This window comes from Hylobates moloch, unplaced genomic scaffold (assembly GCF_009828535.3).
Source record: "Hylobates moloch isolate HMO894 unplaced genomic scaffold, HMol_V3 SCAFFOLD_11, whole genome shotgun sequence".
NCBI lineage: Eukaryota > Metazoa > Chordata > Mammalia > Primates > Hylobatidae > Hylobates > Hylobates moloch.
The window spans coordinates 42,681,662-42,746,136 of NW_026652286.1; the positions used below are offsets into that span (position 1 = coordinate 42,681,662).

Consider the following 64,475-nt stretch of genomic DNA (forward strand, 5'->3'; position numbering starts at 1 on the left):
TAACTGTCCTCATCTTGGTTATAATACCATAGTTATACAATATAATGTCTTTTCCTTAGTAAATACAGACTTTAAAATGTAGATATAAAGGGGAACCATGTCTTCAATTTATTTGTAAACCATTCAGAAAAAAAAAAATGCTCCTTTTGCCTGCCTTCTGAACTAGTGATAAAGTACAATGGGGCAAAATATGAACAATTTGTGATTATGGGTACATGTGAATCTTTGCATACATGTTATAAGGGGAGCTGAGGCAGGAGAATAGTTTGAACCTGGGAGGTGGAGGTTGCAGTTAGCTGAGATCGCACCATTGCACTCCAGCCTGGGCAACAGGGTGAGACTCTGCCAAAAAAAAAAAAAAGATTTTTCTAATATTTTATTGTTTTTTCATTAATATACTTTGGTTTTTGGATAAAATTTAGGTTTACAGAAAAACTGAGTAGAAAGTACAAAAGATTTCCATATATCCTTTCTACCCAGAATAAAGATTTTGCATTTACATTTGAGCTATGCTTCCTTCTTGGTTATCAAATTACATCACCATATTTATTTATCATATCCTAATGTTTGAAAACATATATCTAGTGGTTTTTTTGTATAGTCTGTGTATACCATGCTAAGCCAATTATTATTTTTAATTGTGATATAATTCACATACCAAATAATTAACCTGCTAAAGGTGTACAAGTCAGTGGATTTAGTATAGTCAGAAAATAATGCAACTATCACCACCCTGTAATTTCAGAACATTTTTGTTTTCCCTTATTGAGATGGAGTCTCGCTCTGTCACCCACGCTGGAGTGCAATGGCATGATCTTGGCTCACTGCAACCTCCAGGTTCAAGTGATTTTCCTTCCTCAGCATCCCAAGTAGCTGGGACTACAGGCATGTGCCACCATGCCCAACTAATTTTTACATTTTTTTTGTTTGTTTTATGTATAGACAGGGTTTCACTATGTTGGCTGGGCTGCTCTCCAACTAATGACCTCAGGTTATCTGCCCACCTCAGCCTCCCAAAGCATTGAGATTATAGGCATGAGCCATCGCACCCAGCCTCGGAACATTTTAATTACACCAATAATGAAATTCCATACCCATTGGCAGTCACTCCCCATTTCTTCCTGCTTCCAGATTCTGGTAATCACTCATCTACTTTCTGTCCCTATGGATTTGTGTATTCTGGATACTTCATATAAGTGGGTTTATACCACATGTTGCCTTTTATGTCTGGCTTCTTCCACTTAGCGTAATCTTTTCAAGGTTCATTGATGTTTTAGCATAAGTCAGAACTTCATTTCTCTTTATGATTAACAGTCCATCATATAGATGAGTCTACTCTTGAACTTAGTAGGAATTCTCTGGCCAATATAAGCTTTTCCATGATCCCTTCTTTTTTTGTGTGGTAAAGACATCTATCTTAATTTGTAAAATTCTACACATCATATATATATGGTCAGGCCTTTGTAATTTAATGTTTCGTATTTCATTAAAACTTATTTCTTTTCACTAGATGAATTTTATCAACCATCCATAGTAAAAGCTATTCAAATTTTGTTTCTGTTATATTTTAACTCAAATGCTTTGTTTCTGCTTTTCTCTGGAAGACGTGCAGATAGTCTATTTTAAAAAAACGCGTTTTATTTCCTATTACATTTTTCAGGGGTATACATTTCCATTAAAATGCTTATGCAAACCATTATTTTTATTTATTAGCGTGAGTACTAAGGATCCATATCAGTCACCAAAGTAGTGAGTCACATTGCGTCTAAAACAGATGTTTTCCCCATTGTTCCAATAGGTTTTAACTAAATAGTATCTAGTAATATTTTTGTCTCTAGTATTCTATAGCATTGTGATTCCTTGAGGTTCACACATTTTTTTGCATGTTTCCAAAAGCATCTTTGGAGCCATTCAGTAGGTCTATATTTGTTAGTTACTCTATAAATAATAAAGTAGTATTTAGATTTCAGAAGTGTACGGATTTTACCTGAACCTACTTCATATCTATCTGAAAAGTATTTATCTTACTTTTCTTGAAAATATTTCATTTTATTTGGGGTTCATATGTTGTTATTTGTGTTGGGGATTGGCATTCTTTTTTTTTTTTTTTTTTTTTGAGACGGAGTCTTGCTCTGTCGCCCAGGCTGGAGTGCAGTGGCACAATCTCGGCTCACTGCAAGCTCCGCCTCCCGGGTTCACGCCATTCTCCTGCCTCAGCCTCTCCGAGTAGCTGGGACTACAGGCACCCGCCCGCCACCACGCCCGGCTAATTTTTTGTATTTTTAGTAGAGACAGGGTTTCACCGTGGTCTCGATCTCCTGACCTCGTGATCCGCCTGCCTCGGCCTCCCAAAGTGCTGGGATTACAAGCGTGAGCCACTGTGCCCGGCCGGCATTCTTATTTGCATTGTTTGTTCACTTTCCTGATGTAAATACTCCGGCTATGGTTGATGTCAAGCTACCAACATGAAGTCAGTGAAAGGAAAGCTGGAAAGAGATGCTTGAAACCAGCTCTTATAGGCATGATATGAGCTGGTTCTAGTACATAACTGCTCTTAATTCAATACCATTGGTTTTTCTAGGTTGGATATAATTTTATGGGAGGTTACTAACAAGATGGAGTCACTGGCTCTTTATATGTAAAAAGAACAGGACTCCTGAATAAGTCCAGACCCAATAAGACAGGAGAAAAGCAGTGTGACTCTTGGCAAGAGCATATCTCTCAGGCAGATGCAAGAAACCCAGTCTTCAAGACTTCTAGTACTATGCAGAGAATGGGAATCTTTTCCCTGTCTCTACTTTAGGCCAAAGCTGTCAATCCCTTTTCCTTTTTCCTTTTTAATTGATGAGTAGAAATTGTATAAATCTGTGGTGTACAACATGATGTTTTGATAAATGTATACATTCTGGAATGATTAAATAGAGCTGCTTATCAGTGACATGTGCATCTCACATATTTATCTTTTTTATTGTTGTGAGAACACTTAAAAACCTGCTCTCTTAGCAATTTTCAAGTATATATAATATGTTGATTAATTATAGTTACCTTGATGTACAATATATCTCTTGAACTGATTTTCTCCATCTAACTGAAATTTTTCGTCATTTCACCAACATTTCCCCAATCCTCCCGTCTCCCAAAAGTCTGATAACCATCACTTTATTCTTTGTATTTATGAGTTCAACTTGTAAAATCCATTTTGTAAGGCACAAACTCTTTTTTCAACTGTAAAACCAAATTTAGCCTAAAGCTGCCTCCTTACATATTTTAATTTCGGCCCAAGGGTTTCTCTGTATATTGTGAACTATAACAAGTGGAGGTATAAACAGACTGTAGCCTACACTTGTTCTAATCACTGAGTTTTGGTCAATCAATTGTAGACAACTGCTCGAATCATGTTCAAATAAGGCAAATGCCAACCTGTAATCAATTCAGTTGTTTCCGTACCTCACTTCTCTTTTCTGTTACCTCAGTTTCCTTTTTCTGTCCATAAATCTTCCACCATATGGCTGCGCCGGAGTCCCAGAGCCTATTCTAGCTTGCGGGGAGGCTGCCCAATTTGCAAATTGCTCAGTTAAACTTTTCTAAATTTAATTTGGCTGAAGTTTTTCTTTTATCACAACTAAGGAAATAAACGTTAAAAATTCTACTCCCCAACGCAAAGTTGATATAGATATTACGACTGCACTAAAATTTTTGAAAAATACATATCATTGTGTCAGAATTCTGACATGACTGGGACAACCTGAGGAGGGCTGGTTTGTATATAAGAAAGATTTGTGTCACCAAAGTTCATGCAAAAGAAGCTCAGAGAGTGACTGTGATTGGGGCCCTGAGGTACACTTTTCAAAGTCAGCCTCTTTCATGAACCTAATGAGAAATGAGTGCTTATCATACTGGAATTAAACTACAAAAATATTCCTTTAATTATCTGTCAGCATTTGTCTACCCTGATTATTCTGAATATTTCAAGACATTTTAATTTCCCTTTATTGGCTCATTATTTTTATAATTAAGTGCTGTGATGACATTGTCATCATGGTACACTGTCATCTCTTAGGAATTTGTAAAAGGGAGTTCATTTTGGTTCCAAGTCCTGAAGAGATTGGTCTTTTTGTTTCTTTTGTATTTTTAGATACAGAGCTTGATTAGTTAATGAATCTTCTGAGTTCTTAACCATATTCTGCCTCTTGTTTCACTCTTGTCCCAAGTGGTCCTCAAGGCTGGCCAGAGATTTATGAGACCCAATCCCAAAGGGGCCTTTTGTAATACAAAATGCTCAGGGTTCACTGCCTGAAACATAAAAAAAAAGAGTTCTACTCTATGGCTTCTGCTTATAAGTCCATTGATATCCCTGGTAAGTCTTTGAGCTTGAGATTCTGCATGGTATTTAGGAAAATGAAGAATTCATTCTAAAGAGAACATACATCTCCTGTGATTCAATATGCCAGGATGATAAAAATGCAACAGAATCTTAAAATAGTTGAGTATTCAAACTCTAAAATGATGTCAAATGGTATCTCATGCTTTTCAGAATATTTATGATCAGTTGATGAAATGCTGGGTGACAGATTTTAAAGTGAGATTTAATAATGGGAGGACATCTAGAGAATCATTATCTGGGCTGATAAGCAAATGGAAAGCTTATTTGCTAAAAGCCAAGAACATTGAATGTGCTTAGACTGGGGAAGATTTAGGAGAACTGCTCACTGTGCCATCAAATATGTGAAGTTATTTCATGGGATGAGAAGGCTAAAGTTTTATAGAAAAATAGCCAGTGCCAATCAACACATTTTTGTTTATTTCTCAATATTTGAAATGGATTATGTCATTAATTTTTACAATCACTCTGTAATGTGTCTATTTCTATTTTACCAATGAGGAAACTGAAGTAGTTAGAATTTCACAACTGGCTCAAGGGCATACAAAGCCAAGCAATAGCAGGTCTAGGATTTGACCTCTGTTGACCAGCCTCAGATTCTGTAGAATTCACTGCCATTATCTATGACTGGTGTCTATTATTCAAATGTAGATTTCAGAACTTTATGAGAAATTAAGAGGGAGGCAGTTTGGAGGTCTATATAAAGAAGACCTCGTTGACACTGGAAGCTGTCCTGCAATGTGGCATCTATCTCAGAAAAAACAAAAACAAAAACAAACAGAGAGAGGGAGAGAGTTTTCTGTCATGGGAAGGTTTCAGGCAGAGATCAAATGGTAACTTTAAAGATGATATAAAGGGATGAGATTTCTGATATTGTAGATAGTGTGGATTAACTCTAGGAGGGAGTGTAAATCTAGACTCCTAAATCCCTAGTAGTTTTAGATCCTTGGAATTAGCTTGTATCAGAACTGGAGTGGTAGTTATTCAGGGTTTATTCACACATGCAAGATGTAAGTTTCTAGCATGTTGACTTTGGCCCAGGAATTTCAAGGGCTTTGGGAAGCTTTCTTCTTCCTTTAAACGTATGCATATTTGTGCAAACAAAGTTCTTCCCCAGGCTGCCTTTTCTCATCCAGTGCAGTAATTCTCAGTCCAAGAACATGTTTTGCCTCATCTCTCAATGTACCCTTACATCATGTTGGTGAGTCCTCACAGATTTTGATTTGTTGTTAATCCTTCACTATTGTCACATTACTTTATAATATCCCATCTGGACTATCACAAATACCTTTCTAACAAGATCTTACTATGCCCTTGCTCTCATTCCCTTAAAATCATCTGCTAACCTGCTAGCAGATACAATTTTTAAAAGACTAAAGGTCTGGCCTATCACTTACAAACTTTTATTACTTGGCTTAAAATAGTAACTTTACATTTGATCCTTTCCCTTTTACATTTAACCAACTATTATTTCTGCTTATGAACAAATTTATGTAGTAAAATATTTATTGATATGTAATTCCAGCATGTGTTTCATACTTCCGTGATTTTATACAAACTATTTTGTCTTTAAGGAACACCCTTGTCTATCTCCTTTATCTGGCCAATATCTACTGAAGAAATATTTCCCTCAATACCCAGTTTTATTCTGCCCAGTTTGATTTAACATACATAAATTCATCAATCTTTATTTAATTAAGGGCTTATTTTCCCCTCTAATGTGAAGTCTTAGGTTATAACTGCTAGCAACCAGAGATATGTCCCTCTTCATGCATCCAAGGGACATTTGGCAATGCTTGGAGGCATTTTTTATTGTTGCTACAAGGAAGTGCTACTGGCATTCAATGGATAGGAGCCAGAGATGCTGCTAAACCTTTTACAATACAGATGATATCTCCCACAACAAATAATTTATTTGGCTTAAGATGTCAGTGGTGAGACTGAGAAAGTCTGCCCTAGAAAAACAAATTAGGCCTAATGGAAGGTGGAAGTGGAGGTGGAAATAGAAATGGAAATGAAAAACTATCCAGAATAAAGGTCATCATTTTCTCAACATGATCTATGGGCTTTTTGATTGAAGGCTTGCTTTTCTATTTTATTTGCTTGCTATTTTGTTCACTTGCTTCATCGTCTCTTTTTGCTGTCTTTTCTCTGACTACTCAGTATATACATTGTCAAAGCTTGAATTTGTATGTTACCTTTCAAGGAGTCTCCAGCTCAACTATTACTCATGTGGCCCTGTTAAATTAATCAGAGCAATATTTCCGATAAAGGCAATAATAAATATTTTTGAGCCAAATTGGAGATTATTCCCCAGTATATATGTCAACAAAGAGTCAAACTCTGTAAAATATTTGAAGAGATTTATTCCGAGCCAAATATGAGTGACCATGGCCTGGGACACAGTGCTCAGAAGGTCCTGAGAACATGTGCCCAAGGTAGTCTGGGTTTAGCTTAGTTTTATACATTTTAGGGAGACATGAGACTTCAATAAAATACATTTAAGAAATACATTGGTTAGGTCCAGAAATCAGGGGTGCTTCCAGGTTTGTAGGTAGATTTAAAATTTTTCTAATTGGCAATTAGAAAGGAGTATCTGAGTTGCAATAAGAGGTTATGGAGATCAAAGTTTTATCATGCAGATGAAGCCTCTGGAGAGTGAACAGATTGTAAATGTTTCTTGTTAGACTTAAGGTCTGTGTTGATGTTAATGCTGGAGAGATGTAATGAGGCATGTCTCACGCCCACTTCCCTTCATGGCCTGAACCAGCCTTTCAGGTTACATTTTAGAGTGCCTTGGATCAGGAGAAAGTCCATTCAAATGGTTGAAGGGACTTAAACTTTTATTTTTTATTTACATTTGGATGGTATGTTGTTCAAGAAGTGGACATATATCAAATAGGTAGCATATAATAAACGTGTTCTATATTGTGTGTCCTATGTGGTAAATTAAAGTGATTGGGGAGTAATGTCCATCAGAATCTTAACAAGCTCACTGACGAAAACAGTTGGTATATTTTTATATCACCCAGCCTCACGTAATTACACTCTGATACATATATCTTGTAATCCTTATTTATTGAATTATATTTATAAAATCTCGACCAGACTTGGTGGCTCCTGCCTGTAATCCCAGCACTTTGGGAGGCTGAGGTGGGCGGATCACGAGGTCAGGAGATTGAGACCATCCCGGCTAACATGGTGAAACCCCGTCTCTATTAAAAATACAAAAAATTAGCCAGGCATGGTGACGGGTGCCTGTAGTCCCAGCTACTCAGGAGGGGAGGCTGAGGCAGGAGAATGGCGTGAACCTGGGAGGCGGAGCTTGCAGTGAGCCGAGATCGCGCCACTGCGCTCCAGCCTGGGCCACAATCTTAAAAATGAGTTAAAAAAAAAAAAAAAAACAACAAAATCTCAGAGGACACAAATTTGCATATCTTGTTCTTTCTGGGTAAATACGGCATAAAATTTTGATCCAAGTATATTTACTTATAACAAGAAGTTCTAGACTTTCATTAATATAATCAACTATATTAATATTAATATATTAATATCAACTATATTAACATTAATATATTAATATAATCAATGCTAATTTCACAAATTAAGAATGGTAAAACAGTGTAAAATGTTTAAAGATTTTAACTGAGTGATATTTAACACATTTAATAAATGGTACATGTTACTTTTTGAAGTCCAAACATTCAGCAAAATGTAGATAATTAATAAATATGGAATAAATAAATTTATCTTTGTTTCTCAATTGCTTCAAACAATATTTGGATCATAGTGGATACTTAATAAATCTTTGTTAATTAAAATCATTAAATAATAAACCTCTAATTTATTTCTTGGATAAGTTTTATGGAAAGAAAGAAAGAGATGTTTCTGCAGTTGCTGGAGATAGCTTATATGTGCTCTTTCACTTCCCAGAAACAATCTAAGTATATCAGGGGAAAAAGAAAAAATTAAACAAATAGACAATTGAATGGTGATGAGGCTGGCAGGTTGGTGAGATTTTTCCTTGTTGGCCCCCCACTACTATCTTTATCTATTTTGCAGTCTACTTAAATTATTTCAGAGAGTGAGTTTTGCAATTACTAAAAGAAAATACAGGTAATATGTAAATTATTTAATATTTCACATATTTTGTGATGCAAATATTTTCTTGAAGCAGAGATTAATTCGGACAATAAAAAGCCGTTGAGCTTTGGATGATGAGAAGGCAAAGCCACTCTACACTGACACTTGTCCCCTGGTAACAGAGATAGAAGGCTCTGGAAGCCTAGAGTGTTACATGTTGGAGTTACCAGTGAAGGGCAGAGACAGAAAAAGAGTATTGAAATAGTCCTATGCAAAACAGTGTGCCAAAGAAAATCTTCACCTTTACATAAATAATTGTATTTGAGTAGATAGAAGATGTATAGATATATAAAGCTTTATGTAAAGAAAAAAATTATAACATTTCTTAGAGAGTTTCATGTAATTTCAAGTTGTTAAGAAGAGATGATGGTTCAGGCTTAGGGAGGTAACAATGCCTATTTCTAGGTAATGAAAATTAGAGGGTATATGTTGGCACTTGATATTAATACAAGAGGTGTGCACATGGCAGAGCATAGTAGGTGAGAAGAAGCTTTGATAGGAATTGCTGAAGAAAAGACCCATGAATTCAAATATAAGGAATTAATTTTGTTAGAGAATGCACAGGACAAGGTATAAGATATATGATTGGGTTTTGAGAAGACACTGAAAATTTGAAAAATTAGATTGAAAGAATTTTGAGCCTATATGAGAAGAATCAGACTACAAAAAAACTAACCTGGAAAAAAAAAAAAAAGCCAGTGGATTTCAAAACTAAAGAACGTTTCAGTCAAACTTATCTTCTGATTATGACCAGAATGGTCTACAGCACTGTGGATCCTTTCTTTTTTTTTTTTTTTTTTTTTGGCAGTCTCGCTCTGTTGTCCAGGCTGGAGTGCAGTGGTGTGATCTTGGCTCACTGCAGGCTCCTTCTCCCGGGTTCATGCCATTCTCCTGCCTCAGCCTCCCGAGTAGCTGGGACTACAGGCACCCGCCACCATGCTGGCTAATTTTTTGTATTTTTAGTAGAGATGGGGTTTCACCGTGTTAGCCAGGATGGTCTCGATCTCCTGACCTCGTGATCCACCCGCCTCAGCCTCCCAAAGTGCTGGGATTATAGGTGTGAGCCACTGTGCCCGGCCTGTGGATCCTTTCTTTATGGCTAATGTAGATGAAATCTAGTTTTAAAGTTCTTTGCTCTGCATTAAATAATATCTTTTTTTACAATTTCAATTGGTAAGTCACAGAAAAAGCACACAATGCTGAGTAACAAACATAAAATATTGTTGATCCAATAGTCATGAACCAGAAAAAAGCCATCTAATCCATTTAATTTTGCCCACTGAAAATGATTAAGACATGGAGAAACAGAACCTGATGTTTGTCTTTCAGTGACTTTGGTAAAGGAGACAGAAAATTAGAGAAGATTAGTTAGAATAGAAAATATAACATGATACACTCCTAAAATAACTGAAGTATATTTTCCTAAAATAGATTAACATATTTTTACTTTTTAATCCATCAAGGTTCAACAGAGAATAGAAGATGAAACAGCAAATCTACTACTTGATTCTGCTGAACAAATCATGCCGACATTCAATGGCTCAGTCTTCATGGCCTCTGCATTTATACTAATTGGGATTCCTGGTCTGGAGTCAGTGCAGTGTTGGATTGGGAGTCCTTTCTCTGCCATGTATCTTATTGGTGTGATTGGAAATTCCCTAATTTTAGTTATAATCAAATATGAAAACAGCTTCCATATACCCATGTACATTTTTTTGGCCATGTTGGCAGCCACAGACATTGCACTTAACACCTGCATTCTTCCCAGAATGTTAGGCATCTTCTGGTTTCATTTGTCAGAGATTTCTTTTGATGCCTCTCTTTTGCAAATGTGGCTTATTGACTCATTCCAGGCAATTGAATCAGGTTTCCTTCTGGCAATGGCCCTGGATCGCTATGTGGCCATCTGTATCCCCTTGAGACATACCACCATCTTTTCCCAGCAGTTCTTAACTCATATTTGACTTGAAGTGACACTCAGGGCTGCCATTCTTATAATACCTTCCTTAGGGCTCATCAAATGCTGTCTTAAACACTATCGAACTACAGTCGTCTCTCACTCTTACTGTGAGCACATGGCCATTGTGAAGCTGGCTACTGAAGATACCGAGTCAACAAGATATATGGCCTATTTGTTGCCTTCGCAATCCTAGGGTTTGACATAATCTTTATCACCTTGTCCTATGTCCAAATTTTTATCACTGTCTTTCAACTGCCCCAGAAGGAGGCACGATTCAAGGCCTTTAATACATGCATTGCCCACATTTGTGTCTTCCTACAGTTCTACCTTCTTGCCTTCTTCTCTTTCTTCACACACAGGTTTGGTTCACACATACCAGCATATGTTCATATTCTCTTGTCAAATCTTTACCTGTTAGTCCCACCTTTTCTCAACCCTATTGTCTATGGAGTGAAGACCAAGCATATTCGTGACCACGTTCTGAAAGTGTTTTTCTTCAAATAAGTAACTTGATCATTAGTGACTCCTATAGAGATTTAGGGTTGGTTCTAAGTAAAAACCTAAATGTAATGAAAGTCACAGATCAATATTCTCAAACTACTAGCTCAACACATACCTGTAATTCTAGCTGTGCCTCACTTTTTAGTATTCGCTTTGAATCTATATTTTGATAAATTTGGAATCATTTATCTGTGTCTTATCTACTTTATCTGAAATACTTATCAATATAAAAATAATATGAAATCAGTAATACCAATATCTACAACATAAAACTTATGTAATGCAACCGATGACTATGAACACCAAGGAATTTACACAAGAGAGAATGCAAAAAAAATTGAAATATATTAAACATATTCAAAAATATCATTTTTAGGAAAATAAAATCAGTGATCTGGGCTTACATATCAAATATCCTTCTAGAACCACACAATTTTATTGATTTTTTACCTAACTTGAGTTTTACTCAAATTTGGAAGTTTAAGTTCTTTTTAATTATTATTATTATTATTATACTTTAAGTTTTAGGGTACATGTGCACAATGTGCAGGTTTGTTACATATGTATCCATGTGCCATGTTGGTGTGCTGCACCCATTAACTCGTCATTTAGCATTACGTATATCTCCTAATGCTGTCCCTCTCCCTTCCCCCCACTCCACAACAGTCCCCAGAGTGTGATGTTCCCCTTCCTGTGTCCATGTGTTCTCATTGTTCAATTCCCACCTATGAGTGAGAACATGCGGTGTTTGGTTTTTTGTCCTTGCCATAGTTTGCTGAGATTGATGGTTTCCAGCTTCATCCATGTCCCTACAAAGGACATGAACTCATCAATTTTTGTGGCTGCATAGTATTTCATGGTGTATATGTGCCACATTTTCTTAATCCAGTCTATCATTGATGGACATTTGGGTTGGTTCCAAGTCTTTGCTATTGTGAATAGTGCCGCAATAAACATACATGTGCATGTGTCTTTATAGCAGCATGATTTATAATCCTTTGGGTATATACCCAGTAATGGGATGGCTGGGTCAAATGGTATTTCTAGTTCTAGATCCCTGAGGAATCTCCATACTGACTTCTACAATGGTTGAACTAGTTTACAGTCCCACCAACAGTGTAAAAGTGTTCCTATTTCTCCACATCCTCTCCAGCACCTGTTGTTTCCTGACTTTTTAATGATCACCATTCTAACTGGTGTGAGATGGTATCTCATTGTGGTTTTGATTTGCATTTCTCTGATGGCCAGTGATGATGAGCATTTTTTCATGTGTCTTTTGGCTGCATAAATGTCTTCTTTTGAGAAGTGTCTGTTCATATCCTTTGCCCACTTTTTGATGGGGTTGTTTGTTTTTTTCTTGTAAATTTGTTTGAGTTCATTGTAGATTTTGGATATTAGCCCTTTGTCAGATGAGTAGGTTGCAAAAATTTTCTCCCATTCTGTAGGTTGCCTGTTCACTCTGATGGTGGTTTCTTTTGCTGTGCAGAAGCTCTTTAGTTTAATGAGATCCCATTTGTCAATTTTGGCTTTTGTTGCCATTGCTTTTGGTGTTTTAGACATGAAGTCCTTGCCCATGCCTATGTCCTGAATGGTATTGCCTAGGTTTTCTTCTAGGGTTTTTATGGTTTTAGGTCTAACATGTAAGTCTTTAATCCATCTTGAATTAATTTTTGTATAAGGTGTAAGGATCCAGTTTCAGCTTTCTACATATGGCTAGCCAGTTTTCCCAGCACCATTTATTAAATAGGGAATCCTTTCCCCATTTCTTCTTTTTGTCAGGTTTGTCAAAGATCAGATAGTTTTAGATATGCAGCATTATTTCTGAGGGCTCTGTTCTGTTCCATTAGTCTATATCTCTGTTTTGGTACCAGTATCATGCTGTTTTGGTTACCGTAGCCTTGTAGTATAGTTTGAAGTAAGGTAGCATGATGCCTCCAGCTTTGTTCTTTTGGCTTAGGATTGACTTGGCAATGCGGGCTCTTTTTTGGTTCCATATGAACTTGAAAGTAGTTTTTTCCAATTCTGTGAAGAAAGTCCTTGGTAGCTTGACGGGGATGGCATTGAATCTATAAATTACCTTGGGCAGTATGTCCATTTTCACGATATTGATTCTTTCTACCCATGAGCATGGAATGTTCTTCCATTTGTTTGTATCCTTTTTTATTTCATTGAGCAGTGGTTTGTAGTTCTCCTTGAAGAGGTCCTTCACATCCCTTGTAAGTTGGATTCCTAGGTATGTTATTCTCTTTGAAGCAATTGTGAATGGGAGTTCACTCATGATTTGGCTCTCTGTTTGTCTGTTATTGGTGTATAAGAATGCTTGTGATTTTTGTACACTGATTTTGTATCCTGAGACTTTGCTGAAGTTGTTTATCAGCTTAAGGAGATTTTGGGCTGAGATGATGGGGTTTTCTAGATATACAATCATGTCATCTGCAAACAGGGACAATTTGACTTCCTCTTTTCCTAATTGAATACCCTTTATTCCCTTCTCTTGCCTGATTGTCCTGGCCAGAACTTCCAACACTATGTTGAATAGGAGTGGTGAGAGAGGGCATCCCTGTCTTATGCCAGTTTTCAAAGGGAACGCTTCCAGTTTTTGTCCATTCGGTATGATATTGGCTGTGGATTTGTCATAGATAGCTCTTATTATTTTGAGATACGTCCCATCAACACCTAATTTATTGAGAGTTTTTAGCATGAAGCGTTGTTGAATTTTGTCAGAGGCCTTTTCTACATCTATTGAGATAATCATGTGGCTTTTGTCTTTGGTTCTGTTTATATGCTGGATTACATTTATTGATTTGTGTATGTTGAACCAGCCTTGCATCCCAGGGATGAAGCCCACTTGATCATGGTGGATAAGCTTTTTGATGTGCTGCTGGATTCGGTTTGCCAGTATTTTATTGAGGATTTTTGTATGGATGTTCATCAAGGATATTGGTCTAAAATTCTCTTTTTTTGTTGTGTCTCTGCCAGGCTTTGGTATCAGGATGATGCTGGCCTCATAAAATGAGTTAGGGAGGATTCCCTATTTTTCTGTTGATTGGAATAGTTTCAGAAGGAATGGTACCAGCTCCTCCTTGTACCTCTGGTAGAATTCGGGTGTGAATCCATCTGGTCCTGTACTTTTTTTGGTTGGTAAGCTTTAATTGTTGCCTCAATTTCAGAGCCTGTTATTGAGATGGGGTTTCACCGTGTTAGCCAGGATGGTGTCAACCTCCTGACCTCGTGATCCGCCCACCTTGGCCTCCCAAAGTGCTGGGATTACAGGAGTGAGCCACTGCGTAAAAACTAGTGAGCCACTAGTACAAACTCCAGTGGCTAAGAAGACCTGGTTGATACAGAAGTCAGAAAACAGCAAAAAGGGTAGAGCAGCTCATTTAGAATATCCAACTCACACAGTGTGGCTCATCATTTCACAATTCCATGTCTTTGTTTCTTATTGAAACTATGAGACTAGTTTCCTCAAAAAGGTATTGAGAGGAAGCCAAGGACCAGAAAGAAATAACCGCTAGAAGGAGCTGCACAGTTCTAGGTATATTTGATGCTAATTTTTTTACTTTAATTTCCACTAGGTGCAATCACCAGTACTGCCTCAATTTACTTCAGGATTTTGGAGGGCACCCACCTCCCCCTTGTCTCCTCACACAATGACCCTGGGATCCCTGGGAAACAGCAGCAGCAGCATTTCTGCTACCTTCCTGCTGAGTGGCATTCCTGGGCTGGAGCACACGCACATCTGGATCTCCATCCCACTGTGCTTCATGTACCTGGTTTCCATCCTGGGCAACTGCACAATTCTTTTTATCATTAAAACAGAGCGCTCACTTCATGAACCTATGTATCTCTTCCTGTCCATGCTGGCTGTGATTGACCTGGGTCTGTCCCTTTGCACTCTCCCTACAGTCCTGGGCATCTTTTGGGTTGGGGCACGAGAAATTAGCCATGATGCCTGCTTTGCTCAGCTCTTTTTCATTCACTGCTTCTCCTTCCTTGAGTCCTCTGTGCTACTGTCTATGGCCTTTGACCGCTTTGTGGCTATCTGCCGCCCCTTGCACTATGCTTCCATTCTCACCAACACAGTCATTGGCAGGATTGGCATGGTCTCTCTGGGTCGTAGTGTAGCACTCATTTTTCCATTGCCTTTTATGCTCAAAAGATTCCCCTATTGTGGCTCCCCAGTTCTCTCACATTCTTATTGTCTCCACCAAGAAGTGATGAAATTGGCCTGTGCCGACATGAAGGCCAACAGCATCTATGGCATGTTTGTCATCGTCTCTACAGTGGGTATAGACTCACTGCTCATCCTCTTCTCTTATGCTCTGATCCTGCGCACCGTACTGTCCATCGCCTCCAGGGCTGAGAGATTCAAGGCTCTTAACACCTGTGTTTCCCACATCTGTGCTGTGCTGCTCTTCTACACTCCCATGATTGGCCTCTCTGTCATCCATCGCTTTGGAAAGCAGGCACCCCACCTGGTCCAGGTGGTCATGGGTTTCATGTATCTTCTCTTTCCTCCTGTGATGAATCCCATTGTCTACAGTGTGAAGACCAAACAGATCCGGGATCGAGTGACGCATGCCTTTTGTTACTAACTGTGTCTAGTGTTAGAGCCACTGTCTCCTGAAATGTGCCCTTGTTTGCCTATCCTTTATAATTTCTAACATGCATAAAATAAAGGAGACATTTACTTACTCAACACATATGTACAGGGATGAGTCACAGTCCTTACAGAACCCTCACTCTGTTGTGGCAAGGGCAGGGGGTATAAAATGTAATATGATGTGGTAAATTATATTTTCTAAAAATAGTGACAGGAATAATTCTAATCCCACATTGTCTTCCAGGAACTTGCTACTCCTCATAAAGAGCTAGGGTCTATTTCTTCTCCTCTGGAAACTGGATAGAATTTGTAAATGCCTCATGAATTGAATATTGTGGAAATAGCACATGTATCTTCTCTCCCTCTCTCTCTCTCTTCCACCTCCATTCCACCACTATTTCTGTCTGTTTCACTCAACACTTGTTTTTGAAACCCAGCCCCTATACTAAGAGGAAGCCCAGACGATGTGGAGAGGGCCCATGTAGGTGTTCCATCCAATAGGTTCAGCAAAGGTCTCACTCAGCTAAGGCTGAGAGCTTAGCGGAGTCAGTGTTAACCACCAGTGAGTGGAGAATCCTCAGATTATTCCATTCCGCAACCTTCCAGCCTCTCCAACTGGCATCTGGTAAAGCAATCAGTTGTTCTCTGACTCAGCCAAAATTGCAGGTTTGTAAACAAAATAAATATTTTTAAGACACTAAATTTTGGGAAGATTCATTATACAATCACATGTTAATTGTATTCTTCAAAGTAAAAAGAAGTTGGTTTGGGAGTTATCCTCCCCTAGCTGGGGGAAGGAAGCATCAGAAGTTTTCCCTGAGTTGACACAGTAATAGCCTTAAGGGAAATGTAGGCATTAGGCTGTCAAAAACTTTAAGAGGAAGGAGACAAAAATATGTTCCAGTCCGAAGGAACAGCATGTGCAAAGCTGAAGCAGAAGTGAGAGACAGGACAGTGTATTCTGAGAATTATCTGAAGTATTGTTTTTGTTGCCATTTTTATTCTCTAGAATGTCAGGAAGGTTTAAGAAAAATGGGGTGAAGTGGAAACAGATTGAGGTACTGACTGTATCAGAAAGAGATTATAAGCCAAGGAACCAAGGATAGTTTGTTATGCCATTTTATGTGTTGTATTGTTATTGTACCCCCAAGACATTCTAGATAAAAGTTATATTTTGAGTAATACATGTCAATATAGTATTTGCAATTTGGGCTTGGAGGTAACTGTGAGGAAAGCAAGCTTGAATATGATATTGCCAAGGGGAGCTTTGAACACCTAGAGAGAAGCATGAGAATGTCATGTTCCTGCATGGTTTTAGTGCAGATCAAGAAAGGGTGTGGCTGAACACAGTGTCTTCTACTATGAAGTGTATGTGGAGTCAGTTCTCACCTGAGGTTGGTCTCTTCCAAGGCAATCTAGTACACCTGACATTTAACATTGGATATGCCTGTCCATGCTCCCAACACCAGTGTCCCATCCTGTTTGGCATGAGAACACTGTTTCTGCAATGATATCATCAACCCCAAAATAATCAAAAGGATCAGAACCCAGTTTGAAAGAGCTTATTTAGCCACAGAGTTGAGAATGACCATTTGAGTAACACAGACCCCAAAGGAATGGGGTCATTGCTCTGAAGCTGAAAAGTTAAGGATTTGCTTATGCACATGGAAAGCAAATAAATTTAAGAGGACTACAACATTTTCCATACTAAGGCTGACTTGTGAGTTATAGTAATTTGAATAGTTACAGCTTTTTTTTTTCTTTTCCAATTTGAAAGAGTATATTTAACATTCCAGGCTAGACAACGTGATAGTCCTGAGGTTTTTGTGTAAGAGAAGTAAGACATAAGTTAATCTATAATGAAGATCAACAGTGGAGTGGGAAAAGGTCTTCTCTAGCATCCTATAGTTTTTTACAACATTTTAAAAAACAATATAATTAAAGAAAAGGAAAATTACAATAAGAGAAACAAAGATTACAGCTGCCTAGGTTGTAGCTGCCTGTTACGTAACTCAGATCCCATAATCACATTCTTTTAAGGCTCAGTATTCCAACATCTTTCATTTTGAATTTCTTATTTTTACAATGTGTATATGTGAATTGTGTGTATTAACATGCAAAAGGCCTATGATTAGTTGTACACAGCAAATTGAATAAAATATGTCTGTGAGTGTCATGAGTGGTGTCTGTCTTTTATGTTTGTATATACAGAAAACTTCAGAAAAAAAAATTAAACCACTGAAAATTTTGAGGCATGTATACAGCTTCACAGCTGGATTCTCTCTGTGATGTGTACTTGTAATTTCAGTCCTCATAAAGGAGTTATGTTCTCTTATGTCTGATGATAAATTAAAAGTTATTCTGATATAGTAGCAAGTATACTAAACTTGGGGTCAGGTATAGAAAGTTCTACTTCCTCACTGTGTGACTTGGACAAATTATTTTATTTATCTGAGATCAATTTTATTTTAAAAAGAACAAAAAATGTGTACCCCACAAGGCTGTCTATGCAATTTAGATATATATGTAAAACTTTCTAATATAATTCTTAGCATGTTCTTTTATTCACAATAAACTTTAGTTACTTTAATTCCTAACATAAAACATAAACATAATAACACAGACAAAAAAGCGCAATGAAGAATTTGTGTTAAATAAATGAGAGATCCCAGAAACCACCCTGAGGGGAAGGAGGGCCACAGGTGGCTTTCTAGAGGGGTTGCCTTAGTTAAGGCTTAAAGTGCTTATAAGCAGAAGTTAGTTGGGAAAAAAAAGTTGTTGAGTGTTCTCCTCTCTCTAAGCATATATTATAGGAATATAGTGGGCAAAAGGATAACAAAACCTGTTCTCTTGACTTACGTTTTGGTGGTAGAGACAGACAACAGCACAGTAAATGATTAACTGTTTCATACATTGCTAAGTACTTTGAAGGAAACATAGTGGGGTAATGGGTTGACAGCGATTGAATGGGTGAGCAGGGAAGGCATCTATAAAGAGGGGCTTTTCTGAACAAAATTATGAACAATATGATGGAGTTAGATATTTGAAAAATAAAAATTGAGGGGAGAACATTGCAGAATGCCAGAACAAGTATAGCAGTCCTGAGGTAGAAATGAACCTGAGTGTTCCAGGAACAGCAAGAGGACCAGTGTGACTGGAGCAAAGTAAGCTGGAAGCTGCATTAATTGGTGAACTGAAGATGGTTGAGAGAGAGGGGTGCTGGACAAGGCTGACATGTATGCATTTATTCACTATTCAATACTCACTGATCAATTTCTGTAAAAATTAATAGGAATAAATTGATGAACAAGACACATTTCCCACCCTCAAGGATTTGTCTAGTGGGGGTGTCTCGCACATTTTACAACTTCGGATGATCTACTAACTGATTCCTGAAAGTCAGCCAGAAGGTATCTAGGTGAAATTAAGGAAAAATAGCATCCTAAGCAAAGCAAATATTCTGAGAAAAAGCTGAGAGATAACAAAGTTCATTATTTGCTGAAATCATTGTTTGCCATTTCTTGATGACAAAGACCATTATAAATAATTCTTGTCAAGAATATTCAGGTGGTAAACTGAGAGAAGGAGGGTGTCTTAAAGTGCAGGGCGTAATACACAGAGAGCAGAATTTGCAGTGACTGTAGGTTTCATATTTATCCAACCAATATCTATTGAGTACCTCTGGCCTTTAGCAGAGAAGACAGCTACGTTTCAGCAGACACTACAGTTTTTACTTTAGGCCTGGCATGATTGTAGCAGGAGGAAAGGAACTACCCGAAGGCGTGATTATATATTCCAATTGGATATGATTGACATATAATTTTAGGACTCTGTCCTCAGGGAATGCTCAAGATTTTGAGCTTAGAAAATGAGCAGTTTTTTTTTATTCCATGATGGTCACTCATGTATTTACAAATTGACCAATAGATATTTATTGGGACCTTCTTTGTCCAAATATGTGCCAAGTACTAGAGGCACAGAAAAACTAAGATGTGCAAACATATGTATCCTACGGAGTTTACAATTTGGCAGAGATGTAAGCAATCTTTAAACGATTAAAGGCTCATGTTTATTTTAAATTATGGTGTTAATACCAGTGTATAAGAAAGGGAATAAAATTGAGGTAGAAATTTGTCATACTTGGAGCAAAAAGCTGTTAGCAAAGCTGAATACAGTACATCTAGCAATGTCCTGCTAAAGAAATAAATAGATAAAGAGAAGTTGAGGAAATATATTTGTGGTAGGCAGAGTGCACGCTCTCCTAATGATTTCAACATTATAACCCCTGAAACTTGTAAATATATTACTTTACATGGAAAATGATGCTTTGCAGGCTGATTAACATTCAAAACCTCAACATAGGCAGAATATCAAAGATTATCCAGGGGAACCCAATCTAATTATATGAATCCTTAAAAGTAGAGACTCCTTACTGACCATGGTCAGAGATGCGACTACAGAATAAAGTCACAGGAAGATGCAATGTTCCTGGCTTTGAATATGAAGGAGGGGATGTATGAAGCAAGAATTGTGGGTTACCTCTAGAAGCCAGAAAATGTACGAAAACAGATTTTCCTCTGTGTCTCCAGAAAGGAATGTAGGCTTGCTAACACCTTGATTTTAGCTCAATGAAACTCATGTCAGAACTCCAGCTTACAGAATTATAAAACAATACATTTGTATTGTTTTAAGCCACTAAGTTTTTAATAATTTGTTATGCAGAAATAGAAAATGAATGCCGTATTTCTGACCAAAAAAATACACCAAAAGCAGAGATTTGGATATAAGTAACATGATGTCTTTATGTTACTCTGTTGAAGTGTAAGACAGAGAATGTTGACAAAGAATGCAGTAGAGAAAAGCAGGTACTGAATGATGGAAAAGGCCTGTGCATATACAGAGCCTTGCCATTATCTTGTAAGTTACTGCACAGCTACTGAAGCATTTTAGCTGTGGTTAAATTTACATTTTAGAGAGATCTTTCAAATAGCTATGACCAGAGAATCCAGAGGAAGTTTTAAATGTGAACTAAAATAACAGCAGTGGAAAATCATGGATAAAGAAGCATATTAGACTTTAGCAAGGGAGGACCTTCACAGTTTGATAACCAAACTTTGTTTAAAATATGTATTTACTTCCATGTCTATTTCCAAGGATCATTGTCTAAGAGGGCCACGGCTACTTTCCTAGTCGTGACAGATAAGCAGCATCTCAGTTTCCTTTTTCTAATTCTCTGTAGTTGCCTGTTTTTGAATATTCAGTCACCTATGCCAAATCCTCAAGACAAAATTCAAACCCATCATTCAAGTCCCCAGTTCCTTTGAAAAGCTTTTCTGTTTACAGCACTCTTACCTTAGAACCCCGGAGAGATTGCCATGTCAATCTTGTTTGCCCCCCTTCAAAATGTATTTTCAACTGTCTACTCAATCTTTTGATTTTTCCATCAAATATTTCCTCTGTACATGAGAAAAAAAGTTTAAAATATAAATTTTAGTGAAAAATATTGTGGTACTAAATGTCGTGTCCTGCAGGAATCAATTTTTAAGAACATATTAGAGGGGCTGATTTTTTTTTTAAGGCGCAGGGAAAGACTAAATCACAGAAAAAAAACTGAACAGCAAAATCGTAGGGGAGTTAAAATTATCTTTTAGTCACTTAGTTAAATTTGGGATTTTCCATAAATTACGTGTTGGTTTTATAACAGAAAAATAACAACAGCAGCTAAATGATCTTGTTCTCTCCCTGCCTATTCTGAGTCATCACTTCACAGCAGGATTATTGTGCTTTCTCCTGTTAATCTTCCTTCCTCATCTCTCCCAAATTCAACCCATCTTGCTCATGTTTACATGCACGCTCGTCTTAAAATGAAATTTATCATGTAGAGACGAAATTGGCATTCCAACACCTCCTGAATTTAGACTTTTCAAAGCTTTTTTTAGGTGCTCCAAAATCTGGTCGACTTATTTTATCCAAAATATCATTTGCTATCTGTTAAATTACACTTTCTATTGTAATCAGATCAGCATCCTTCATAGCTATTTTACCTTTCCTTGATAGTATGAGATTAGACTTTGTATATCATCCGTATTTTTAATAGATACTAATTGAATGATAATCTCAATCTGCCCAAACTGTATTCATTCTTTATGGGTTGACTCAAATCCAGCTGCTCCATCACAGAAGTGTTTTCCTTTAACTTCCCTTAAAATGTTAATTAAACCTCTATATCTTATATATCTCTTGATTATTTTTTCTATCCTGTTCAGTTATATTCTCAACTTTATTATAAATTCTGCACTACATAGCTTTTCACTTCCATCATCCAGTCCTTCATTAGTGACTTCTATGGCATTAAGCACATAGCAAATGACAGTAAATGTCTACTGGTTGATAATTTATTACCTAATTGTTCAATTTCCTATCTCCCACATACATTAAACAACTTCCCCAAGATCTTCTCCCGGATTTGTCGAGTCTTTACACCGTACACAATGGGGTTCATAAGGGGTGGCACCAACAAGAACATATCTGCAATAAGGATCACAACAAGAGGGCTTTTGTGCTTGGCAAAGTGATGCATGGCAGCCAGGGTGATGATGGGCACATAGAAGGTGAGCACAGCACAGATGTGGGAGACACAGGTATTCAGGGCCTTAAGCCTCTCTGCCAAAGATGCAATGCTGAGTATAGTCTTCAAGATCAGCATATAAGACAAAACAATCAGTGCCAAGTCCAGCATAGTACAGAGAGCAACGAAGAAGCCATAGATGACATTGGTCTTGTTGTCAGAGCAGGCCAGCTTCATGGTATCCTGATGAAGACAGTGTGAATGAGAAAGAAGATTCTTTTGACAATATTTTAATCTCACTAGGGTGAAGGGAAATGGAAGCACTAAGAGAATGCTCCTAATGGCTAAAATAAGTCCCATCTTAGCAACCCTGTTGCTAGTGAGGATAGAACTGTATCTTAAGGGATTGTGAATGGCAAGAAAGCGGTCCAAAGACATAATTAGAAGTACTGAGGATTCCATGACAGTGAATCCATGAATGAAGAATTCTTGAGCAAAGCAGGCATTAGGTGAAATGCCCATGGCATTGAACAACAAGATCCTCAACATGGTAGGAAGGGAGGAGAGGGACAGGCCCATGTCAGAGACAGCCAACAAGGCAAGGAAATAATACATGGGCTCATGAAGTGAGGGCTCTGTGTTTATGATAAGGAGAATGGTGCAGTTGCCCATGATGGCAACCAGGTACATGAGGCAAATGGGGATGGAGAACCAAATGTGGGCATGTTCCAGTCCTGGGATCCCAATCAGAAGGAAAAGCTTGACTTTGGAGTTATTGAGAACAGACATAATGAGGGAGATATGAGCTCGTTAGCCGGATCTGAAACCACATAAATGAAAAGCAGTCATGCTTTTGGTTAAAACTCAGCTTTGTGGGGATAAGGGGTTCATTCCTGTACTATACTCAAAAGCACATTTGGCTGCTAATCAACTGCACTCTTCAAAATTTATCAGAAGTCCTTAAACAAGTTCATATTATCCAGCATGGTAAATTCACTTCTAACAACTTGTCCTAAGTTGGTGACTTTTTAGGATTTTTTTTTTTTTTTTTTTACAGGGAGTTTTGCTCTTGTCGCCCAGGCTGGAGTGCAATGGTGCGATCCCAGCTTGCTGCAACCTCCGCCTCCTGGGTTCAAGTGATTCTCCTGCCTCAGCCTCCCAAGTAGCTGGGATTACAGTGTGCACCACCACCACCACACCTCGCTAATTTTTGTATTCTTGGTAGAGATGGGTTTTCACCATGTTGGCCAGGCTGGTCTTGAACTCCTGACCTCAGGTGATCCATGTGCCTTGGCCTCCCAAAGTGCTGGGATTACAGGTGTGAGCCACTGCACCTGGCCCTACTTTTTTTTTTTTTTTTTTTTTTTTTTGAGATGGAGTCTCGCTCTGTCGCCCGGGCTGGAGTGCAGTGGCACAATCTCGGCTCACTGCAAGCTCCGCCTCCCGGGTTCATGCCATTCTCCTGCCTCAGCCTCTCTGAGTAGCTGGGACTACAGGCGCCCGCCACCACGCCCGGCTAATTTTTTTGTATTTTTAGTAGAGACGGGGTTTCACCGTGGTCTCGATCTCCCGACCTCGTGATCCGCCCGCCTCGGCCCCCCAAAGTGCTGGGATTACAAGCGTGAGCCACCGCGCCCGGCCCTGGCCCTACTTTTTAAGATGTTTAGCCAAATATATAAAACATATCAAAATGGAGCTGCTTTGAATCAGTAAAAAGATGCTTAGAATCTTTTCCACTCCTTTTTCCATACAGTCTTCAGCAGTACCCACGTTGGCTTTAAAATAAAATCTCTGAGCTTTATGTAGAAAGTTTGAAAGAAATAGTCTAAGAAAATAATCAGAAACCACTGCAAATATTTGGAAAACATTAAATCATTAGATGCTATAAAGTAAATATATTTATAGACTAATTTACCTCTTATGAGGTAGGTACTTATGCACATTTTATACATGAGTAAATATACATATTACATCAAGTGTTATATAAAAATAAACAATGATTTCTGTTCAAACTCATTTGCACTTTCATTTGATTTTAAGTTATTTAACTTATTTGGGTGTTATTTTAAATCTGTAAAATGAATACAATCTTGGTAGGTTTTGATATTTATAGATATTTATGAAGTTCCAAACAGAGATCTAGGTTCATAAACCACAGACAAGTATCTGTAAATATTAGCATTGATTACACAGTAGTTTCCAATAGAGCATGTTGGAGAAATGGAGCAGTGGATAAATACTTTGGAGTTATATATTCTTATTTCTTCATGTACATATTCATGTATTAAATGTGACACTTCCTCGCTTAAACACTTATGGTTCACACTTCGGGCTATCATTTTATTTCAAGAAACAATTTGAAGCTGTACAGTAGTATCGTGTTCATGTTAATCTTATCCATCTTGATTGGATTATTTTATCTCATATCTCTGTATTTAATTAGTCATAGAAATTAGTCAAATAAATGCTAAATGAAAAAAATCCAAACCACCCAATTTCTGTTTGAAATGAAGCATTAAAATTTGCCTACATAATAAACTGAACCTGATTTTATTTTAGAGTCTCTTTTAAAAAGCATACAAGTTTACTTTCAGAAGTAAAATATGCAATCTTGCAACTTATCATCAAGTTTTTGGCCTTCAAGATAAACAGGTCAAAATTGGTAAAACTATCAGAGAAACACAAGCCTCTAAGATAATCATCATAAACTCCCCCTATATTTAATAAGCTTCCTTAGTAAATGCATGAATTAAAATTATGAAATTAATAATTTTGATTAAAAATAACAAAAATACAAAAGATGAAGGTAGAGCCAATGGAAGGCTAGAGAGAAGAAGACAAGCTATCCTCGCTCCAGAATTTTTTAAACTTCAACTTGCAAGAGAAAAAAGTCATCAACCTTCGGTGGAAAACATAGGGGACACTGGAAATTGATTGAGCTCCTTTATATGGAAGCTTAACTGTGAATTCTTATTGTATTTTGTGATTTTTTAGAGGATAATAAAAAAAATATAGTAAATAACAAACAGTCTTGGGCCAATATATTTTACTTTTGCTAGGTACTATTTACTAAGAGACATTTTGGCAACTTGTGAATAGCTCTGCATCTTCCACATAGAAAAAGGCCTTGAACAGTTTGAGCATGACTCATTAATCTCCCACCATGGTAGTGAACCTAATGCAAAACCCAGGGTAAGTATATTGTGGAGATGGTAGCAGATTGTGAGATGTCATTGAAAGCATTCTCCTGTTACTTGTTGGACTGTGTTTTCTCAGCAAATTCAATTCTGATCCCTCCCCGGTAGTCATAAGATAAGTTCTCACCTCTAAAAGCACTTAACTCTTATTCCTTTTTATTTTCGTCTCTTGCTGAGGGATATTGACTCAGGTCTTTCAGGGAATGCATCTCTAGCGCATTTTTTATTATGGAAGATTCTTCAGTGTTTTATAACGTACTACTTTCATGTAACCCTACCCTACCAAACTCCTTTACTACCATGCACATTGACTACTCCATGTTAAAAGGCATAAAAAGGTTTTATTTATCCCCATGTATCTGTCATCAACATGACACGTGGAATATAAAAGGCTCTCAGCAAATATGTAAAGAATGAATGTGAATGGAAGAAATATAAAATATGTAGTATCATTTCTTAGCACTTTCTCTCTTTTTTTCTCTGGCAACAACTAAGGGATATTGATGTCCATTCCTTTCACTCATATTTTAAGTGGTAAACTCATTCTTACACAGAGCATGCATTTGGATGTGGATGAACTTCGGAAGAGACAGCTCATCAACGCTGTTTATTCAGAAGTACTGACATGATAGGTGGTATCTGAAACCAAAGAGTAAATGAAATCATACAGTAAAAATGTACATAATACAAAATTTAAAACTCATAGAACCCTGAGGAGCAATAAGATTGTTGAGAGGATCTTGCAAAGGAATATTCAGAGAGGTGGAATATAGTAGATGCCAAAAGAAGAGAATGTTTCAAGGAAGGCAGTCCTCAGGTAAAATATTTCCCAGACCACTTAGAATTGCTATTCTTTAAGGCAAAAAGCAGTTCTCAAGCTAATGCACAAACACCTTGGTATAAATCTCAGCATGGCAATTTACCCTGTGTGAATCTGGGAAAGCTGCTTAAGCAGATGTTTGCTCTTCTGTGAAATGTTGTAAACAACGGTACCTACCTCAGAGTTATGTTAGACTATCTGATAGTCTCCAACATAATGAAGATAATCAGTAAATACCAGAGAGGAATAACTACTTCAACAAAATTTCACTAGCCATTTTCCTTCCAGACATCAAGTCCTAGATTGGACAAGAGTAATTTGTATTTTTTTAATTGACAATAAGTCTTGCTTTTATTTGTCATATTATTAAGTAAATAAGTCCCTACTGATATTAGGGTATTAGAAAAACACTCCGATATTTAATCTTCCTATTTAACCCTCAGACCATAATATATTCACTCTTCATGTATGCACACACTGAAGCCACCTACTCTTCCTCCCCATAGACATGTATTTAGACATAAGCTGTTTAACAAACCTTAGATTTAGGTTTCCAGAAGGATTTATAGCTCCTTAAACTTATCAGAACAAGCTGCTCAGTAAGTTCCTGAAGGATAAAAGCAAGAATTCTCCACTTTCACCTCCACTTTATCTACAGGTAACTACTTCTCTTTTCCTCAGGTGACTAGACCCTTGAGAGTAATCGAGCTTACACAGAAAGGGTTAGGCCTGGGGCTGGTACATTAACTTTGTATTCATTGTACCTTAACAGGAACTAGAGGCAAATTGTGAGGCAAACTACAGGGAGACCACTCATCTGAAAGGTAAATAGTTGAAGCTGAAGAAGCTTGACATATGGGATTTGTAGAGGCTGGGAAATATAGTTAAAATAACATGTTATCTACAATCAAAACACTTTAGGTCGAATTCTAAGTCAAACCACTTAAACGTTCTTCATCTCAGCTTAATCATCCACAAAATGGAGATAGTAATATATAAGTATCAAATATTTATAAAAGCACTTTACAAACTGTACAATGGTTTAGCAGTCATTCCACTTATTTGTATGATCCATTTTTGGCAGAAGATTAACATTGAAATAGATATAGCCTGTCATACTCTGTTAGATTTTTAAACCAGTGTCTCAAAATTACATGCCTCCCACATCATGTATTGCATTCACTAGAACCGTCTGAGGAGTATCCTGTGTTTTATTCACATATTTCTATTTTATATGTCAGTTCAATCACGGTTTTAATTAAATAATAATTATTTAAGGCTATGAAACAATATAAAAATGTGAAGACAATTTAAGTAAAAAATGTATAAAATAAGGATATATATATAATGGTTTTAAGTATTTCTTAAAGAATATTTCTAAGTTAAAAAGAAAAACTTCGGTTAAAATAATGGAAAGTCTTACATTAATAATAAAATAATTTTAATTAATATGATTTAATGGAATAATAATGTAAAAGACATAACATGGCTCAAATACAAAATACATATATCTGTGAATAAGAAATGAATAGAAATTTAAAACAATGAGCAGGGATAAGCCTACTCATTGCTAGTTCCCATGCCTGGAGAAGATGATCAACTCCCATAAGATAAATGAGATTAAATATTCTCCATGTTAGGTCAAGTTATCTGAAGCAAATTGACTTATTAAATGTCATTGGGCTATTCTAGCAGATGCATTTGATACCCACCTTATTATCTGGGGACTTAACATTTTATTATAAGTTGCTGATTGGAAGAAAATATTTGCAAAAGACACAAGAATTCTTGAAACTCATTAAGAAAACAAACAACACAACTAAAAAGTGTGTCAAACAATAGCAAAGACATGAAACCAACCCAGGTGCCAACAGAAGGTTGGATAAAGAAAATGTGATACATGTACACCACGGAATACTACACAGCCACAAAAAAGAACAAAATCGTGACCTCTAGAGCAACATGGATGCATCTGAAAGCCATTATCCTAAGCAAATTAACACAGCAACAGAAAACCAAATACTGTGTTTTCACCTACAAGTGGGAGCTAAATACTAGGTACATATGGATATAAAAATGAGAATGATAGACACTGGGGAATATAAGGAATGAGGGAACAGTGGGACAAGGATTGAAAAACTATGTATTTTGTGCTATGGTCATCTGGGTGACAGATTTATCGGTACTCCAAACCTCAGCATCACACAATATACCTTTGTAACAAACCTGTACATCTACCCTTTGATTGCAAAATAAAAATTGAAAAGAAAAAAATGTGTCAAAGATTTTAACAGAAACCTCAACGGAGAACGTAGATAGATGGCAAAATAAACATATGAAAGAATGTTGCAGATCATGTATCAGGGAAATGCAAATAAAAATAATAATAAGATACCACTACACACCTATCAGAGTGACCAAACTTAAGAATGTTGACAACACCAACTTCTGGTGAGGATGTGGAGCAACAAGAACTCTAATTCATCAATCATAGGAATGGAAAATGTCACAGTCATTTTAGAAGACAATTTTGCAGGTTCTTTATACAAGTTCTTACATACAATCCAGAAAAGTTGTTCCTTAATATTTACCCAAAGGAGCTGAAAATGTATTTCTAGAGAAAACCCTAGACATAGACTTTTATAGCAGCTTTATTCACACTGGCCAAAACTTGGAAGCATCCAAAATATCCTTCAGCAGGTGAACAAATAAACTGTGCTACATCTGGACAATGAGATAGCATCAATTGCTAAAAAGAAATGAGCTATCAACCCATGAATAGACATCCAGGGAATTTAAGTGAATATTACCAATTGAAAAAAGCTAATCTGAAAGACTACATATCATATGATTTCAAGTACATGTAATTCTGGAAAAGGAAAAATAATGAAGACATCAAAAAGTTCAGTGGTTTTCAGAAATTTGGAAGGAGAGTGGAGTACACTGGCAGAGCACAGAAGACTTTTAGGACAGTTAAACTACTCTGTACGAAGTTATAACAAATGGATATGCAGCACTATAAATTTTTCCAAACCCACAAAATGTATAATACCAAGAAATAAAATATAGATATATAAATATATATGTTCATTCATCAGAATCACATAATAACTTTTTGGAAACAAAAATATAATTTGTTAACAACATAAAATACAAAATAATAGTGCAATTTTTAATATTGATATAACTACTACTACTAATAATAGAAGGCTGTCCAGGCAGAATAAAATGTTCACTAATGGAAACACAAAATTGCAGAGAATAAAGAAAATAAGTAGTTAAATATAAACAAATAGTATCACAAAAATAATAATCGTAATGTCATATAAATGTTAAGTACATGTAGAGTTTAAAATGCATGGCAACAATTACACAAAGGGCAAAAGGAGATAAATGTATCTGAAATATCCTACATTTCTAACATTATCATATGTGTACATACTGTTGGTGCCTTGCCCAGATGTCATTCACTAGAGCGACCCATCAATGCCACAGATGCTGTGAATGTTGGCTGATAATGGCCCAAACCTGTTTCTATCCTATCCCATGAGAATTACCCTGCGCTTACTGGGAGTTGCCTTACTTAGAAAGTTATGTCCCACACCTTGGGGGAACCAGTGGCAAATGACTTACTGAATCTGAGATGCAAAAGGCTGTCCTCTTGCCTCAACATGAGAAAAATTCTGTGGTCCAAACTATGTTTTAGAGTTCCTCATGAGACCAGGCTGACATCATTCTCAAAGCAAAAACATTTCATTGCTTATCTCTCATATACTGTCCTATTGCACTTTCCTCACTCCCCTTATTTTGAGAGCATCCTTTTAGTAGATCATTTTCACAAAAATCTCCATCACAGATTCTGTTTCCAAAGAACCCAACCTAAGCCAGTTGATATCATAAAAGATTCTAGAAAATAGATTGCCAATAAGAAATTCTAGAGGTGGATTCATTGCTGTGTGCATCGCAATAGGAACCACGTCACTGGTTACAGACGAAATGTTGATGGTCCCTGGCATGCTGTAGCAAGTTATTGTTAAAATTTTCATCTGAAGTGAACTGTAATAGTGCCCAGAGGAAAGATAACTCACAAGATTTATTTATAAATAGAGCATTCTCTGTAAAGTGGATTCTCTTACTGACTACTTTTGTGTGTGTAATGAAAAGGGTCATGGGGGACTACCGTGGACTCCAATCTCAACCAAGTAGAAACATCAATTTAAAGTTCTATGTCAGGTGCAGTGTTTTTACCAGGGAAGATTAACCTGGATTTGATTATCAAGTATGTGGTATTTGATGTGGCAAATATATTCTCTTCCATCTTCTATAATAAATCTATAATTTGAAAATACTTATTTTCTTTGGATATTTTGCATAACATTTTCTTGACTCGCTATATCAATGACAATATATTAATCAGGTAGATAAGCATGAAATGCAAGTATATTGGCATTCTTGTCAAAACACAGTGCTCCTAAGGTGGGAAAGGATAGAGATAAACACCCATACAAAAATGTAGGAATCTTAAATATTAGAGAAGTTTTTAGGGATCCTGTGGTATAGGAAAAATTGGAACAGCCTCTCTCAGTTAATAGACAAACTAAAGCATTTTTTTTTACCTTTTACCACCAAGGAGAAAGTACCACATGTAGTGACCTCCTGAAACCCCGGAGACAGCATATGCCACACTTTGAGTGCTAATTCTACCCACATAACAGAAAACGTATGCCCATGCTAAGACTCAAGTAAGACCATCAAGCACAACTGAAAGAGCACAAAGAGTGGGCCGGGCACGGTGGCTCACACCTGTAATCCCAGCACTTTGGGAGGCCAAGGGGGGCGGATCACAAGGTCAGGAGATCAAGACCATCCTGGCGAACGCTATGAAACCCCGTCTCTACTAAAAATACAAAAAAATTAGCCAGGCGTGGTGGCGGGCGCCTGTAGTCCCAGCCACTCAGGAGGCTGAGGCAGGAGAATGGCAGGAACCCAGGGGGGCAGAGCTTGCAGTGAGCAGAGATCGCGCCACTGCACTCCAGCCTGGGCGACAGAGTGAGACTGTCCCAAACAAAAAAAAATAAAAAGAGAGAGAGAGAGAGCACAAAGAGGTGATGCAAAATCCACTGATGTTAGTGCACTACTATTGCAATGTGGTGCACTTTCCCTAAGCTTACCCCTGTAGCTACATGGATGATCCCTTATGACCAGCTGGTGGGGGATGAAGGCCAAGTTAGTTCATAAATGAGTAAAGTGGGTATGCCAAAAATGAACTGTAGATGTGTTACTGATGCATCATGGAGTGACCTTGAAAGATACTGCTTAGGAGAAATATATCCAATGGACAAATCAGCTGATGGACCTACTCATCCTCTTTGTATAAAAAAGAGGTGGCTCTATGTAAGAATACACAAAAATTCAACTTGTTGTTAATGGTGGGTAACTTGACTAATTGACTAGTCTGTTGGAAGGAGAAAGATTGGAATACTAGTGACAAAGAGGCAGAGGGATGAAGTGGCATGTGGATGGTTCTAGAAGTTAGAACAAAGTTTGAAGATCTTTATATAACAGATCAATGTTCATCATAGTTTATACATAATGGGAAAGAACCTAAACTATAAAGAACACTGAGTGGACCTGACAATTTATATCAGCTAGATTCTGATATAAGCAACCTCAGTGGTGGCATAATGGGCTCCTAATTGAAGTAGCTATAGTGGCAGGATGAAAACTGCATAAACACAAAGCATAGTTTCCCACTCAACAAGGCTGATAAAACTTCTCTTTCTACTAAATATTAACCTGGCAATGATGGAAAACAATGTTAACTGCCCAATGTAGCATCACTCCTTGAGTAGAAGATGGCCACTTAATGGAAGATTATTCTACCCCACAAGAGGCAGCAAATGAACTTGATAGAAATTGACACATATGATGGGTGTAGGTTTGTTTTATTTTCTTGAAGGGTCATAGCCAAACCCAGTATCTCAGGGCTTACAGAAGGTTTGATCCACCAGCATAGGACATTATGTTATATCACTTCATGAAAAGGGACACATTTTAGAATACTTGCAACAGTAGACACACAACCATGTTTGTATCATGGGCTATACCACTCGAAAGTTTCCAAGCTGGTACAGAAATGGAACAGGTATAGTTGAGTCTCCACCTTAGAGATGATATTAGTGAGGATGAGACAACATATACTAGATGCAACATGTACAACACACCAACAATCATTATATATAGCTGTGACTGCAATAATTAGAATAAATGTCTTTGGGAACAAAAGAGCTGAAATTAAGAGTAGTCCCACTTATCATCATTTTTGGTGACCTACTTGGAAAATTTGCATTTCCCATTTCTGCAATTTAGGTTCTGTTGAGCTAAAGGTCTTCATTTTCAGAGTGGGAGACATTGTGAGGATCTTTTAATTAATTTAAAAATAAAATAAATAAAATTTATGTTAAGCTCTTGCCTAATAACTTTGATCTCAGAAACAAGCTGGCAAGGAAAGAAGTCATTAGCCTGATGGAGTAATTAATTAACCCTTGATCATCAGGAAAAGATAGGGCTTCTAATAAACAATGAAGGAATGGAAGAATAGATAGTTGACTGATTGTCTCTTGGTACCATCCTGGCAAATGTTGATGATAAATTAGCAAGTGAAATAGCCATAGCCTGAGAAGGTCATTCTGTAGAGACATTTTCACCCTTTGAGAAAAGGATCTGGTTGCTCTACCGTGAAAAAAACCTATGCAATAAAGGTTGTAGTCTTTACTAAAGAAGAATTTAGAATGGATTACAGAGATGGCAGATGATAAGATCAGTTGAGGTTTCAAGAACAGCTTAAGTGATGTATGTTGTAGCTCTTTCACTAAATTTCATGATTGTGTCTTCTTCTTGGACAAATAAACAACACAAACACAGGAAGAGCTATTCCCAAATAAAACAGTTGAATCTGAGTAATACAAGAGTAGACTGCAATAAATTATGCAGTGAATTTCTCTGTCAGCCTTACTTCAGAAATGAGACATCAGCTCCCAGATTCCTGGATTTGGGGCTGCTATGGGAATACAGAGAAGTTTTTTCCTGGAATTGTTCTGATCGAAATGAACTTGCCTCACCCAGTTCATAACCCTTGTTGGTGGGCAGGCCACATTCAGTTACTGGTTAATGCAAGGGTACAAAGACTTTGCTTCCATTTAGGATAATCCTGAAGGGCTATTCCAGTTCCAGATTTTTCTGTAGCACAGAGGCCTCAATTGCTACAGCCTTGGCCGTCAAATTATCTTTCTAACTAGTAAAGCTTTCTTCACATTCTTACAGCTGTTTTTCTTGAAAGAACACACACACACACACACACACACACACACACACACACACACACACAGAGAGAGAGAGAGTGATTTCTTAAATTTCTAATAAATTCTAATTTAAATAGTAGATCCAGTGACTTCTGGAATAGATAGGTTTGGATTTCTTCATATGGAGGAGGTAAGTAAATGTCCCCTATATACTAAAAAACATACCCATGGACATTTTTGAGGAAGATAAATAATGCTAACAATAAAAATATTCTTTTAACATTATTTTTGTTACTATAACCCAGAGACTCAACATCCCTTATTAGAATGTGGAAAGATATGAAATACATCAATCCCCATAGAAACAATGAGAAAGTCCTGAACAGAACAATTGTCTGCAGGGCAATAAAATAATAGTAGGTACAAGAAAGACTTAAACTGAAACTCTGAGAGGAATGAGCCCTTTATGTTTGAGAAGAGAGCCACAGCAAACAACCCCAAACAGGATAAACACAAAGAAATTCACACACAGACACATTATAGTCAAATCCTGAAAACCAAAGAAAAAGAGAAAAATATTAAAATAAGAGGGGAAAAAGACATACATGTAGAGAAATAATGGTTAGAATGACAGGCAACATCTCATGAAAAACAAAGTCATACTTAAAACAATAGAATTATCTTTTGAAAGTACTAAGAAAAAAATTGTCAACCTGGAGTTCAAAATTTCTCAAAATTATTTTTCAAAAGGACAGTAAAATATATATGTTTACAGAGAGACAAAGCCTAAGAAAACTCATAGCCATAAGACCTTCACACAATAAATGCTAAAGGAAAGTTTTAGGCAAAATAAAATAATACAAGGAGGAAACTGGAATGAACAGAAAAGAACAAAAAATGACAAATTGGTGAATATATGAGAAAATAGAAACTTTTTATATATTTACTTAATTGCTGGAAAATTATTTACCATTTAAGAATTACAACGTATATAGAGGTTTGCAACACAGGCAGAAATATGTACTTAATAATTACATACAGGATAAATATGAGTTAAATGGAAGCACATTATTAAAAGCTTCTTGCATTGCATATGGTACAATATAATATTTGTTTGTGGTAGACTATCTTAGTAAGTTAAGGATTCATACCCTAAGGATCAACTCTGTTTTGAAAAAAAAAAATACAAGCAAGTATAGCTAAAAAGCCAGTTGAGGAAATAAAACAGAATACTGAAACACACTTGATTTTATTTGATTCATAGTTTCAAAATAAGTGAGAAAGCTATGACAAAGAAAAGAAAAAGATGGAGAGAATAAGTAAGACAAAGATAGTCATAAAAATAAATGTTTTGATATAACAGTATGACCCCAATTACAAGATAGCACTTGTCACAATGGATTAAAAATATAGGCCGGGCATGGTGGCTCCTGCCTGTAATCCCAACACTTTGGGAGACCGAGGCGGGCAGATCACGAGGTCAGGAGATCGAGACCATCCTGGCCCACATGGTGAAACCCTGTCTCTACTAAAAATACAAAATTAGCTGGGTGTGGTGGCATGTGTCTGTAATCCCGGTTACTCAGGAGGCTAAGGCAGGAGAATTGCTTGAACCAGAGAGCTGGAGGTTGCAGTGAGCCGAGATCCTGCCACTGCACTCCAGTCTGGCAACAGAGTGAGACTCTGTCAAAAAAAAAAAAAAAAAATCAGCGTGTGCGTGTGTGTGTGTATATATGTACACATATATACATAGGTATATACACACACGCACACATGCTGATTACAAAACACACTTTAAATATAAGGATAGGTCAAGAGTAAAGGGATCTAAAAAGATATATTAGGCATACGAATATATATGGTCCGTGTGGCCATACTATTACTAGAAAACATGGACTTTAAAGTAAGACATATTACCAGGCGAAAAAGAGACATTTTACAATGATGAAAGGTCAATTCACCAAGAAGAAACAGCCATCTTAATGTATGTACATGTAGTAGGAAAGTTTCAAAAGACACAACAAAACAAGTAACAGAACTAAAAGAAAAAAGAAAAAAAGCATATTCCGATTTTGAGTTTTTAGCACTCCTCTTTTTTAATATTACTTGTTTTTGTAAGTGGATAAAAATCCATTTAGCTATGCACTTTGTGTTTATCCATCTCACCATGTGTAAATTATATTTGATTCATAAAAAGGGGAAAACACCTCATTGATTGTAAGAAAAAAGCAGCAGCAGCAAAGAAACATAAACCTAAAATAATATATCGATTAATCTAGGTTTAAGTGATTTCTTGGTAGGCTCAACTGCTTTTCCTAATCTCTAAGTAGACTCTCTTTGATGTGTTTAGTTCAAAACTTTTAGTCCATCACAGTCTGACCATAGCAATGCCTTGTGGGAACCAGTGAGTAAAAGCTGTGATCTGATCCTGACCCAGGATCTCCTCTGGGAATTTTCAAGAAATGTTTCAAGGAAATCGTTTGTTTACAGAGGGTGGCAGAGCTGGAGAGATTGGTGTCCCATGAGAGCAAAACTCAGAAGATAGATCAAGGAATCAGTCGTATGTAGATAAAAGTCTTGGCAAGCAGACATGGGTCACTGAGGCAGAGAAAGTGCTAGAATAAACTTATTTCTGTTTTTCTATGTGATTAAATGGTAAGTAAAATAGGACCATAACATAATATTGTCTTGTAATATGGCTTTATGTCCTCAAGTGTGTCTGAAATATGAGTGCTCTAAGAACTGAGACTTGGAAGGAACATAAATGAGGGTGGCTGTAATAGAAACTCCAAAATTTTGACATAGGAGGAACTTAGAGGTAAAAAAACAAACAAACAACATGGTTTCAATGGGAAGTGCAGGAAGCTTATCTTGGAGTTATCTTTGCCAGACAACAGGAGACTTTCACTAAAATTTGGAGAAGTTGTGAAAATTTTAAAAGGCACTAAAACTCCTTTTACTTTTTCCCCAAGATGGGGTCTCACTGGGTCGCTCAGCCTGGAGTGCGGTGATGCGATCACAGCTTCCTCCAGATTAAAATTGCTAGGCTCAAGTGACCCTCCTGAGTAGCTAGGACTATATCAGTCTTGTGCCACCATGCCTGGATAACTATTTTTATTTTTTTGTAGAGATACGGTCTTCCTGTGTTGCCCAGGCTGATCTGAAATGCCTGGCCTCAAGTCATCCTCCCACCTTGTGCTACCAAAGAACTGGGATTACAGGCATGAGCCACTGTGTCCAGCCACTAAATCTTATAGCTATCCCTTGATGTTGGCACTGTTCACTTCACTTCACCTATCTATTGTTCATCTCAGAAATCATGCAATTATTTATTCACAGTTACAGAAAATGCTGGGTAGACTCAGAACTCTTTGTGGGTTAGGGATTTGGAAATAGGACAACTCTGACAGCAGAACAAATGATCTGCCCCAGCAAAGAACAGAAAAGCAGACTTCACAGGGTCAGAAGTCAGTCCATAGATAACAGGATTCTAGCCACTAGACTGGAATCAGAGGTAGGGGCTTCAGTTTTGGAAGAAAGAGCAGGTGAGATGACGTTATGGTTTCAAGTAATTCTAAGAACTTTGAAACAGGGACCAGAGAACACTTTGGCATAACTGGGTTGTTGATGTATATAAAGAATTGTAATGACGTATATAAAGAATTTAAGACATCATCTAAGAAAAGCATCCTTAGATGATGCTGAATTTTAATACTTAGTAGTAAAATCTGAAGATTTCTTTACAAAATTAATTTAATTAAAAATATTTGAGTAAACTTTCTACTTAAGGTACTGTACTTGGGGAAAATGCATTAGTCCCTTTTTAATTATAAATATGGCTAATGGGAGGTTTATTATGTTTTCAACTGATTAGGGCTTTACCAACTCTACCTCTTATTCTCAAAGTAATTTTGCTATTTTACTACTTCCTGTTCATAAATAATGCCACAGAGCTCTATACATAAATATATATTTTCAAGTTTAAACAAGTGAAATGAACTGATCTGGAAAGCAGAAATATTTGAATATAAAAATAATCTAGCAAAAACTCTAGTCTAGCACATAGTAATAGTTCCCAATGTTTTCTTCTCACTCCTTTCTTAAAATTAGCTACCCTCTCTTCTTTCTCCCCTCAGCTTTATAAGGCTCTAGCCATCCATTACCTTCTTTACCTCCTGATCTGGCTTAGCAGGTATTGCCCTTGCTGTTTCAGAGTTGGCCCCATTTGCTGAGTTTTGCTACCAACAATCATTATGGATATTTTTTCCTCTTATTTGGTGTATTTTTTTCAGAAATGTGATAGAAATGACATTCATTGATTAAAATTGCTCTAGATAGGACTCTATAGGGCAATGAAACTGACATGTAAAAAGACCAAGGCTTCAGCCTTCCTTAACATTTATATTGCATACTGTATCTTAATTTGTACATATCCTCAATTAGAATGCAATTTCCTTGCATTCTAAACATTTTAAATTATATTAATTAACATGAGATAGGAAGCATGATATAGTTTAAAAAGCTTAGAATCAAAGAACATCTATTCAAATTGCATGTGTTCATAATAATATCTGTTCTTTGAGAAGTTAATCTCTCTATGCTTCAGTTTTCAAATCTGTAAATCAGGAACAATACTACCATGTGAGGATTGAATGAAATAGCAGATATAAAACATCTAGCATAATGCAATAAAAATTAATGCCTATCTCTCTGATTTTTCTGTTTTCTCTTTTAACCCACTCTACTTTTATGTCTACTTTCCCTACACCTTAGCATTTGGGGGTAAAATAAAGCACTTAATTAATTAATTTTGTAACGACATATGCAAAGACTAATCAGCAATCTTAATAATTATATTTTTATATTTTATGTATTTTGTATATTGCACTAACATTGAAATATTTTTAATATTTTATAAAGGATATTACTTTGTTTTTTTTTTTATTTTTGTAGAGACAAGGTCTCCCTGTATTGCCCAGGCTAGTCTCAAATCCCTGGACTCAAGTGATCATCCTGTCTCAGCTTCCCAAAACACTGGGATTACAGGTGTGAGCCATTGTGCCAAGCCAATAATATTATTTAAGCTAAGGCTTACCACAAGATCTTTTAATAAGATACGTTTTATAAATACAGAATTGATCTCATTATACCAAAAATATATTAATGTTGTCTTAATATACATTGTTTAGTCATTCTTTTTTATCTAAAAGTATTTAATGAAAGTCTACTATGTGGCAGAGGCACACCAAACAATATAGTGACAGAATTGGATTTTCCTTCTTACTGTAAACACTTAAATAGATAAGACTGTTCAAGAGAAATGAATCGGAACAAAAGGAAAGAGTATGACTGAGGCAGTTCAAAGCAGACCTTTCTGAGGACATGACTTTTGAACAGTGACCCAAACATTTGTGGAAAGGGCATTTGAGCTGAGAAGAAAGCAGTATAGTCGTCCTGAGATGGAAAGATGTTGGAATGTTTGAGGGGCTGCTAATAGGAGTGTGGTTGTAGTATACTAAAGAGGTTTCTAGTGGTCTTCTCCTATTGGGCCTTATCAGTTATGGTAAGAAGTACAGATTTTAATGTAAACATAAAGAGTAATATTGGAAGAATGAAGGACTTTATAATTAAACATTGTTTTATCATTTATTAACTTATTTTTATTTTGATAATTAAACCTTTAAACAGAAGTTTATTTGATCCATATTATATTTTATATAAAACATAAAATAATATGTAGTATGTATATTATACTACATAGACCATTCTTGTATACAGACTGGGGAAAAAGAAGGGCATTAAACGTGACTTTGACAATGGCATATAGAATGGAGTTGAGCGCAAAGCCCAAGGTATCAAGAAGAAAGAGACAGGAATCAAGCAGAATTTCAAAATCTTCCAAAGCCAGATGGTTAAATCCAGGCTGGAAAAAGATTGACTTTAGCAGAAGAAAACATAAAATGCTACGTGAGTGAAAGGAATTAATCCTAATGTATTAAAATAGATGTTAAATCAATATTAATAATGAATCAACATGAGATTCATATTGGAACAGTTCTGAACAGTTGAGTAACTAGAAGGCAAATACATCAATGCGCTGTGCTCTCTGGGCTATAGGGAAGTGACAAAGATCATGCCAAAGCAAGACTCTTAGATCCTCAAATCAGAGAACATCCTCATATAGAAATTATAGATAGTACTTTCTTTGAAAGAAGGAAAGAAGCTTCAGTCACTCACACACAACAAAAATAATTCTCAAGATCAGTTTAGTCAAATGGAAATCAATTCAGTATAATAAGATTTAATTAATAATGATTGGATGTGTGCTATTTGCCAAGAACCACAGTTCTTGGTGCAGAAAATATCAAGATTGGTCTGACACAAACTGGGCCTCTAATGATTCTATTGGCTACTGTGGATGGCAGACACATAAATAGCAAATCACAGGACAATTGAGGTACTGCAACAGAGTTGCAATGCAAATTATAGTAGGGATACGTGGACTCTGCTTGGAATGATTAGAAGGGAAGACTTTAAGGGCCAAAACACTTCTGAGCTGACCTAGTTGGAGTTGCTAAAGAATTAATGATACACTGTCAAAAAGGATCTCTGCATACTTTTTTTATGTGGACTTTAGGGGAGAGAGAGTGGCTGATACCCAGATCATAACAAAACAACTGCTTTATCCTTTTTGGAAGGTAGCCCAGGTCTTCTAGAAGAGGATTTGTCCTTAATGACTCATGATAGTCTCATTCTGGAGGATAAACTAGTTGAAAAGTTTGTGGTTTTGTTCCTAATTGTTAAGAGTTCTTTTACAGTGCCCTAGCCTCTCAATAAAACTTTTTTTTTTAGGCCAAGGAGTAGAGACGGATATGCTTTATTTATCTTAGAGCCTCATTGTCTCTGATATGCTTAATGCTATAAAGCATATGAAAACTCTCAAATATATATAGTTGATTCAGTTGCCTATGAAACAGCCCTAGATTTGTGGAACAACTATTTATCTTATAATTCCAGGGGAAAAAATGGACCTAGGCAGTACCAACCCACTTCATCTGTGGCATACTACGTTTCCAGTCTTGCTATAGTTTAGTTGACTGAGCCACTCTATAGCTGTGAAAGTGTATGTTGAACTATAGAGAAAATCCAAGAATCTCTTCTCTCCTCCCATCCTCAAAATGGAGAGCACCATTATGAATTGGTCATACATAAGGACATTGTAACCATTATCATATGAAAAGGTGGGGTTTTCATACTCTATAGGAGAGGGTTAATAATCATACATGGCATTTTTTATGTCCTTACTTTGGACTGCTTCCTTTGAAGAGCTTGTGAGTAAAAACAGCCTTAGAAGCTCAGAGCCTGGTGATATGGTGTGGATATTTTTCCCAACCAAATCTCATGTTGAAATAAAATTCCCCATGTTGGAAATGGGGGTTGGTGGGAGGTGTTTAGGTCATGGGGACAGATCCCTCATGGCTTGGTATTGTCCTCTTGATAGTGAGTGGGATCTCACAAAATCTGATGGTTTAAAAGTATATGGTACCTCCCTTCCCTCTCTCGCTTTTGTTTTTGCCATGTGACATGTCTATTCCTACTTCACCTTCTGTCATGAATGAAAGCTCCTGAGGCCTTCCCAGAGCCCAACCAGATGCCAGTGCTGTGCTAGAAGAGCCTGCAGAACCACGATCCAATTAAACCTCTTTTCTTTGTAAATTACCCAGCTTCAGGAATTTCTTATATCAATGGGAGAACAGCCTGTCACACCTTGCCTGAACAAATGTTTGCAGCAAATGACTAGAAATTGGAGAAACCAATTTTCTTCATTCTTCAAAACTAGTATCTACTTCCTGGGATTTCCCAGTCCTTTTACTTTTATTATTATTATTATTATTATTATTATTATTATTATTATTATTATTATTATTCTAGGTTCATTCCAGATCAGGGAAGGAGGTCCTATAGTCCATTCTGACTCTATACAATTTGTCATTGAAATGGAGGTAAGGCAAAGCCTAATAACACAAGAGGAATTTGTTTAAAAGTTACTGAGGCGGGCGGATCACGAGGTCAGGAGATCGAGACCACGGTGAAACCCCGTCTCTACTAAAAATCCAAAAAAAACAAAGTTAGCCGGGCGTGGTGGCGGGCGCCTGTAGTCCCAGCTACTCGGAGAGGCTGAGGCAGGAGAATGGCGTGAACCCAGGAGGCGGAGCTTGCAGTGAGCCGAGATCGCGCCACTGCACTCCAGCCTGGGCGACAGAGCGAGACTCCGTCTCAAAAAAAAAAAAAAAAAAAGTTACTGCTGTTTATGTGGGTATGCTTTCTGAGGATTTAACAGGGATGTATGCAACTACCCATATTCCTGGTTCCCCTTGTCAGTCAAGATCTGACTTTATTATAGTCCGTTTAGAAGTAATATCTCTCTTTTATTTCTTGAAATAAGAAGTCTTTCACAATTCCATTTTCTTTATTTCATAGACAAAAGTGCTGAAAGGAGGGAAATGAAGACAGGAGATCCATATTGAGTGTCATTTCAGACCTGAGAATACTTTTCAATGGACTCATCATGCACCTTCCCAATTCTTCTGAAATTGAGATTACCTTCTTTCTGATTGGAATACCAGGGCTGGAGCATGCTCATGTATGGATCTCTGTCCCCATCTGCCTCATGTACTTGGTAGCCATCCTAGGCAATTGCACAATCCTCTTTGTTATCAGGACTGAGCCCTCACTCCATGCACCCGTGTACTATTTCCTTTCCATGTTGACTGTCTCTGACCTGGGCCTGTCCCTCTCCTCCCTACCTACTAGGCTGAGGATCTTTGTATTCAATGCCACAGGAATCTCCCCAAATGCTTGCTTTGCTCAAGAATTCTTTATTCATGGATTCACAGATATGGAGACCTCAGTGCTTCTCGTCATGTCTTTTGACCGCTTTTTGGCCATATGCCACCCTCTGAGGTACAGCTCTATCCTCACCAGTGCCAGTGTTGCCAAAATGGGGCTGTTGTTTCTCATTAAAAGCATGCTTAGTACTCCCATTTCCTTTCACTCTTAAAAGGTTGACATATTGTAGGAAAAGCCTACTCTGTCATTCCTATTGTCTCCATCAGGATGTCAGGAAGCTGGCCTGCTCTGACAACACCGTCAACTTCTGCTATGGTTTCTTTCTTGCCCTTTGTATGATGTCAGAAAGTGTGTTCATTGCTGTGTCTTATGTGTTCATCCTGAAGACAGTCATGGAAATTGGATCCCACAGGGAGCGGCTCAAGGCTCTCAACACCTGTGTCTCCCATATCTGTGCTGTGCTTGTCTGCTATGCGCCCATCATTGCTTTGGCATCCATGCACCGCTTTGGCAAGCACAAGTCCCCAATGGCCATGATCCTCATTGCCGATGTTTTCTTGGCTAGTGCCACCTCTTATGAATCCCATTGTACATTGTGTGAAGACACGGCAAATTCGTGAAAAAGTTTTAGGAAAACTGGGTCTACAACAACGGTGTCAGTAAACATGGTACAAGATCAGCCAAGATCAGGAGAGAAAATATCTTTCTAAGCAAAGTATTATCAATGATTTACCATTATTTTTCTTAATTATTAATATACAGTTGGCTTTTCTTAACCACAGTTTCACATCTGCAGATAAAAAATATTCAGAAAAAAAGTGTGATTGATTGCATCCGTGCAGAACATGTAGATAATTTTTTTGTTATTATTCTCTGAACAATACAGTATAACAACTATTTACATAGTATTTTTGTTGTATTTGGTATTATAAATATTCTAGAGATACTTTAAGGTATATGGGAGGATGTGTGTAGGTAGGATGCATATACTATGCCGTTTTATATGAGACTGAACGTCCTCAGATTTTGGCATCCTTGGGGTCCTGGAACCAATTTCCTATGGATAGCAAGGGATGACTATAGTCAGTCCAGCATATAAGCTGTTTAAGTGTAGTGAATGTCCTACTCCTGTGAGTGTAGAACTGAATGTATGTTGATAAGTGTGTATGTGACAGTTTTAGAATGTTATTGAAATCATGACCCAACACACTGATACAGGATTTTAGTTACACAGTTTATATGACAAGGATAAGTATATGTGAAAGCAGGGATTGTACTCCCTTGCAGACAAGGAATACCAAGGAGCTGAAGATTAAAGGATATCACCCCAATCCAGTTGCTGGTTTCTTTCAGGTGACTTTCAGACACATGGTACTTGTTGAGGAGCATTCAGTCAAACTTTGTGTGAATAGTTGATTTCCCATTTAAGTGAAAGAAGTCTATTGTCAGGTATAAGTTGGTTAGCAATCCTCTCCCTTTGCACCTTCCTTAACAATGAAATAAGTAGAACCAGTAATTCTTTTACCTTATCATTTTCACAGCCTTGTATTATGGCAATAAACTATCTCATAACATTCCTTAATAAAAACCAAATTTTTTTCTATATTACGGCAAGGTTCCATAAGCCTCCTTCTAAATTTAATAATTTATATTTCTGGAAATCTATAAAGATAATCAGAGATAGAATCAAATGTATATTTATGAGAAAATATATCAAGGGTTACTGAAGTGTTAAGTAATAAGAAATAGTAGCAAAAACCATGACATACAAAGATGATGACATGTTATTCACCAATGCAACACACCATCAACAACTAAGTGGTGTTTGCTAAAGCCTGAATTGGTTGTTAAGGATTAAGTTAAACATAAGACATAGGCCTACTATCATGGAGTTCAGGTGGTGAAGAAAACAAGTAAATAAGTAATTAAATTAGCAAAGTATGGTAATTTTAATCATACACTAAGAAAGCATATGTAAAGGAATGGCAACAGGCCTATTTTGATGGATAATGAAAGCAAAACTTCCTAGAAGTAAAATCTAATACAAAATATAATTTAATAGAGAATAATGAATAATAGCAAGTAAATATTTAAGACATACATTTGCATGTAAACTATTATCTTAATTTATAAACTTATACATATGTGTTTGTTTATTAAAAAAAGATTAGGTTATATGCAGTCATGAGTTGCTTAATAAGGGGGACTTTTTCTGAGAAATGCATCATTGTGTGACTATCATATATTGTATTTACACAAACCTAGAGGGTATAGCCTACTACATACCTATGATACAGCCTATTGCTCCTAGACTACAAAACTGTGCAGCATTTTACTGTAGTAAATACTGAGATAATTGTAACACAATGGTAAGTATTTGTGTTTGTTTAAACATAGACAAGGTACAGCAAAAATACTGGTATTATAGTCTTACGGGACTACTGTGGCATATGAGGCCCATTGTTGACTGAAAGGTCATTATGGGGTACATGACTATATTATATAATCTCTCCGTAGGATTGCAAATAATTGTTATTAGATAGTAAACATTTTTTTCTATTTCTCAACACATTCACACATTTTAATTATATATATGACACTCATAATCAGAAAAACTCCAAATATATAGAATACAGTGCTTAAAATAACAAAACACAAATTCATAGCCTATTGACAATTACCATAGGGATGAAGTACATTGATGAAATTTTTTTTGGTGTTGAGTGAAAAGGTTGCATTTTTAGTCAGGTATAAAAACTACATTTTTGAGTAGTAGAAGATTAACACACATATAGCAGACTGCTTTATGACTGTCATAAAACTGGAAGAAATATCACACATTTTCACAATGGTTCTTCTAAAACCTCTGGAATTCAATTATATTTTATACTTTTAAAAGAGCCATATATCTCTTGAGGTATTACCCTGCATTCAAACATAGCAATATTTCTGAAGTGAAATGTGTGAAATAAATAAATTATGATCCAAAAATATGTTCACATACGTTCCTGTTAGGTTTTTTAACCAATAAATTTTGACACCAAACTTAAGAAAGAAAAAATATATTGATTTTCCAGATATTTGGAAACTTCTCCATTGCGAATAGAAATTTGCAGATCTACCAAGGTAAACTTTTAGAAAAGTCTTCAAAAGAAGCAATTGTAAAGCCAGAGACATCTGAAATAACTGACGCAGATAGGTTTGGATGGTTAGATTAGTGTATGTTCTGGGATGTCTGCTCTGCCACAAGTTAATTTCAGGGTCAGAGACTCTGCCATAGTATGATACTCTCTAAGGGAAATTGTATGGAGTCGGATGTCTAGAAACTAGATATATCTTTGGGTTCTTGCACTTGTGAATAATAGTTGTATTATTTTTTCCTTTTGATGAGGACAGAACCAAACAGACATTCATTTGGCAGCAATATGAGAACAAAAACTTGAAAGGTAAAATACTGAATTGTGGTATAATAGAATACAAAGACTTCCCACTGGGTGCACAAGGCCAAGAAACATTTTAGCTACAATGAGGGACTTGGAGTTTGAAAAACTGAATTTTACTTATAATTGCATTACTTTATAGGATGGTCATTCACTTGTTTTTCCTCACCTAAAAAGTGTGTGAGTCCTGCCACACACTCTTATGTAATCTCAATTACCTGAATATAATGCATGAAAGGAAATTCATGCAAATAATTTTAATTATAAATGATATGTGATTATTGTTGGTAAAGGGGATTGGAGCCCAAGCGAAGCAAAATCACAAAGTTGTCGGTGCTTGAGCTGAACAACGTAGCTTGAAAGGAAAATGAGGTCAAGAAACCAGATTGGGACTGGTGTTCCCTATCTGCCAAGGAATAGAAAGTTGATAAAAGGGGAGGAGACAGGTGGCTCAAATCAGAGTATCTGCTTGGTCCACAATGCTCAGACATGAGTTATCCTAGGTAGGATGAAATTGTGAAAACTGTGGAAAAAAAATTTGAAGAATGATCTCCAGCACCCTAACAACCCTGCGCCTGAGTTTACTTCTTCACAAAACAAATATTGTTCATAAAGGTAATCTAGAGATTTCCTATTAAAAAGCATCAAAGCTACTGTGCAATTCTACAGTGATGAGTATACCAGAGGGTAGAAGCAGTTAATAGCTAGGTAGAAAATTAACAACCCAAGAAACAAGAGCAAATAGAAAAAAGCTGCAGTTCTGAGAGCTAGCAGTGGAGTAGCTATGGAATCAGGATTAGAACTATATTAGAATATATAGGCAATGAGAAAATAATGAAAGCTAATGTGTAATTTTATATATTGGATGGATTGGAGGTATACAAAGTACTGACTAAAATTGAAAAGGTATCACTTCTACTAAGAAGAAAAGGGATTAAAGAAAGATAGAGATATAGGGAGTATATTTGCAAGGATACAGCGCTGTCTAGAAGTGACACCAGGAACTGAAACCAATGTGCAAGATTTTCCTAAAGTTTTTAATTATAACTTTCTAAGTGTGTGCCTTTGTGCACATATGTAACTTTTCCTTTTACCAGCTCAAGTAACAATCTTCATTGCCTCATTGGAAATGTCACCTCAGGGGAAAAAACAATTGTTCAGCTGGATGTGAAAATAAAATTGTAATTTATTTCTGGTCTAAAAATTACTGTCTTAAAGGAGACAAATTGTTCCACTATATTAAAGTGACTTTATTCTGCTTTTACATGCACAGGAGTCATGTCATTGTTTAAAATGGTTCAGGGACGTATACTCAATTAATTTGGTTTTAAATTATGGTATTAAAAAATAAAACTCTTTGATAAGCTCAGGGGAAAATTACTCTCTTCTTCCCACTCCTAAAATTCAATTGGAATTGACTCAGCAACCAAAATGCCTGTGGATTAGACAGCCCCAAATCCCTTTCTTTCCTAAGCATAATTCATGTCCTGATAATTTCCTACCTTCAATCCCATCTTCCTCTAAGACCCCTCACATTAGGACCCCATGAACCCTTGGACTGGAGCAGCTGGAACATAGCCTGGCGGATTGTCTTGGTCTTCAAGCTGTAAATGATAGGGTTCAGCACAGGTGGTAAGAGCAGATAAATATTGGCCAAAGTGCTACAGAGCACCCTTGGGGTGGAGTGGAAGAGGCGGTGTGCCAAAGAGAGGCTGATCATTGGCACATAGAAAACAGTGACTGCACAGATGTGACAGACACAAGTGCTGAAAGCTTTTTGTTGCTTCTTTCGGGCCACAATGCTCAGAACAGTACGGAGGATCAGGACATAGGAGAAAAGAATAAACAATACGTCAGTGCCATTCAGGTAGAGCTGAAGAAACAATCCCCAAAAACTGCTGATCCAAGGTTTGGAATATGCGTATTTGATCACTTCTGGGTGGTAGCAAAATGGATGGGAAAGCTCGTGACCCCCATGAAAAGACACAGTGTTTATGGCTACAACAACAGGAAGTAAGAAAACTACTGGTCTAATGCAGATGACCAGCCCTATCACCAGGATCATCCTGTCTGTGAGGATAGTAGCATAGTTCAGTGGGTTACAGATGGCCATGAAGCGGTCAAAAGCCATGGCTACCAGCACCGAGGACTCCAGCAAGGAGAAGGCATGCACAAAGAACATTTGAATGAAGCAAGCTTTAAAGCTGATCTCCCGGGCATGAAACCAGAGAACACCAAGCACAGTGGGAAGGGTCGTAATGGTCAGACATAGATCAACAGCTGCCAGCATGAAGAGGAAATAATACATGGGCTTGTGGAGTCTCCGCTTAGTAATGATGACAAGAAAGATCATACTGTTTCCCAAGAGGGCAATGGTGTAGAGACAGCAGACTGGAATGGAGATCCAAATATGAGCACATTCCAGCCCAGGGAATGCAGTGAGGAGGAAGTTTGAGGAAGACGAAGTGGTGTTATTGAATATTGCCATGGTTGGTTGAAGACACTGAACTATGAGGAAAGAAAAATAATTAAGATTATTTATATATATATCATACATTTTATTAGTCATTTCATATACAATTTTAAATTTAAGATAGTTATTTTTCTTCTGTTTTAAAGAAAGGAAATGGACCCAGGAAGGTTAAATAGTATATCTAGGCTAAAATAGTTCAATACAGATTCCAATTCAAAACCAAATTTACTAACTCCAAAGTCTATTATTTTTTACTAAACTTCAGATGATCAGAGAGGCCAGGCTAATGAGACAATTTTGATAGCTGAATGTTGTAATTTCCTTCTTTTAAAATACAATTTTTAATATCCTTTTATACTTGTATATGATGTACAGGAGGGGTAGAGATGAGAAATAAGCAAAATAGAGAACTATGTTCTCATGACTCATCTAAAGAAGAATGTTTGTGGAGTCCAAGTGTTTTTAAAATTATGTGTAAAAGTCTACATATGTTTGTATTGTTTTTGTCTTCATGTGCAGACGAATGCAGGGGGAATTTGGGGGTGCAAAAGTAACTGAGAGATGAGATGCTTATAAAGCAGATATCAGTTATCCTCTGTTCTTTGAATGATATCTCATAAAGGCAAAGAAATGACGCTGGATAATGCGAGGGGGGTAAGAGGAGAGGAGACAGTGGCTCCGTTTGCTGCTGGGGAAATTTTTCCTGTGGAATGGAGACAGAAGAAGAAGCAGAGGGCTTTCTCTCTGTGAGATCATACACTCTGGAGCCAGTGGTAGGTCAAAGTTCAGTCCCTAAATTTATCAAGGTTTTCTCAACATTGCCGGCTAACCAGAGCAATGTGTTAGTGCTTTCTCTCTTCAGGTACAAGTCTCCATCTGACTGGCCAGGAAGAAGGTAGCATCTGCCCATTCATATACAGAAGACCAGGTGAAATTATTTGAATAACACTCACTCAACTCAATAACAGAGTGACCCAAAGGTCAACATCCCTATTTTCTCGCATCAGTAATGTTACAGACCCATCCTCTTCATTTACCAACCCCTACCTTCTGTTAATTTGTTAACACTGAATTATATTTCCTCTACAATTCAGAATATACCCTGAAAGTTCCATGATATATTAAGCTAAAACTACCCCCTGCTTCAATCTTTGCCCCACATTTTGCTTGGACCTTTCGCTTCGTGCTTAATAATGAGGCACAACTGATATTGGTAGTTTATATATGCAAGTACTGCGTTCTTCTTCTGCCAGAAGTTTGAGATTCTTGAAAGTTTGGGAATGCATGTTTTTAATCTCTCAATGCTAGTTACTAAAGCAAGATCAGGAAAAACAAATCTTCATTTTGCAACATTGATTGATTACTGAACAATTATGGCCACAGAAAGGGAGTTTTGAGTCCTATCGTCTTTTGCCTTTGTCTCTTCTTTCTCCTCCTGTCTTCTCTCTCCCATCTCAGTTTCTTCCAGTATCTGTTACACCCCTCCCTTTCTCTATCCCATCTTACTTGTAGTTCCCATCAATTTATTGCTTTATCTTCTTCCTCTCCTTATCTTAACATCCCTCATTTTAAAAAACTCCCCCCCCACCTTCAGTTTTTTTCTCCACATTTGCGCTCCCACCTTACCTGGTCACATCAGCAGGAAACACCACCAACTTCTCTTCAGTCCCATAACAGAGTAGGGGCTAAACCAGCTTCCAAAAGCGAGGGCTTTATAGGCAGCCTAGTAGAGTCCCCAGGCAACAGGGAGCATTCTTGATTACTAAGCATTCTGGTTGGAGTGAGTGATGGAACCCATCCGCAACTAAGACACATCTCCGAGACTTACCCCCAAACCCTGCTCCCAGGCCCAAGCAAATCCCATCCATCAAGGGCTGGGAGAAGAGCCCTAGCCCTGGAGGCTGACAGTAATGGATATCTGCTAAGACCGCCTGCCTGGGTCAAATAACTATAACCATTCCTCTTTATCCAGCCTTAGGCTAAGGACTCTCAGCCAGGAAGGCTCCCTGAATGTCAGAGCTGGATTAGGAGAGCAGAAAGAGTCATCCCATTGTTCTCTGTTTTCAATATATCCTCTTCCTAAGAGGTCTCATTACTCTCCTGGCCATTCCTACATCCCTCCTCTTACACAGGAACTCCTCCTAAGAACCCTTCCTATTCAAGTCATATCTGGAGCCATCTACCTTCTACGCATAAGTAACCTAACATTTGATGAACACATAATATGTTCCAGAAACTATATCTTTCAAATGCATTGTCTTTTTTTTTTTTTTTTTTTTTTTTTTTTGAGACGGAGTCTCGCTCTGTCGCCCAGGCTGGAGTGCAGTGGCGCAATCTCGGCTCACTGCAAGCTCCGCCTCCCGGGTTCACGCCATTCTCCTGCCTCAGCCTCTCCGAGTAGGTGGGACTACAGGCGCCTGCCACCACGCCCGGCTAATTTTTTGTATTTTTAGTAGAGACGGGGTTTCACCGTGGTCTCGATCTCCTGACCTCGTGATCCGCCCGCCTCAGCCTCCCAAAGTGCTGGGATTACAAGCGTGAGCCACCGCGCCCGGCCTCAAATGCATTGTCTTAATCAACTTTATGAGTTAAGTATTATTACCTATTATTTCACAGCTGAGGAAATTGAAGTTTAGAGAGATTTTTTAATAACTTCACTGTCTAAAAGTTAGCAACTTGCAGAAATGGTACTCAAGCCTATTTTAGAAATGGTCCTCAAAATTTTGAAAGAAGTCTTATTTCAAAGCTTTTTGTCTTAACCATCATGCTATACTACCTTCTAATGTCAACTGTTTCCATTCATGCCTTCAGGAACCATGGTTTAAATTCATTGTCCTTAATCTGTTGATTTCATAGATTGATTCCCAACTGTGTGTCCACATATGGTTTAAGCTTCGTTTAGACTAGAATCCAACTATTCACAGTAGACAGTCAATTAATAATCCTAATTATATCTAATCTACCCTGGCTTTTTGTACTTTCCCCCGTCTTGAGACAGAGTCTCGCTGTGTCACCGAGGCTGGAGTGCAGTGGCACGATCTCGGCTCACTGCAACTTCCACCTCCTGGGTTCAAGCAATTCTGCCTCAGCCTCCCCAGTAGCTGGGATTACAGGTGCCTGCCACCATGCCTGGCTAATTTTTGTATTTTTAGTAAAATGGGGTTTCACCATGTTGGCCAGGCTGGTCTCAAACTCCTAACCACGTGATCCGCCCGCCTCGGCTTCCCAAAGTGCTGGGATTACAGGCGTGAGCCACTGCACCCAGCCCTTTTTGTTTCTTGAAACATTTTCCAAATATATTGTCACTATATACGTACGAGTCACACTGAGCAAAGGTGCTTATCCCAGTGAGTATCAAGGAAGATCAAGTAACTTTATAAAGTTACACATCAGGTAATGCTCAGATGCATAAGTAAACACCACCCCCTTTCCCTGGTTCCTATTAGTGAAGATGAGTGACTGAAAATTTCAGATAAGATTTATGAATATTAAATAAGAACAGAAAGAATAGGAAGTATTAAATCAATCTTAATAACATATAGTTTTCATTAATTCAAAAATATATATTGTGTCACCATATGGTCTAAACTACATTACACACTTGGGTTACGATGAAGTGGGACAAAAGGGTTCCTGTTCATATGGAGTATATATTAAGCACAAGTCAGAAAAGCCCTCTGAACAGAAGTGAGGCTGAGGTTGAGATCTAAAGCTTATATGAAATTTCTTATTTTTCCAACTCACTGAATGCACCATTTTCTCAAACTCTGCACATGCTATTTATTTTTAATATTTTTTTCTGATTCCAACCCCTTAAATATGTATACCTTATGTTATAAAATATATAAATAAATACACAAATAAAGGCAAAAGAAAATAAATGTTCTGTGTTCATCACTGAATACCAGAGTGATTCTAATGGAGTAAGAGCAGTCCGGACAGATTTCTCAAAAGAGTTATTAAAAACTGACATACAACAGAAAACTACTCAGCAATAAAAAGGAATAAACTACCAATACATGCAATAACATGGGTGAATCTCAAAAGCATTTTATTAAGAAGCTAGACACAAAAGACTGCATAATGCAAGGTTTCATTTGCATGCCACTCTGGAAAAATAATCATTATAGGGAAGGAGAGCCAATCAATGCTTGCCAGTCAATGCTTGCCCTCTGTTGGGTGATAATAGAGTGGTTGACCACAAATGGGCAGCATAAAGAAATTTGGGGAAGTGATAAAATTGTTCTGTATCTTCGTTTCAGTGGTGGTAACACAATGCATTTGTCAAAACTTGTAAAACGATATACCAAAGTGAGTAAATTTTATTATACATAGATGTTTGAAAATTTATCATATACAATTTTAAAGTATAAAATTTTATGTTTTATCAAGCTAAAATAAATTATTGCTCTCATCGAAACCATTATGCAGTTTCATTTCACAACCCATTGTATTTGTACTGTTCGATACAGCAGCTACTAGTTACATATGACTACTTAAATTTACATTTAAATCAATTAAAATTAAGTACATTTAAAATTCAGTTCCTCAGCTTGCACTAGCAAAATTTCAAGCAATTAATAACCATGTACGGCTACTAGTTACTAAACAGCAGAGAAATAGAAAATATCCACTTCTGTGGGGATTTCTATTGGATAGTGCTGTATTTGATACTCTTCTCTAACTTGATTGCATTTACATGGAAATAGTAGATGCCATTGAGCGCTAACCCTAGCCCCACAAAAGGCCTGGACAATCCGCCATCGGATCTGCTTGGTCCTAACACTGTACACAATGGGATTGAGCACAGGAGGGAGAAGCAGGTAGATATTGGCCATGAACGTGTGTATTAGTGGTGACAAATGCTTCCCATAGCAATGAATTAGGGTCATACCAACGAGAGGCACATAGAAAAGCAGCACTGCACAGATATGAGAGAGACAGGTGTTGAGAGCCTTGAGCCTCTCTTCCTGGGAAGCAATGCTCAATACTGCCTGGAGGATTAGAATGTAAGAAGCCAAAAGTATCAAGGCATCTAGTACAATGATGAAGATCACAGCCAGCAGGCCATAGATGCTATTGACACTGGTGTCAGCACAGGCAAGCCTCATGGCATCCTGATGGAGGCAGTATGCATGGGAGAGGACATTGGAGTGACAGAAAGGTAACCTTTTGATGAGAAAAGGCACAGGAAGCACAGCCCCCACACTCTGTAGCAGGATGGCTGCTGCAGTCTTGCTGATGACACTGTGAGTGAGAATTGTAGCATAGTGCAAAGGAAAGCGGATGGCCACAAAGCGATCAAAGGCCATGGCCACCAGAACACCTGATTCCACTCCTCCAAATGTGTGGATGAAGAACATCTGGATAAGGCAGCCATTAAAAGTTATTGAACGCCAGTTGAACCAGTGAACACTGACAATTGTAGGCATGGAAGACAGTGAAAGGCTGAGGTCAGTGGCAGCTAACATGGCTAGAAAATAATACATGGGCTCATGGAGACTTTGCTCAACTTTGATGACAACAAGGATGGTGACATTTCCCAAGATTGTGGTGCTGTAAAGAAGACAGAGGGGCAAGGCCATCCATAAGTCTTTCTCTGGCATTCCTGGAATCCCAGTCAGGGTGAAGAAGCTCTGGTGGTTCTCAGTAGTTTGGTTGAGTGGTGACATAGTGGAATGGAGGTTTGACTAGGAAAAAAGAGAAGAGCTCATTAAGTCAAACAGACTTCAACTGGAATCAGTAACAATAAGTATTGAGATGGTAGCTGTAAGAGGAAGTAAGTTAAATATTATTCTTGCACATCCATGTTCTGTTTGATACAGAAACCAATAGCCCGTGCTTCATGAAGCAAGAATGCTGCTACTAACCATAAAGTTTTAAAATATCTAGGAGAAAGAGAAACAAACAAAAAACCTCCAGTTAACATCTGCACCTAGTAGGGACATATGCAATTCAGAAATATCAAGAAGTTACCTGTCTTGCAGACTGCAATACTAGGGAAGAATTTGGCATTGTGTATTTGCATGTATAATAAACACTAACACCAATAACCATGAAGAATATAACCACAGTCCTAATATAAGGGCTGTTCATAAACACAGATGTGCAGATATAAACGTGTGGATGTATGTGTGTGCATCTTGGTTGTGATCTTAAATTGTTTTGATTTTCATATGATCATTTCCCTCTTTGGTACTCAATTTATCAATCACTTCCCTCTTTGGCACTCATATGATGTAGGATGGAGGAGGAAAGACACACTTTAAGGAATTTAAAGCTCTGACCTTCTGTGTTCCTAAGAGTCTGTGAGTACTAAAGGGATCTGAGCTTCCAGCAAGTGAGGGAGGAAGAAGTCACCTTGGCTCCCAAGGAATTTTAAAAAGACCTACTGTGGTAGGAAGAATAATACCCTTAAAGATGTCCTCATCTGAATCTTTGAAAACTATCAACATGCTACTTTGCATGTCAAAAGGGAATTTTCATATGTAGTTAAAATTAAGAACCTTGAGATGTAGCGTTTATCCTGCATTGTCCAGGTAGGCCAGATCAAATCACAGGAGTACTTAGAAATGAATAACATTTGTCAACTGCAGAGAACCAGAAAGATGGCAGCATGAGCAGGACTGGACATGAATTATTGACATTCAAGATGAAGGAAGGGAACCAGGAGACAAGGAATATTGGTGGCCTTTAGAAGATGGAAAAGGTAAGTGAACAGAATTTTCCCCTAAGTCTCCAGAAAATATTGCAGAAAAGAATGCCTTAAATCTTGGTTTTAGCCCAGTGAGACCCATTTTGGACTTCTGACCTAAAGAACTATTAAAATAAATATATTTTAAGCCACTAACTTCTTATAGCAGCAATAGAAAACAGATACCCAGGAGCCACAGAAGAGTTGCTTTAGTCCCTTTCCAGAAATATCCAGTGTCTTCCCATTGTCATTCTCATTTATTCAGGCCTTTTTCTTCAGTGTGTTCTTCCACGCAATTAGATTTCTCTGTCCTAAGGTGCATCTAGAAAGGAATTTTGAGATTTACTTTTCTCTTCATTAGGGAGCAGAATGATCTCCAGTACTTCCAAAGAGTTTTACAACTAATATATGGCTCAGCCAGATTAAATCCATCCATGGAGAATCTCCCAAAAGACAGGTTCAATCATTGTTCAGGTTACTGAAGCCAGTGCCCTGGGTGTTAAAACTCATCTTGACTTTTTTTCCTGTTTCTCCATAGAGAAGACCCATTCTTTTCCTTCCACGCTCCCATGTGGCTGTTCTAATAAATGTCATCTTGAGTTAGCAGCAACTACATTTCTCACTGTAACTCCAAGTAAGGCCTAGTTAAATCTATGGGGAATCACAGACATTAATGTCTACTACTTGTAGTGAAAAAGATCAAGATTAAAATCTTGGTGCCACACAATCAGTTCTCTTCCATTTCAATTTTTTGGTGTCATCTTAAGAACATATATCCAAATGTGCAGCTGAGCTAATCACCTTTTCAGGCCAGTCTAGCCACAGCTGACAGAAGGTTCAGGACTAAAAGAAAGTAGTGCTATAGTGGCTCTGAACTTTGTATTTATCATAACCCTTCTGAGAATCTCAGAAAGGGTCTCCCAGTTAAGAATGCACACACACACACACACACACACACACACCCCAACACACCACACACACATATACAAGCGAAGTTCTCCATAAAAATTAAGTGAATTCAGATATTTTTGAAAACCTTCTATGGACCCAGGTTAAGAACTCTTTCTTTAAGAAATTCTTTTAAATAAATGAAATAGGAGCCTTGGTCATAGAAAGGAGCAAAGCCACTAGACAAAATCCAGAGCTACACACAAAAGACAGAGAGCTCTGGATACTTGGGAATGAACAAGACAGAAAAAAGTCACTCCAAATTTCTCAGTCAGTAGTTTAGTGCAGTACTGTCCAATATGGTAGCCCCCAGACATATGCATTTATTTAAATTTAAATTTATTAAATTAAATTACAATTTCACCTTACTTGTACTAGTCATATTTTAAATGGTCAATAGCCACACGGGACTAGTGCTACTGAACTGGATAAAATTGTTGTAGAATAGTTTCATCACTGCAGAAAATTTTATTTGAAACTTCAACAATTGGAGCTGCAGACTGCAGACTTAAAGGATACCAACATCCTCATTGACTCTTGAAAAATAATGGGTCTGATTGGATTGAGGGTCTTTCACTTACATAATAAGTGTCTCTCTTTACCTATATCTCTCTGTCTTTGACTCTGTTTAAGAAATTTGAAAAGAAAAATCGCTTTAAAAATAAAGGCTCTGGGGTTTGAATCTTAGCTCTATGACCTTGAACAAGTTACTTAATAATCACTGTGCTTAATTCCTCACTTCTTTAAAGTAAAAATAAAAATAATAGTACTTACCATAGGGTTGTTAAGAGTATGCATTTGGAATATCGATGGAGCACTTAGATAAGCACCAGGCAAATAATAAAGACTCAATAAAGTTCAGATATAATAAATGCCCATGTATTATCTAAAAACTCGGTAATGTTTGCTTGACTATAAAAATTATCTCTCAAAAGATTTGTCATGAAATCTATTTATGTAATTCTAAAGTTATGCACCTATTTTCGTATATACTATTTATATATTTTGATCAAATTCTGTATTACCTAAATCTTTCTATCCCTCAGGCAGTTTATTCCAACATTTAATACCAATGGCTTGCAGGCAGTGGCTGTTGCAGGGTTCAAGACAGTGGATTCGGCGGATCTGTCTCAATGACTTTGCACTTTATCATTAATGCTCACTGTAAAGGATTTAGTGAAAGCAAGTCTCAGATAAACCAAAGATGAAAAGACGATATGCTAGTAGAATTCACATGTAGTAAAAATCAGTAAGCAAAAGTAAAGAATAAGAAAATTGATTATGAGGGATGAGCAGCCTCAAAAGAAACACTACACTGGCAATCTAAGCACCTTAATCCAAGAGACCAGCACAGACCTTCCAGAATTTGGGATAAGGATAGTAAACAAGGTCCCTGATTCCTTAAGATCTCATGAACCAAGGAAAAGTTGATCATGTTTAATTAATTTATTGATTAATGACTTCAAATTTGTTAAGTTTCTAAGTACCAGGTGTGTCATGAGTAATCAGAGGACAAAAAGAAGCATTTTTATTTTTCCTTCCAAGACCCTTTAGCAAAGAACACATGGAAAGCAAGATGAGACACATGAGTGTACTGTATAGCTGGGGTTGAATGAAGGCATGCTTTACAGGTGGGTCCATATGTCCAGCTTGTCTCATCAACTGGCTAGCTTAATTCTGTCTCTCTAAATAATAGTGGTAGACCATGGAGAGAGTTGAGCCTAAACTTTCCTCACAGCAATAGGACAGGAGCTTCTGTAGCTTCAGAAGTATATGCGGGAGTCAAGGTGGAGAAGGAGTGGGCATTGAGAGTCCCTCCCCTCTATGTAGTATTGAACTTCACTTCCATACTCTTCCACCCAGGCAGGAAGATGGAAGGGCTGCTCTCTGAGGAACAGGCATGAGCATACTATACTCTTAAAGAATCTGAGCTGCTGAGTAAAAGCTGGCCCTTTGGACTTGTTTCTTGTGGGATCATAGACTAGTCTCACCAGGATAAGAAACTATCTGCTAGTGACCTTGAGCTGGGACTCAGAAGAAGGGGCTCAGGGGTGAGTGGGGGAGGGGGACAATGATCTATATGGTTCTTGTTTTACTGACTAGTTTTTGGTAGAATCACATACTCCCCTCACCCCTTAATTCCCACATCTACAGTTAGAATTGTTAGTTCTATTTTAATGAAAAGGAGAAGGAAATGAAAGTAATGCTTGCTGAGCATTGTGATCATTCTAGCCTCTTTATTAGTATTTAAAAAACACAAGCAACGTAAAAACCACAAGCAATATCCTTGCGTGTTATCCTAGATAGACAATAAAAGGAATAATGGGCAGACATTTTAAAAATATTTTAGTCCTTTAATAATAAACAATCTAATATTTATTGAGTGCTTGTTCATGTTCCAGGCTCTGTTCTTAGCCATTTACATGTCCTATCCCATTTAAAGATACAAAAACCTTAGTGGAAAAGCACTATTATTACTGCTATTGCATGCACTAGAAAAACAAGGGTCAGAGAAGTTGATTAACTTGTACCAGATCCCAAAACTAAAGCTTAAATATAGGTTCTCTGATCATTGTGCTTTGAAGTTCTGTTTGGTTCTAAAGGAGAAGATCAACATTTAGTCATGGGGCAATTTCTGCCATTAAATTCAAATTGCAGATAAAAGAGTGAACTGGGCTCAACACGCAATCTCCTTCACCTCTGCCACTCATTGCTGACCTTTACATTTTTCTATGAACTGTCCATACTGCAGTCTCTGCTGTTCTGTGACAAGATCCTCAAAGAAAGCATTTCTCAGGCCTCAGATTTTTCCCCAACTCACCCAAAGCATGGTCTAGGAGACAAGAGTCTTTTCTGATGCATCAACCACAGCAGCACGGAGATTTAAAACCAACAGCACCCTTGCCCAGAATTTCCCCTGGAGTGATTCTATGGAGACATGAGCATGTGACTTCCTGGAGATGCCCCAAGGACCAAAGGCTACGCAGACCCAGGCTTCTGAGCATGCTACTTTGTCTTATTCCCAGAGGACCTGGTTTTGCCTAATATAGATCTGTGGTAGCAACCCATCCAAACGCAGAATTATTCTCAGTCCTATATGAATGTGCATCACTAACTATGTTAAAATACAATTAAACCCTAGTGCTTAATTTTAATAATTCTCTGTCTAAAAAGAAAAAGCTGAAAGAAAAATTTACCCTTGTTTCACACGCCGTTGTGTTATTGTCCCATTCTCTTTTTTGTTTCACAGCAAATCCCCTCAACATTGTGGTCTACAATCCCTGTCGATACTTCCCATTCTCTCCTCAATTCACTTCAGTGAATGTTCTTTTTCACACCACTGAAACAGTATGTGCAGATGTCACCAATAATCTGCTTATTGCTAAACTCAGCAAAAATTTGTCGTCTTACTCTCCTGTTTGTTCTTCAGGATTCAGAATATTGCTGCAATGTTGAATTATTTTCCTGTGTTGGTTTCTCTGAAATCATGTTTGCTTGATGTTTCCTCCTACTTTAATTTATACTCTTTATTATTCTTTGATTATATGTCTTCTTCCTAGAGCACTAAATGTCAGTGTATCTTTTATTTGATCTTTTTTCCTCTACTTTAACTCCACTCTCTCACTTACCGATATCATCGAATACCACTGCTTTAAATATCATCTACATACTGATTAACTACAAGTGTATATCTTCAGGCTACAATACTGCCTTGATCTCCAGATCAGCTTCCTACTTGATAACTCCACTGTAATACAAATAGGAAACCGCAATTTAACATGGCAAATACAGTATAATGAAAACAAAAATAAAACGTTTTCTTTTCATCTGCTTAAGGTTAATTTCAGTAAATCACTAACCACACCACAATTCACCCAGTTACCCAAACTAAAATTCAGGTCTTTTCTCCCTCTATTCTTCATATCTAATCCATCACCATGGTACTATTCAGTGATTCAGTATGCCATTTTGATTTTTCTATTAACACATTATTAGCTATATTTTCAGTTATTTTTCTTAGTAATTATTCTAAGAATTATAAAATCCATCTTCACCTTATCACTCTCTACTTCACATTACTATCGTCTTAATCACAGTAAAATATTTCAACTTTTCCACACTGTAGCCCCATTTTCTTTTATCCTTTATGAAATTATTTTAATACATATTCTACCTACATGATATAGACCATATAATTGAGTGTCATTATTTATTTAAACAACTTGTTTTAAAAACATATTTTAAAGATAATACATTATTTACATAAGCAGTCTTTTCTATTACTCAATATCTATCATTTTCAGTGTTCTTTATTTCTTTTTTTATTATCATACTTTAAGTTCCAGGGTACAAGTGCACAACGAGCAGGTTTGTTACATATGTATCCATGTGCCATGTTGGTGTGCTGCACCCATTGACTCATCATTTACATTAGGTATATCTCCTAATGCTATCCCTCCCCCATCCCCCCACCCCACAACAGGCCCCAGTGTGTGATGTTCCCCAACCTGTGTCCAAGTGTTCTCATTGTTCAGTTCCCACCTATGAGTGAGAACATGTGGTGTTTGGTTTTCTGTCCTTGTGATAGTTTGCTCACAATGATGGTTTCCAGCTTCATCTATGTCCCTACAAAGGACATGAACTCATCGTTTTTTATGGTTGCATAGTATTCCATGGTGTATATGTGCCACATTTTCTTAATCTAGTCTATCATTGTTGGACTTTTGGGTTGGTTCCAACTCTTTGCTATTGTGAATAGTGCCGCAATAAACATACGTGTGCATGTGTCTTTATAGCAGCATGATTTATAATCCTTTGGGTATATACCCAGTAATGGGATGGCTGGGTCAAATGGTATTTCTAGTTCTAGATCCCTGAGGAATCGCCACACTGTCTTCCACAATGGTTGAAGTAGTTTACAGTCCCACCAAAGTGTAAAAGTGTTCCTATTTCTCCACATCCTCTCCAGCACCTGTTGTTTCCTAACTTTTTAATGATAGCCATTCTCACTGGTGTGAAATGGCATCTCACTGTGGTTTTGATTTGCATTTCTCTGATGGCCAGTGATGATGAGCATTTTTTCATGTGTCTGTTGGCTGCATAAACGTCTTCTTCTGAGAAGTGTCTGTTCATATCCTTTGCCCACTTTTTGATGGGGTTGTTTGATTTTTTCCTGTAAATTTGTTTAAGTTCTTGGTAGATTCTGGATATTAGCCCTTTGTCAGATGGGTAGATTGTAAAAATTTTCTCCCATTCTGTAGGTTGCCTGTTCACTGTGATGGTAGTTTCTTTTGCTGTACAGAAGCTCTTTCGTTTAATTAAATCCCATTTGTCAATTTTGGCTTTTGTTGCCATTGCTTTTGGTGGTTTAGACATGAAGTCCTTGCCCATGCCTATATCCTGAATAGTATTGCCCAGGTTTTCTTCTAGGATTTTTATGGTTTTAGGTCTAACATGTAAGTCTTTAATCCATCTTGAATTAATTTTTGTATAAGGTGTAAGGAAGGGATCCAGTTTCAGCTTTCTACATATGGCTAGCCAGTTTTCCCAGCACCATTTATTAAATAGGGAATCCTCTCCCCATTTCTTGTTTTTGTCAGGTTTGTCAAAGATCAGATGGTTGTAGATGTGTGGTATTATTTCTGAGGGCTCTGTTCTGTTCCATTGGTCTATATCTCTGTTTTGGTACCAGCACCATGCTCTTTTGGTTACTGTAGCCTTGTAGTATAGTTTAAAGTCAGGTAGCGTGATGCCTCCGGCTTTGTTCTTTTGGCTTAGGATTATCTTGGCAATGTGGGCTCTTTTTTGGTCCCATATGAACTTTAGTTTTTTACAATTCTGTGAAGAAAGTCACTGGTAGCTTGACGGGGATGGCATTGAATCTATAAATTACCTTGGGCAGTATGGCCATTTTCACGATATTGATTCTTCCTATCCATGAGCATGGAATGTTCTTCCATTTGTTTGTATCCTCTTTTATTTCGTTGAGCAGTGGTTTGTAGTTCTCTTGAAGAGGTCTTTCACATCACTTGTAAGTTGGATTCCTAGGTATTTTATTCTCTTTGAAGCAATTGTGAATGGGAGTTCACTCATGATTTGGCTCTCTGTTTGTCTGTTATTGGTGTATAGGAATGCTTGTGATTTTTGCACATTGATTTTGTATCCTGAGACTTTGCTGAAGTTGCTTATCAGCTTAAGGAGATTTTGAGCTGAGATGATGGGGTTTTCTAAATATACAATCATGTCATCCAAACAGGGACAATTTGACTTCCACTTTTCCGAACTGAATACCCTCCAGCACACCTGAGTGTGTGTTGTTCCCCCATGTGTCCACGTGTTCTCATCATTCAGCTCCCACTTATAGGTAAGAACAAGTGGTATTTGTTTTTTTCTGTTTCTGGGATAGTTTGCTGAGGATAATGTCCTCCAGCTCCATCCATATCCTTGGAAAGGACATGATTTCATTCCTTTTTATGGCTCCATAGTATTACATGGTATATCTATATCACATTTTCTTTATCTAGTCTATCAGTAACAGGTATTTAGGTTGACTTCATGTCTTTGCTATTGTGACTAGTGCTGCAATTAACATACACATGCATGTGCCTTTACAATAGAACAATTTTTATTCTTTTAGGTATATACCCAGTAATGGGATTTCTCGGTCAAATGGTATTTCTGCTGCTAGGTCTTTGAGGAAATGCCATAACTTCTTCCACAACGGTTGAACTAATTTGTACTCCTACTAAGAGTGTAAAAGTGTTCCTTTTTCTTCACAACCTCACCAGCATCTGTTGTTTTTTGACTTTTTAGTAACAGCCATTCTGACTAGTGTAAGACAGCATCTCAGCTGCACATGGTGGCTCACACATGTAATCCCAGCACTTTGGGAGGTCAAGGTGGGCAGATCATGAGGTCAGGAGTTCGAGACCAGCTTGGCCAACATGGTGAAACACCATCTCTACTAAAAATACAAAAATTAGCCAGGCGTGACAGTGCGTGCCTGTAATCCCAGCTACTCAGGAGGCTGAGGCAGGAGAATTGCTTGAACCCAGGAGGTGGAGGTTGCAGTGAGCCCAGATTGCATCACTGCACTCCAGCCGGGGCAGCAGAGCGAGACTCCATTAAAAAAAAAAAAAAAAGGACAGCATCTCATTGTGGTTTTGTAGTTCCCTAATGATCAGTGATGTTGAGCTTTTTGTCATATGTTTGTTGGTCACATGTACGTCTTCTTTTGAGACATGTCTGTTCATGTCCTTTGCCCGCTTTTTAATGGGGTTGTTTTTTTCTTGTAAATTTGTTTAAGTTCCTTCTAGATACTGGATATTAGACCTTTGTCAGATGGATAGATTGTAAAAGTTTTCTCCTTTTCTGTATGTTGTCTATTTTCTCTGTTGATAGTTTCTTTTGCTGTGAAGAAGCTCTTTAGTTTAATTATTTCCCATTGGTCAACTTTTGGTTTTGTTGCAATTGTTTTTGGCATCTTTGTCATGAAATCATTCCTTGTGCCTATGTCCTGAATGGTATTGCCTAGGTTTTCTTCTGGGATTTTTAAATTTGGGGCTTTACATTTAAGTCTTTAGTCCATCTTGAGTTGATTTTTGTGTATGGTGTAAGGAAGGGGTCCAGTTTCAGTTTTCTGCCTATGGCCTGCCAGTTCCCCCAGCACCATTTATTAAATAGGGAATCATTTCCCCATTGCTTATTTTTGTCAGCTTTGTCAAAGATCAGATGGTTGTAGGTGTGTAATCTTCTTTCTGGGTTTTCTGTTCTTTCCTATTGGTCTATATGTCTGTTCGTGTACCTGTACCATGCTGTTTTGGTTACTGTAGCCTTGTAATATAGTTTGAAGTCAGGTGGCGTAATGCCTCCAATTTTGCTCTTTTTGCTTAGGATTGCCTTGGCTATTCAGGCTCTTTTTTGGTTCCATATGAATTTTAAAATAGTTTTTATAATTCTGTGAAGAATGCCAATAGTAGTTTAATAGGAATGGCATTGAATCTATAAATTGCTTTGGGCAATATGACCATTTTCATGATATTGATTCTTCCTAACCATGAGCATGAAATGTTTTCTCATTTGCTTATGTTTTCTTGTTTCCTTAAAAGTCTCATAGGTTTTTGTTATAAACCAGGTATCATGGATATAATAGAAACCTTAGATTCTTAATTGCTTTTAAGAGATTTGTTGTGTTTTTAAATTTTCTTTTATTTTCAGTAACTTGTATGAATTTAAACTGAAATTTATCTTCTCAAAATAAATCTCTTGCACTAAGTGTTGCCACTGATCGTTTCAGATCACTTATATTTCACATTCTTACACTAAGTGTAACCACTGATTACTTTCAGATCATTTTATTTGTATTCCACTTTTTTAGCCTGGCTTCCTAGGAATTGCCCATGAGTATACACATCTTGGTGGTATGCCAATATTGAGGCAGAAACAGCTGTTAAAAACCTTGAGTCAGAAACATTTTCACTGATTGATTTGAGTGGTGTGTGTAGCATACATTTAATATTCAACCAGTTGTCAAGTCTCTCTTTGCTTTCTCATGCCAGAAAGCTCTCTTGAGTTTCTCTCACATGTTTGAATA

General features: G+C 37.3%; 5 protein-coding genes and 1 pseudogene across 5 annotated transcripts; 3 read left to right on the plus strand and 3 right to left on the minus strand.

The window, feature by feature from the left end:
• The first annotated feature begins 10,047 nt into the window (after positions 1-10,047).
• Positions 10,048-10,997, plus strand: LOC116477351 (olfactory receptor 52A5). Its single transcript, XM_058424473.1, is given in 2 exon segments — positions 10,048-10,627; positions 10,630-10,997. Coding segments are annotated over 2 exon segments (948 nt in total).
• A 3,566-nt stretch (positions 10,998-14,563) lies between these two features.
• Positions 14,564-17,716, plus strand: LOC116477352 (olfactory receptor 51G2). The gene has a single exon (XM_058424455.1). It carries the CDS (start codon positions 14,639-14,641, stop codon positions 15,581-15,583), a length of 945 nt encoding a protein of 314 aa, XP_058280438.1. The 5' UTR covers positions 14,564-14,638; the 3' UTR covers positions 15,584-17,716.
• A 3,129-nt stretch (positions 17,717-20,845) lies between these two features.
• On the minus strand, positions 20,846-26,776 carry LOC116477353 (olfactory receptor 51A7). Its single transcript, XM_032168068.2, has 2 exons — positions 26,715-26,776; positions 20,846-22,979 (listed from the first exon to the last, which is right to left on the minus strand). Exon 2 carries the CDS (start codon positions 22,946-22,948, stop codon positions 22,010-22,012), a length of 939 nt encoding a protein of 312 aa, XP_032023959.1. The 5' UTR covers positions 22,949-22,979; positions 26,715-26,776; the 3' UTR covers positions 20,846-22,009.
• Positions 26,777-42,046: 15,270 nt separating this feature from the next.
• Positions 42,047-42,990, plus strand: LOC116477354 (olfactory receptor 51A7-like; annotated as a pseudogene).
• Positions 42,991-47,271: 4,281 nt separating this feature from the next.
• Positions 47,272-48,255, minus strand: LOC116476251 (olfactory receptor 51T1). The gene has a single exon (XM_032165924.2). It carries the CDS (start codon positions 48,253-48,255, stop codon positions 47,272-47,274), a length of 984 nt encoding a protein of 327 aa, XP_032021815.2.
• Positions 48,256-52,844: 4,589 nt separating this feature from the next.
• On the minus strand, positions 52,845-55,241 carry LOC116476152 (olfactory receptor 51H1-like). The gene is made up of 2 exons (XM_032165872.2): positions 55,121-55,241; positions 52,845-53,930 (listed from the first exon to the last, which is right to left on the minus strand). Exon 2 carries the CDS (start codon positions 53,910-53,912, stop codon positions 52,845-52,847), a length of 1,068 nt encoding a protein of 355 aa, XP_032021763.2. The 5' UTR covers positions 53,913-53,930; positions 55,121-55,241.
• Positions 55,242-64,475: the final 9,234 nt, after the last annotated feature.

What these genes read in the sequence shown, in the direction of transcription:
- LOC116476251 (XM_032165924.2), bottom strand. Translation starts at nt 48,255, where the DNA reads ATGGCAATATTCAATAACACCACTTCGTCTTCCTCAAACTTCCTCCTC.
- LOC116477353 (XM_032168068.2), bottom strand. Translation starts at nt 22,948, where the DNA reads ATGTCTGTTCTCAATAACTCCAAAGTCAAGCTTTTCCTTCTGATTGGG.
- LOC116477352 (XM_058424455.1), top strand. Translation starts at nt 14,639, where the DNA reads ATGACCCTGGGATCCCTGGGAAACAGCAGCAGCAGCATTTCTGCTACC.
- LOC116476152 (XM_032165872.2), bottom strand. Translation starts at nt 53,912, where the DNA reads ATGTCACCACTCAACCAAACTACTGAGAACCACCAGAGCTTCTTCACC.